We start from the raw sequence: 72,089 nt of genomic DNA, 5'->3' as shown, positions 1-72,089 counted from the left end.
TGATGGAAAGAAACATTTCTCCAGTTTAGCATAACAGATGGTAATCTCTTAAACGTTGAAGTACTTTCCTGACGTGGTGCTCATGATCTTGGTGGTGTTTTTGAGAAAAAATCAAGATATCGTCAAGGTAGATGATGACAAAGATATCAAAAAATCACGAAAAAATCTCGTTTACTAAATGTTGAAAACAGCCGGTGCATTGCATAGCCCAAAAGGGCATGACCTAGATATTCGTAATGCCAAATCGAGTGTTAAAAGCAGTCTACCATTCATCTCCTTTGCGTATACGGATAAGATTGTATGCACCACGTAGATCTAGTTAAGTATAATATGGTGGCTCCCTGAAGATAAGTAAAAAGTTCAGGAATAAGGAGGTAGAGGATAACTGTTCTTGATGAGTAATCTGTTTTAGTCCTCTGTAATCAATACAGGATCGTAATCTGCCATCCTTCTTCCCTACAAAAAAGAAAACCAGCCCCTACAGGGGAAGAGGAGGGTCGGATAAATCCTCCTAGCCAGATTGTATTTAAATATATTCTTCCATAAGCCACGTTTTCATGTTTAGAAAGTGGATATGTCTTGCCTCGAGGATAGGTAGCCCCAGAAGGAGATCAATGGGACGTGAGGAGGAAGACGTTCAGCTTCCTTTTTGGAGAAAACATCCACAAAGTCATGATAAGGCATAGGTAGAGAGTCCGGAGTTTCGATTGTGAGAAACAATAGTGAGTGGTAACTTGGTGATCTTTTGACGAATTTAGTCTGGCATGTAGATCCCCAATGAGGTGAGTTCACCAAAAGTCCAAGAAAAAGTAGGATTATGTACTTGGAGCAAGGGTAGAGTCCCAAGATAATGGGAAATTGAGGCAGTAGGAATGACATCATAAACAAATTTGTCTCGGAATAAATATTCCAACAGTGAGAAGTAAAGGTTTAGTAGCAAACTGAATGTATCCGGAACCAAAAGGATCTCCCACTAATCGTAGAGACAGAAATTGAATACTCTTTCTTTAGTAAGGGTATAGAGTGAGTAGAGACAAATGTTGGAGTCAAATGAACACTCCTCCAGCACCAGAGTCGATAAGAGCTTGGGTATGAAATTTTACTATGTCCAATTTGAAGGGTTACTGGAACAAAGAGTTTCTTTGTATAGGGAATGACTACTTTTTTGGCTTAACTCAGTTTCCCCTGGACTAGAGTTAAGCCCTGGCTTTTACTGGCCTGGTAGGGACAATCCCTTAATAAATGCCCTTTAAGGCCACAGTACAAACACAAAGCCAAGAGAACGTCTTCTCAAGCGTTCAGTCTCTGTTAATTTTATACTTCCCACTTCCATGGGTTCAGCCTGATCAGGGAGTAGGAGAGGCAGGAGTGACTGGATTAGAAAAACGAGGAGCCAAACGGAAAAGGAGTTACGTAGTTGATGACCTCTGTGTCTATCCTTTCTTGTTGGCGTTCATGAAATCTGGCGTCGGGACTGATACAATGATTTATTAAGGCTTCCAAGGATTCTGGAAGTTCCCGATACACCCAATTCATCCTTGAGACGCTCAGAAAGTCCCTTTACGAAAAGCGGCTCTAAGTGCTCCCTGATTCCAAGTAGTTTCAGAGGCAAGGGTGCGGAACTCAATAGCGTATTGATGAACTGGTTTGACTACCTTGTCGTAAATCCAAGAGAGTAGCTTCAGCAGCGGATGACCTTCCAGTTTATCAAATACATTTGAAAACAACAGAGGAGAAATGTATCTACATCCAAAAGTATAGGGTCATTCTTTTCTAGCAAAGGTGATACCCAAGCCAAAGCTTTTCCTTTCATTAAGGTAAATAAGAAATGTGATTCTAGAAGAGGGCTAGACAGTAGACAAAAAGAGTAGGGCTATTTCGGAAAATGGAGACGGCATGATTCAGAAACCCCTACAATCTTCAGGATTCCCATCATACTTATCCGGAAGAGGTATCCTGGGACTCAATTGTTCTTGAGACTGGTTGTTTGGAATCGAAGGAGGTAATGCCCCGTTTGTAATGTCAGCCCCCCGTTTAGGAATCAGTCCGGGGTGCAACCCAACTGCTAGCGTGAAAAGTAAAACCACACGCCTAGCACTCTGAGAAATAACCAGGACGTGACCCACCTCAGGAAACAAACAAGATAGGTTACAAAAAATAATAATTGTTCTTATACGCTGGAAAGCCATAAAGTGAAAACGTTCCTTTAAGCAGGTTTGTAACATATAAAGATAATGCTCTGTTTGCAGCTTGTAAAAGTAAATGTCCTTTAAGCAGGCTTGTAACAAACAAAAAGACAAAGTTCCTCTTTTGCAGCTTGTAAAAGTAAATGTCCCTTTAAGCCAGGTAGCCAAAAAAACAAAAATAAGCTTACTTTAGACAAGGCAGAGTAACAGTGCATTAGACTGAAGATGATTCAGACCAGGCAAAGGAATTAGATCCAAGAGTTAGATTGAGGGATAAGGCATAAGCTAGGTCTGGCAAGGCAGTAGTCGGTATCCAGACATCAGTAGCAGGGATAAGGCAAAAGCTAGGTCAGACAGGCAGTAGTCGGTACACAAGTATTAGAAACAGATTCAGGGTAAAGTACTCACAAACGCCAGAGAAATCAAACAAACGGCCCTGAGTAAGATCTCCCGCCGTGGTTTAAAGGCAGGAGACGGCGACGTCATCAGAGGGGTGTGTCAGAGGATGCGTCACGTTGCTAAGCAACGTGACGTCACTCACACCGAGAAGAATCCGGGGAGCCGCGGTGACACGGCGATATGAACGGATAAATCATGACAGCTGTTTGGTTATTCCTCTGGAGAAGCACAGAATCTATGTCCAGAATTGTTATACTCTTATTTCTCACTATGTTTATGAGTATACTATGTATGCTCCAATGTTAATACCCTTACTCTCAATGGATGAGAACATTTTTTGTAATATTTCTTATAACCTCAATAAAAAACATTAATAAAAAAAAAAAAGACTACAGAATCGAACGCTTTCTCTGCATCAATCGACAAGACAGCTAGGTCAGGGAGGCCCTCCCTCCCCGTATCGGAGGAAGGGAAGTTCTGAATATAATCAATGGTAACGAGAAGCTCTCTGACTTTTGCTGCTGAATTGCGCTTATTCAAGAAAGAAAGATGGGCTGCAATCTAGTTGCAAGGATAGAAGACATAATTTTATAGTCTGAGTTAAGCAAAGCAATTGGTCTGTATGACTCTTTTTTGCATAGGATCTTTCCTTCCTTTAGGATCATAAGTTGTAAATGATGAGGAAAAAAGAGGGGTGAAACTGGTTTACCATTGACATAGATCTCATTGTAAAGATTACTCAGGTAAGGTGCTATTTCTGCTGATAGAATTTTATAAATTCATTTGGCAGCCCATCCGGGCCTGGAGCTTTATTAGGGGAGAGTTTGAGGATTTCTTTCTCTATTCTCTTCCTTTAGGATAGGAGAGTTGAGACTGACAATTTCCTCGGCTGAGACTGTTGTATGGATATATGATTTTGCTCCAAAACTCAGCAGCTTTCACATCATCATAGCCTTTACAGGTATATAGATCCTGGTAATATTCTAGGAATATATCAGAAATTTCATCAGACTTTAATATTTGCTTCCCATTGTTTTGAAGTTTTTCAATGGTTAGTTTCTTTCCTTCATTTTTAAACTAATTTGGCTAACATTTTTCCAGGATTTATTACCAAATCTATATAGTTTAGCTTGGAATCTGAGTTCTTTTCTGCGTTTCTTGGGTCATATGAAGGTGTCTCTTGGCACTTTTGGCTTGAATATATTTTGCCCAATTTTAGTGTTTTTTTTTTCAAGTAAGGAAATGATTATATGAGTTAATCAATGTATTATAGATTTCCTTTTCTCTTGCCTTCACCCTTCTTAGTAAAAATGGCAACATAAGCAATAATTTCTCCTATTAACACTGCTTTAGCAGTCTCCCAGAATATATCTGGATGCCCTATATAATCACTATTAAGATTAGCATATTCTTTAAACTTGTTTCTGATCCATTCTTTGAATTTGAAGTCTGTTGTTAAATAGTAAGGGAAAAGAAATCGTGACAGTTTAGGCTTTAAGTGACCAATATGGAGCTCAAGGGAAATAGGCCCATGATCGGAAAGAATAATCGGCGTAATCCCTGCTTTTACTTTTGTTATAGCTAGACGTTCATCAGTTAGAAATAGGTCGATCCTGGAAAGCGTTTTGTGAGCTTTGGAGAGACAAGTATAATCCTGAGTATCAGGATTCTGAATTCTCCATATGTCACGTAATGCCAAGTTTTGCTTAATTTTATTAAAAATTTTAGTATCTAGACTGTCTTTCTTCTGCTTCAACTGTATGGGATTTCTTCTGGACCTGTCTAGGGGAGATTGTGGTGCCATATTAAAATCTCCTCCTAAGATCAGGTATCCTTCAGTAAGTAATAAGAGTTTAGTCTGAATGAGGTTCCAAAATTCTGGATCAGAAGTGTTTGGTCCATATATATTGCAGAGTGTATAAGTTTCCTGAGCGGCCTTAAATTTCACCAGAACATACCTCCCTTCCGAATCCGCCTCAGAATACAGAATTTCCATTTGGGATTTTTTTCCCTATTAATATGGCTACACCTCTCTTTTTCCTAACACTTGGTGCTACAAAGACTTCTTTAACCCATTGAGCTTTTAACTTTAAAGATTCCTCTAAGTTTAGGTGGGTTTCTTGTATGAGACCAATATCTGCTTGGGCTTTGCGTAGGTGGGAGAGTATTGCTTTCTGTTTAATAGGAGTCAAGATGCCCCCTACATTCCAGGATATTATTTTTAATTTATTTACCTTTTGTGCCATTTATTTGGTGAGGGGAGGGGGAGAAAGAGAAAAAAAAAAAAGGGAAAAAAAGGAAACATACATAACCCACGAACATCCCTATCCCAAGGGAGTACCCCGGTCATAGACCTTATTCTCTTTTTAAGCCACATAGTCATCACCTATTTAAGGTTATGGGTTCAGAGTCTTAAAGAAATCCTCAGCCTTCTGGGCATCATCAAATAAATGTACAGTATCGTTCATTTCAATTCTAAGTTTAAAGGGATATATTAAAGTGGCTCAATGTCCATTTTGTATGAACTTTGTACAGATCGGGGCGAGCTCTCTTCTCTTAGAGGCTGTATGAGCCGAGAAATCTTGGAAGATCAAGATCCTGGCATTATCTATGAGGATTGGCTGGTTTTTGCGGTAGAATTGCAGTAGCATATTTTTATCTTGGAAATTAAGTAATCTTGCAATAACGGGTCTGGACCGATTATTATCTTTATTATCTGGGCGAGGAGGACCTATTCTATGCGCTCTTTCCACTAAAATCGGATGATAGGTTGGAGGGATCTTTAGGGTCTTAGTGAGTGTATCTGATATAAAATGATATAAATTATCATATTGCTTATCCTCTGGAAGGCCTATTATTCAGATGTTGTTTCTTCTGGAGGGATTTTCCAGATCCTCCAATCTATCATAGATTTTTTGAATATTACCATTTGAGGTCTCAAGTTTAGAATTATGAGCTGTTGTTAAATCCTCCAAATCTGACACCCGCTGTTCTACTTCCTGCAATCTGTTGGAGAATTGTCTGACCTCATGAGTTAGCAGGGAGATATCTTGTTTAATTTCTGCCCTTAGTGTGTCAAATTTAGGTGCAAGAGCGTCAGAGATGCTAGTAACAAGGCTCTGCATATTAATGAGTTCAGGTATAGATACCATTTGAGTAGTTGTAGAATCAGTTAAAGAGTCTTGGGTATTCTTAGACTTCCTATCTCTATTTCTAGCTGCCATGCCTGGTGAAGGTGTCTAAGAAGAAGTAGAAAGAAATTTATCCATGTGCTACGTGCCTATTTGTGATATAGAGAGAAAAAAAGAAGAAAATAAAAATAAAAAAATAAAAAAATAAAAAGGAGGGGGAGTGATGGCAAATTATTTGTCGGTGAAGAAAAATAGTAATCTGTGAGTGATAAAAATAGAAGTGAATGTGAGTATCTCAGAGGGAGCTAGACCCTAAAAGTGAGGGTGTGATAGTGTGAGGTGACAAGGAAGGGTGGGTGTGATATTAGTGGTGAAAAAAAAAATGACAGGGGACAGAAAGGGTGTGATTTTATCTAATAATAATCTGTGAGTGATAAAAAATAGGAGTGAATGTGAATATCTCAAAGGGAACTAGTCCCAAAAAAGAGGAAAAGGTGAGGATGTGATAATGTGGGGCGGCGAGGAAGAGTGGGTGTGATATTAGTGGAAAAAAAAAATTGTATGACATGGGACAGAAAGGGTGTGATTTTATCTTTTGTATGAACTACCCTGTTAATGGCTGTTATAGTGTAGTATAGAATAAGTGTTTTATATTTATTCTATTTATAGTTATAAGTGTTCAGGTTATAGTATTAGATTTGTTGAGGCAGAAAGAGAAGGCAGGGAGAGATATCAAATGAGGTTGGAGTGTTTATTATTTTAAAAAAGGCTAAGATTTGTAAAGTTAGCAGCAATTTGAAATGCTCGCATTCTAGAAGGTGTTTAACCCAATAATTTTTAACCCAATAATTTTTCCTGTTAGTTTACTGCTAGTGTTAACAGCAGATTAGTTTAACTAATATACTATTTTTGTAGCTAGAAAAAATCACCTTGGTTATGGATTTTCAAGTTCAGGCACACATTAATCACTTAAAAGAAGAACAGTTCATTACACTATCAAGAAAATTTACTTTTCACAGTTTTGTTGTACGCTAGCACAATAATATAGAATCTTTCTCTTCTTATCTTTCTGCGATTTATTTATTATAATTTGTATGACTTCACCTGAGTTGTAGGTATAATTTAATTAACTTTATAATTTCCTTATAAAAATAGCATCTAAATTCTTATAGATCAGAACCTGTTTAGGCTATTTCGATCCTATCTCTAAGGATTTTACTTCAGTAGTTCAGATTAGCTATAGTTTATTACAGCATACTACAACATTCACAAGTGTAGTTTCTGTCTTTTCATTTAACTAGAAAGCTAAGCTTCATTGAACCATACCATTTAACATGTTTGATACCCACTGAATTATATACCTAGCTAAGTTAAATTACAAAAGAAAAAAGTGTTATACTGATTGGCAGTAGAAGGAAGAAGGGAAAGAGGAGGAGTGTCAATCACCTTTAAGCTGCTATATCAATACAATGAGATATAATAGTTTTTGGAAACTTCTAAGAGTTGTATGTCCTCGGTTCACATCAAGAATCAGTTGATACAAAAAAATGAAGACAATTGTTAATCTTAACCGTATATTTTTACAAGTATCTGTTTTGTAGCAAGCTTATGTTAGAGAGTGTCTTGGACTAAAAAAACCACAATACAGCCGTTACTTTTTACTGCAGAAAGAGCAAAAAATCTGTAACAGCTGAATCTTTTTCCCTCTGCACCTTTCCCTGGCTTCCTTAGCTTCTGAATTAAGAGGTTCTTTCTTACTCCCTTTCCCTCCTCCCTACCCCTCCTCGCTTTCTATGTAGTTTCAATATGGATTATCGGATCGCCTTGGATAGAGATGAGAAAAAAAAAAAAGGGGGTTGTACGAGACAAACCCAGCTAATTTAAATTGCTTACGCAGATTTAGCTAAGCAGATAATTAACTTAATGCCTAGTATTAGATAAGGTGAAAAGTCAATGCTATGTAATATAAAAAAAAAAGAAAAGCCACAAAGTTAATAGTTAGGTGGTGTGTTTGGAAGAGGAATCAGTGTCCATCTACCGACATTTGAACATTGTGGATAATTGTAGATAAGTTAAACCAAGTCCAGACAGTGGTACTAAGAGAGGTCTAATGTTTATACAAGAAACAGTAGAATTATGTCCCCTTATTTAGACTTGGCCATTTCTGCTCCAGAGGGCCATAATTTAGGCAGTGTTGCTTTATTTTCTCTTTTCTCTCTCCCGATACTTGACCCGCTCTACCCCCTGTATGTAAGAGTAAGTCACTGTCCAAGGGGGGAGGGGAGGAAGTGGGAATAAAAAATTAGGCTGTAAACATTACCCGCTGCTGTCTCCTGGTGAGCTTTGGAAGCTGATAGACCTTTCTCCAATGTGACCCCCCTCACGCAGCACCGGTGGGAGGGGGAGCGCTTGAGCGATCTTCACCTGGGATAGGGAAAAGCACCCAGCTGCCTTGAATCCGGAGCGGTGCTTGAGAGCGAGGAGCCAGGGCAACCAATCCAAGACCAGGAAAAGGTAAGAGTGCTAGTCCGTGCCCCTCAAGCAGCACCGGTGGGAGGGGACACCCGGAGTAACGGAGCACAGAGCCCCTCTGACCCCTTTCACCCTCTCCGCAAGTAGGCACAGCACGGATCAGCCTGGGTTCGCCCAGCCAGGTGGGAGCTTCAATTCTGCAGCCGGGGCAGCAGAGCAAGCAGGGAAGAACCAGGCGGTCACAGGATTCTCAGTCTCAATGTACGTAGATGACGGGTAGGTTCCTGCTCCAAGCCCGGCAGCCACCACTGAGTTGGTCACTAAGAAGGCTTCATTCAGATAGGTCTTTCAGCGGTTTAGTGAAGCAGCCTCTGCTTTGATTCAGATACAGAGGCAGATTAACCCGACTGGGTAGGAGGAGAGAGAGAAGGAGAGTCAGGGCATGTAATTTTAAACAGCGTTCTAATTTACTTTTATCATCAAATGTGCTTTGTTCTCTTGTTATTCTTAGTTGAAAGATAAACCTAGGTAGGCTCATTTGCTTAAAGGCTGCCTTTCATTTGAATGCATTTGACAGTTTTTTTACAGCTGGAGTGAAGTTATTTATGAGTCAGCACTAATTGGCTGAAATGCAAGTCTGTCAAACGAACTGAGATAAGGAGGTAGTCTGAAGAAGCTGAGATACAAGGTAATCAAAGAAGAAAAAAGTACATTTCTATAACAGTGTTGGTTATGCAAAACTGGGGAATGATAAATAAAGGGATTATCTTTCATTTTAAACAATAACATTTTTGGTGTTTACTATCCATTTAAGGCTTAGCTGACTGCACAAGATAATCTTCAGTGAGATGCAACACAAAAGGGGGAAATCTGGAAATATCAGCTGTAAGTAATAATAGAGGACTGAAGACCACGATGATATTAGGCAACTCTTAATATGTATACACATATTAACACATAAATATACTGTATATATGTATATAAGCACATACATATATATTTACTGGAAACACACAGTCAGTAACCATGGACCACAATGTAAAAGCACCCTACAGCCGCCAACTATAGCCCACAGAAACTGCTTGTGTATTTCTTATTTTATTAAAAAATAAAAATGCTAGAATTTTTTTTTTTTTTTTTTAAATATACATCACTGTATTTTGGGAGCATTTGGGGCACACATAAAATTGTAAACCTTGTACTTGCTGGTTATTTATTGAGCACTACTTATAATCTAGCCCTTTGTGTTGTGCTTGAGCACAACACGTAACTAATAACCTTGTAATGTGAGCGATAATAGCGCACTCTGCGCTATCTATTCAAAATACAGAGCACGCTAAAAAAATGTTGGCCTCATTAAAGTTCTCTGGTAAACCTTTTGTTACCATTCATTTGTTATGCCAGATTGTGAGCTATTCTTAGCACAGGGTGCGTTATCCTTAGTCCTAACTTGTACTCCACTTGTAATATACACCTCTATGTTTAGTTAAAAAAACAGCTAAAGTATGCAAAATGTAACCCTGAAGTCTATGATGAAATATCCAATAGCAAATATGACTCACTTTAGTATAACAAAAACTGATTTAAAAAAAAAGTGAGAATATTTTCTCTTTTGATTATTTTACTACTTAAAGGGACATGAAACCCACGTTTCCTTTCATAATTCAGGCAGAGCTTGTGATTTTAAACAACTTTCCAGTTATTCTATTATCTAATTTGTTTTGTCCTCTTGGTATCCTTTGTTGAAAAGGATACCTAGGTAGGCTGTTGGTTGGTTGCTGCGCATATATGCTTCATGTTATTGGTTCACCTAATGCGTTAACTAGCTCTCAGTAGTGTATTGCTGCATCTTCAACAAAGGGTAGTAAAAGAATGAAGCACATTATATAATAGAAGTAAATTGGAAACTGTATTCTGTATCGGAATGATGAATTATTATTTTTTTGTTTCATATCACTTTAATGTAGTTACGTTACTAAGTTCTTTGTTGTTTTAAGAAATCTCTTAAGACTGTTTCAGAATAAAATGACTGTAGGGAAACATTTAGGTGGACATTTTCAACCATTAGGCTTTGTGTAAACCATAGAATATTGTGCTTGTGTATTCAGCAAATAAATAGTCATAAATATAATTATATTAGGTTTTCTACATTTCATAAAAAATATAACATAATATTATAACCCTGAACAAAGATATTCAAGCATTTTCAGCACAGCCATCTGCAGAAATTCCTTTTTTTCTTTTGCTTCTAGAATTTTTTTTTTTTACTTTTAAATTGCTGAAATCAATAATTCATAAAAAAAATCTATGCATTCTCATGCCTCTGACAATAACAGAAAGCCTCCCCAAGTTCCTGTTTGTTTTTCTTTGTTCTTGTAAAACAATATTAAAGTGATAAAGTTATGCAGCATCAGGGTTCCTTGTATGTCTCCACTGGCTCATAATCTGTGTGTCATGTATTTATTGTTCAATTCCTCTTCTCCCCAACAACAACAGTTCTCTTTGATGAATTACAATAATATGGCAGATCAAGGAATTATATAACACTGGAAATATAAACAAATAAAATGTTTCATATAAAACACATAGACTATACAAAATAGTTTCCAATGTTTTATATTTAAACATCATTTATAGGGAAATAACAGTACAAACAGAAAATGCACATTTCATTATTGCTAGCATATAACCATCGCCTAAATTACGAGTTTTGCGCTATACCGGGTGCGTAAATAACGCAATAAAATGAGCGGTATAGCACTTTCCATAGCGCTGCCATTACGAGTTACTGCAAAACCTCCTTGTGCTGTGCGATATGGTGCCTTAAACTCCATGCCGCACAAAACCCAAGGCCTGACTTGACGTGCTTTTGCACGCTTTCCTCCATAGACATCAATGGGGAGAAAGTGCTAGAAAAAAACTGCAATAGCGGAATGGCAAATCGCCGTAATGCAACCCCATTGATGTCTATGGGGAAAAGAAAGTTACGTTTAAAAATACCAATTCAAAAACTTAAATTACAAAATTATAAATCTAATACTACGAAAAAAAATAAAAAATCTAACATTATAAAAAATAATAAACACTAAAAATACGAAAAATAAAAGATTACAAAAAATAATAAACGAAATGATAGAAACTAAAAACAGTTTCAATAAAAAGTATTTAAAAAAAAAACCCAAAAAAAACAATTACACCTAATCTAATAGCCCTATAAAATAATAAAGCCCTATCAAAATAAAAACACCTTCTAACCTAACAATAAACTACCAATAGCCCCTTAAAATGGCCTTTTGTAGGGCATTGCCCTAAGTTATACAGCTCTTTTACATTAAAAAATGAAGAAGTCCCCCCTAAAAGTAAAAACTCCCCACCCAACCAACCCCCCAAAATAAAAAAACCTAAGTCTCAAAAAATGTTAAGCAACCCATTGTCCCTAAAGGGGCATTTATATGGGTATTGCCCTTAAAAGGGCATTCATCTCTTTTACTGCCCAAAGCCCTAATCTAAAAAAATAACCCACCCCAAAAAATAAAAAACAAAAACTAACACTAACACCCCAGAATATCTACTCACGGTTCCTGAAGTCCGGTCGTCCATCCTCAGCCAGGCGGCAATAAGTCTTTATCCAGGCGGCAACATCTTCCTCCATCGCGGAACCATCTTCTATCTTCATCCCGGTGGTGTGGAGCTGTGGAGGCATGGATCGTAGCTGTCCAGAACCGGCAATGACATCCAGGTCAAGCGTCCTCTTCATACGATCACCGCCGTACACTGAAGCTTGAATGCAAGGTACCTGTTTAAAAATGGGGTACCTTGCATTCCTATTGGCTGACATTTTCAAATCAACCAATAGGATGAGAGCTACTAAAATCCTATTGGCTGTTCAAATCATGAGTAGATATTCTGGGGTTAGTGTTAATTTTTTTTTTTTTAATTTATTGGGGTATTTTTTTTTTAGATTAGGGCTTTGGGCAGTAAAAGAGTTGAATGTCCTTTTAAGGGTAGTAAAAGAGCTAAATACTCTTTTAAGGGCAATGCCCCTACAAATGCCCCTTTAGGATTTTTTTAGACTTAGGTTTTTTATTTTGGGGGGGTTGGCTGGGTGGGGGTTTTTACTTTTAGGGAGGAGTTTGTAATTTTTCAATGTAAAAGAGCAGTTTAACTTAGGGCAATATAGGGGGTGTTTTTATTTTGGGGGGCTTTTTTATTTTTATAGGGCTATTAGATTAGCTGTAATTGTTTTTATTTTTTATAATTTTGTTTATTATTTTTTGTACTCTTAAGAGTTTTTTATTTTTCATATTTTTAGTGTTTATTATTTTTTTGTAATATTATTTTTTTTTTCTTTTATTGAGAACATGAAAGTGTACATACAGATTATGCGGGTAAATTTTCCCTTTACAACAGCATAATAGTTCTGAAACAATAAATCCCTATAAGTAAAGTCCTCACTTTTACCCCTGAATATAACAGCGTAGGTTGCTCTTGGACCAAGTATATAGAAACAGAATATAAGCAGGGGAAATTGTAAGTATACGTTTAGACAAACAAAAATTATAAAACTGCAGCATTTTAAAAATAAGTAAAATACTAAATTGAGGATTAACAATGCTTAAGCTATAGCTAGACACACCCACAACATATTATGCATTCCTATATTCCTGAGAGACCAACAGACCTTCTAATAAAAAAAATAGAAAATAAAAAATCTTTTCTTTTCCCTTTTTTCTCTTTTACTGTAAGGGTATGTGAAGTAAGTTATACTGTATGTCTAATAGAGTCCCTGTTCTCCTAAGTTAATGTTGTGTGTGTGGTTTGATTTGTGGGTCTATGATTTATAATGGTTAACCCACTGCTTCGAGAAATAGGCTATCTCAAATGGGGCATAGTGTACACCCTGTTATTTTGAGAGAAGCTTAACCTAGTGTGGAGGGTTAGCACGACATTTATAATTAACTAGTTATATTATAAGATAGAACAGTGTCTGTTATGTGAAATCCAGCCTGTCTTTTTCTCCCTAGGTCCGGCCGTAAGCCACAGGATCCAAAAACAGTGCTATCTGTAACTTTAAAAAAGGAAGTATTAAATAAAACATAAAAATATATAGTTAGTGTATAGGACGCTTCATATTAGTTAAATGAGTGCTCAATGTTATAATGCCTTAAGAGTGGGACTATCTGTGATACTAAATAAGTGTATCTATGAATACCCGTCCAGTAGGATTAATTCTTTTTGCCAAGATAAACTGTTTGGTCTCAAACATAGAAACTATAGATATCTATGAAGCAGAGGATTTCATATAATGTATTTTGAAATTACAGCAAAAACAAATTCGGCAACCAGTCCGTATAGTAAAATATAAATTTAAGATAACCGTGTTGGAACTTACTATTGTATTTGGGACTATAGTTACAGCCTGCTATTATGCAAAATAAACAGCTATTATGTCAATTCACCATTTAACCTAATGATGTTGTACGCTTAACAGGAACATTTTTAGCAAGGTCCTGATGGTTTCGTGTTGCATCACTAATATGAGCAGTCCAATGTATTGATAAGTCTGGAGAACATGCAGGCCTGATCTTCCTCAAGCCAGCCGGCATTAGAAAGTACCTGTTTTTAATGTGCTTGGGCTCCAGTAGGTGGTTGATGTAATATATACGTTCTTGAAAAAGGCATGTGAGAGGCCGAAATGCGTTGACCAATCATCTGGTAAGCCTTATTTCTACTTCTATATCTTTCACAGATAAATCCAGCTAGGAGCAAAACATCCACTAAAATCTCTGGATTTCCACCTGTGGTTGCAGCACTAACCCTGCAGCACCCAGCTGCACTAATCTCGCAACACCCAACTGAACCTTGAGAATAATTTTTCATTCACTAACTTTCATCACTTAGACTTATATTGCACCTACGAATGTATTTATCCTAACTTCAACAAATGTTTTCATCTTTTTTCATCAATGGCATCTTTTGGCAATTTCTGCTAAAAAATTCACATTTTTAAATTTTTGTATTTTTATCCTTTGCTGAAGGATTATATTTTTCCCCGCACTATTTTGCACTATTTTTTGAGCTTTCAGTCACATCCCCTTTTTTCTCCTACACCATCACTAATGATGGATCATCTATAACATAACTATATTGGACCTAAGTATAGGCTTGGAAATTCTACATCATATTTTCACTGAACCTGGCTGGGATTACAATTTGTGACTTCTCACTACACCACGGCCAAGACCCCACTGGGCGCTTAGTGCCCCATTTGTGTACCAAGGTGGTGTAGTACTGCTTTAGTACTACTTTTTACTTATGCATATAATTATAATAGTAAAGGACAAATGGCTACTATAACTGAGAAAACACACTGGCTGTAGCCAATTATTAGTGGCATACTCCTATAATTTAATATATATTGGTGCAGACCCTATAGATACTATATAAATCAAATACTATAAGAAAGATAATGGTACATCATCATAAATGTACCACAATAAAAGATAGGGAATACAGCACTCTTTTTTCAGTCAGTTAAGCCAATATTTATTGCTCTATACCTAGAGCTGCATATACACATTCAAAATCATATAGAATATCTTGCTGTATCTTTCCATATACACAGCAATAAAATCTACTTAGAGACACACTGTAACTAAAATGAGTCACGTGACAGCACAAAAATACAATATAATATAATTCCAGCACACTTAATAGTTTGAAGAGTATCATGCATAAAGTGCAAAGTGCAGACTAAATCAGGCATGAATGGATAGCCAAATAAACACAAATAAACCGCTTACACTACACTCAGCTGCAGTCAGGACCTAAGTAAAAACAAAGGCAATTCCTGTGCAAGTGAATACAAGGGATCTAAGTGTGGCGAAATTGTGTTTAAATGTTGCTAATTATGCATTTCAATGTATTAATGGCAGCAATACATAACAAACATAGCGATACACTGTTACAATGCAGGCATATCAGAACCACAGTTCAAGCGTAGCAGCAAGAAAAAGTTCTCTGGCAATCAGGTCTGTTAAATACAAGCCTCCACATTGAGGATTTGCCAAGTAATGCGTGGAAATAATAGTAAGTCACTTATCTGGATTCCAAAGTGTATGTAATCCAATCCCGCAGTGAAATGATGGTAAAAGCTTGTATGTAGAGCGTTCTTGGGAATTATATTGTATCCATATAACCACAGCAAGGCCCAAACCAACGCCAACTGTGTGCCGAGTATGAGCAGGTAATGCTTAGCATGCAGGTGCGTCACGTGACAACAGAAACCAATGCCGATGATCGTTTCACCCCTAACGTCCAGTGCAAGACGGGGCTTCCTCAGGGCTATTGGATTCAACCCTTTCATTGGTGCTTATATTGCCACAAGTATTCAATCAGAAAAATATGTACATATATAAACAGAATTATCCTAAAACAGTGTGAAAAGTGAAAAGTAACAAACTAATTTTAGCAACAAATTATTATCCTTCTCTAATTAGGGCATATTTCACATATTAAGCAATATTAATATCGCATATTCAAAATCATATTCATGGGTATTTCTGAAAAAATGTTTTTTAATATTTTCTTCTGTACATTTTGTTACATTTATTATATAAGTAAGAGTGAGAGTGAGAGGGCAAAAGTGACTTCAATAGACCATAAATTACAGAAGTTTCTACAGCAACTTAACATGAACATAATTGCGTATGATAGATTTAAATAAAGCAAGCCATATCAAGTTGTTCATTTAGACCATTGGGTGAAAGTGTATTTAAAGTATAGATCCATTTGGATTCTTTTTGGAGGAGACACTTATCATTGTCTCCCCTACGGCCATGCAAAAGGCCTTTGTCAATACCTGTAAACTTTAAACACCCAGGATTACTATTATGTCTTTCCTGGTAATGTCTGGCTATGCTGCTTGTTTGTATTTCTCCCTTGATATCATCGCTGTGTTCTTTTATGCGATCCTTAAAAATTCTCTTTGTTTTTCCCATGTAAAACCTGGGACATGAACATTCAAGTAAATAAACCACCCTTCACTGTTACAATTGAAGAAGTGGTTTATTTTGAAATTAGTACAGCTATTGCCAGAAAATATTTTTGCGCGTTTCATGAACTCACAGGTGACGCACTTTCCACAAGGAAAGTTACCATTGGGTATATGCTTTTGCAGCCATTTCCCTTTTGAGGGTGAAGGAACAAATTGACTTCTTACCAAGTTATCTTTTAGATTAGTAGCCTTTCTTGCAGTTAATTTGGGAAAATTTGCAACTTCTGCTTTAATTTTTTCATTACTGGTTAACACTGACCAGTGTTTCTGCAAAATAGTCCTAATGGTGTGCCAATGACAATTGTAACTAGTGATTAGCTGAATTTCTTTATCTTTTTTAGTTCTTGTATTGAATAGCAAATCATCTCTATTTAGTTTTCTTGCTGCATACCTAGCTGTTTCAACACTTCTTTTTGAGTACCCACGTTCTATAAACCTATATTTTTCTTTAGAGGAACAGTTGCATCTTAACCGCATAAATTGGCCTTTGGGAATTCCTCTAATGAGATGTTTTGGATGTTGACTGGTTGCTTGTAACAAACTATTTGTCGCCGTAGATTTTCTAAAATTTTCGGTAACAAGCATATTATTGACATTTCTGATTTTAATATCCAAAAAATCTATCTCTGTTGTACTATGGTGCATAGTGAGATGGATGTTGAACTCATTCTTATTGAGCTCATTAACAAATGACAATAAAGTCTCATAAAAACCAGCAAAGAGAGAGTGGGTGGATTCCACACTAAAAATGAATGAATGAGTAAGTAAAGTCCTGGCTCTCGGACTGTGGGTATATGTATACCCTATAGTGCGCACTGGAGAGAGGGGTTGCTTCCCTTACAGTGGATAGAATATTAATAGGGACCGACCATACATATGTAATATCCCATTTCTCAGAAAGGTAAACAGTAGTAACTCTTAACAGCAGAAAAGGTGTCTCACCACCTAGCAAGAGTCCGCATAAACTTACTACAAGTTCCGGACACTCCGTTCCTCTGTCTTATAGAAATCCACAGAACCAGGCTGTGTAGCAGCGGTGACTTCGATCGGCTCCTAAACCTGGTCGGGAGGCGTGTTGTCTGCACGCTAACGTCTGTACGTCACGGATCGATTTCTCATGCTGCTCCGATCAGAGGGCCAATCCAGGTGGCAAGGGGTGTGTCACTTGTATGCAGTAAGGATGACGGCTTGATTCGCTGTAATGTGATGTCACAAGGTATCCTTCCCGAACAGATGAATTGCTGTAAGTTATAATGGTCAAGGACTTATAATCCAATTGTCACAGGTGAAGCAAATCCAAGTGCCATATATAGCGTATAGCGATTTGTAGGGAACTACCAACATTCCTCTCAATCCAGGAGCCTATTCATCACAGTGGAGAAGGGACTTGGCAGGGAGCCGTACCGCTAATATCAGGCTATAGAAAACCATACCATAATGAGGAAGCAAAAGCGGACGGCTGAAATTCAGTGAAGTAAAAGTCCTTTATTTGAAGAAATCTTTAAAAACAAGTGGTCAAAAAGCAGAAAGTGCATGTTCAGAGCACACACATAAGCACCAAGGGATAGGCTTGCTTACGCGTTTCGGCTGTAAGCCGTAATCATAGCATAGGTGAGCCTACTCCAGGTGCAATTTATACACATATTAATTACAGTGACGTCAGTAAAACCAAAGGGAGTTTAAAACAAAGTCACTCCTCTTAAAGTGCTAACTAGATTTAGAAGTGCTTGTTACTGGCCACAGTCCTGTACAAGATATATACTACTACATGTCAATAATATAAATCAGGTTTAAAGAATAGTACAAGGGCAGACCATAGCAAATAGGGGTGTATACATATACATAGTACATACATGATGATAAAGAATCGTGAGCCGCTAAGTTATACTACTACGTGTGTTCCCATGGATACCTTAATCTCCTACATGTATTCCAATGGATCAAACATCATGATACCTTAATAATGAAAAGTGTATGCTCATATATAAAACACCGAATGTAGTTAGTAATGTAGTATTATAGTTAAATGGAATATCAATGTACATGTATGTATGCTCATACATACAACACCAAATGTTGTTAGTAATGTGGTATTATAGTTAAATGGAGTATCAATGTACATGTATGTATGAGCATATTACAGTGTAAACACAGACATCATGGCACATGTTAATATTCGTGGTAATATCAATCTTATGTTGTGATTTGAGGGTTTAAGGTGCTGTGGGTCCCCTCATCTTGGACAGTGTAAACCCTACTCCCAATAATTGATAAGATCAAATTCGGAGTTAAGTCCATAGGGGACTCTAGTCCCTAATTTGAAGATCCACAGCATCTCCCTTTTCCCCAACATCACATCCCTATCTCCTCCTCTCTTGGGGTATGGGATCATGTCAATGGGTTGCCAGGAGAAGCAGGTAAGGTCTTGATTGTGTACTACTGCAAAATGGTTCACCAAAGGGGTGGTAGCCTTGCCAACACGTATAGTGGAAAGATGTTCCCTCATTCGTGATCTAACATCCCTGGTTGTGAGTCCTACATATTGCTTACCGCATCGAGTGCAAGTGATGCAGTACACAATATATGTAGATGTACAATTGAGACAGAAATTGATGTCATATACCTTCCCTGTAACAGAGGACCTAAAGGTATCCGATATAGTCAAATAGTCACATGCACCACATCTGGAGCTGCCACATCTGTAGGAGCCTTTGCTTGTGAGCCATGAGCTAGCCTGGGATGGTGATTTCTTAAGGACTGTGGGTGACAATATATTGCCTAATGTGCGGTTCCTCCGATAGGAGCATCTCACACCTTCCTGTACACATCCTAATAATCTCTCATCTGCTATAAGCATTTTAAAATGATGTTTCACAATTTTACATACATCTGCATACTGTGAACTGTAATCAGTTACAAAAGTGACACCTTTGTGTGTCTCTACAGTTTTGGATCTATTTTGTAATAGGTCCGATCTATGTATTTTGGAAACATCATTAAAGGCCCTGTTCACAGTTTTACGTTGGTAACCTCTCTGCAAGAGGCGCTTGTGAACTTCCTTCATTTGAGCTCGGCCCTCCATATCATCAGTGCAGATTTTATACTAAACATTAACTCCAACACGATAGGCCTAAAATTCACGTATGAGATCCAAAAGATCAAGATTAATTTCCTGGACATAACCCTAAGGGGTAGCAGGGAAGGTAGAATCTATTCTAGCCTGTATAGGAAACCAATCTCTGGCAACTCCTTGTTACATGCAAGTAGTTGCCACCCCAAACATGTTCCATACGCTATTGCCAAAGGTCAGCTCATCAGGGCAAAAAGAAACTGCACTGATGATATGGAGGGCCGAGCTCAAATGAAGGAAGTTCACAAGCGCCTCTTGCAGAGAGGTTACCAACGTAAAACTGTGAACAGGGCCTTTAATGATGTTTCCAAAATACATAGATCGGACCTATTACAAAATAGATCCAAAACTGTAGAGACACACAAAGGTGTCACTTTTGTAACTGATTACAGTTCACAGTATGCAGATGTATGTAAAATTGTGAAACATCATTTTAAAATGCTTATAGCAGATGAGAGATTATTAGGATGTGTACAGGAAGGTGTGAGATGCTCCTATCGGAGGAACCGCACATTAGGCAATATATTGTCACCCACAGTCCTTAAGAAATCACCATCCCAGGCTAGCTCATGGCTCACAAGCAAAGGCTCCTACAGATGTGGCAGCTCCAGATGTGGTGCATGTGACTATTTGACTATATCGGATACCTTTAGGTCCTCTGTTACAGGGAAGGTATATGACATCAATTTCTGTCTCAATTGTACATCTACATATATTGTGTACTGCATCACTTGCACTCGATGCGGTAAGCAATATGTAGGACTCACAACCAGGGATGTTAGATCACGAATGAGGGAACATCTTTCCACTATACGTGTTGGCAAGGCTACCACCCCTTTGGTGAACCATTTTGCAGTAGTACACAATCAAGACCTTACCTGCTTCTCCTGGCAACCCATTGACATGATCCCATACCCCAAGAGAGGAGGAGATAGGGATGTGATGTTGGGGAAAAGGGAGATGCTGTGGATCTTCAAATTAGGGACTAGAGTCCCCTATGGACTTAACTCCGAATTTGATCTTATCAATTATTGGGAGTAGGGTTTACACTGTCCAAGATGAGGGGACCCACAGCACCTTAAACCCTCAAATCACAACATAAGATTGATATTACCACGAATATTAACATGTGCCATGATGTCTGTGTTTACACTGTAATATGCTCATACATACATGTACATTGATACTCCATTTAACTATAATACCACATTACTAACAACATTTGGTGTTGTATGTATGAGCATACATACATGTACATTGATATTCCATTTAACTATAATACTACATTACTAACTACATTCGGTGTTTTATATATGAGCATACACTTTTCATTATTAAGGTATCATGATGTTTGATCCATTGGAATACATGTAGGAGATTAAGGTATCCATGGGAACACACGTAGTAGTATAACTTAGCGGCTCACGATTCTTTATCATCATGTATGTACTATGTATATGTATACACCCCTATTTGCTATGGTCTGCCCTTGTACTATTCTTTAAACTGATTTATATTATTGACATGTAGTAGTATATATCTTGTACAGGACTGTGGCCAGTAACAAGCACTTCTAAATCTAGTTAGCACTTTAAGAGGAGTGACTTTGTTTTAAACTCCCTTTGGTTTTACTGACGTCACTGTAATTAATATGTGTATAAATTGCACCTGGAGTAGGCTCACCTATGCTATGATTACGGCTTACAGCCGAAACGCGTAAGCAAGCCTATCCCTTGGTGCTTATGTGTGCGCTCTGAACATGCACTTTCTGCTTTTTGACCACTTGTTTTTAAAGATTTCTTCAAATAAAGGACTTTTACTTCACTGAATTTCAGCCGTCCGCTTTTGCTTCCTCATTATGGTATAATAAAGTCTCATAGTCACCTTCCCATATTAGCAGAATGTCATCCACATATCTTAGCCAGAAATTAACATTCTCAAGGAACAGAAAATTTTGATAAATCACATCCATTTCCCATTTGCCTAAATGTAGGCAGGCATAGGTGGGGGCGCAAGTCGCCCCCATTGCTGTACCTCTTAACTGTTTGAAAATTTTGTTATCAAACATGAAAACATTATTTTGCAGGATAAATCTAAGAAGAGTAATCACTAATTCAGTGTGTTTATAGAATTTGGGCCCCCTGCTCAGCAGAAATTCCTTACATGCTTTGATACCTAGTTCGTGAGGGATAGAAGAGTATAAACTCTCAACGGAACTACTAAATCATGTATCTTCCTTAAGACATCTGTAGTATCTAAAACGAAAGATGGCAAAGTCGTTAAAAAAGGTCTAAGAGCATAATCCACATAATTTCCAATATGTTCAGAAAGACTATTGATGCCAGAGATGATGGGGCGTCCTGGTGGATTTGTAAGATTTTTATGAATCTTAGGAATACAATAAAAAATAGGCATGACTGGATTTTCAACATACAAATATTTAAATTCTGTATTTGTTATTACCCCATCATCCCTGGCATCATTAAGAATCCTGAATAAAGATATTTTTAAATTTGAAATTGGATTGAATAACAATTTCTGGTACTGTTCATTATCATAGAGTTGTCTGTGCACCTCTTTCATGTACATGGACTCATCCCACAGCACAATATTGCCACCTTTGTCTGCAGATTTGTACACGACATTAGGGGCTTCCCTGAGCTCTTTTAGCGATTTTCTTTCTTTCTTAGATAAATTGTCATTGACAACACCAATAGTCTGTAAATTGTTTATTTCTCATTCAAGCAACTTAATAAATAAGTTGACAGGTGGAGAAAATGCAAGTTGTGGAATATAGGTAGATCTCTTTTTGAAATGCGAGGTTAGCCTAAAAGGAATTGATTCTTCAGTTATTAAAGTACCATCAAGAGGTATTGCTGACTCTTGATACAGATCCTTCAAATCCTGAAGAGCAAGCCTATCCTCAGTTGTCAGACTGAGATCCTCAATCACATTTTGAGCCTTGTTTCTAAACATTTGTGATAAAACCATTTTTCTAGCAAATCTATGAAGATCTTTCAAAAGGGTAAATTTATCCAAACCACTCGTGGGACAAAAATTAAGTCCTCGTCTTAGTACTTGCAAATGGCAGTTGTTTAATCTGAATTTGGACAAATTAATCACCTGTAAGTATTCATACTCTGGGGGATTACTTAGTAGGGCCTGCGATTCCTCGGCCTCGTTGGCGGAAGTTCTGTTGTCTCTCTACACTCTGGTTGAAGTCCCTGTACCTGGTTTGCCGGTAGGGGTATCTCCTTCCTCCAGTATCTGTATTTGTCCCTATTCCATCTCTTCCTGCCCCCTCTCCTTCTGTTGTTGTATTTGGGCCAGGACGTGGTACGTTTTTTGACTGAGAGACTTCATGCTCAGAATCAGAACAATCTGTTCCTGAATCATAAGTACCTCGATTTTGTCTATAAGTGTACACTTGCTTTTTCCTATAATCATCTTGATCTCTGACTAACTTTCTACCTTTGCGTAATTTAATTTCACTTTGTAATCTTGCAATTTGTTCCTTCATTTCGCTGTTCAATTTGGCAAAATTAGAATTCTGTTCAAAATTATTAACCACAATCAAAGCTGCATCAACCTCTAATTTTGTTTTTTCTAATCTTTCTTTGTTTCTAACAACCATCTTTCTAACAACCAAGATTAGAGAACACTCAGACAGACTAGTGTTCCAATCCTCTAGAAATGCCTCACCTCTTTCATCACTTCTTAAATTGGTGCCTGGTTCTAACTTTAACCTAAGGCCTCTTGGAATTATCTATTTTTGGATGTAATTCTCCAAGCTAGAGGACTCAGCTCTAAGGCGTATTTGTTTCATAAGAAGTTGCTTATAGTTTTTAAATGCACCAAAAATATTTACGCTCTCACCCTCTTCACTCCAATTCTCAAGGGTATTATTTGTAGAAAAAGTAGCAGAAAGCTCTGCTTCCCATGTTTCATCTGATAATGTAAATGCCATATTTGTTGCTATTCTAAAATTGATAGTGAACGTGAACAGATAAACCAATGTTTGCTCAATAGCCTAATCCTATACACATAGACATTTTAGAGGGTATAAACCCAAATGAGAATAGGTATATTTGATACATGCAAATAATTATAATAGTAAAGGACAAATGGCTACTTTAACTGAGAAAACACACTGGCTGTAGCCAATTATTAGTGGCATACTCCTATAATTTAATATATATTGGTGCAGACCCTATAAATACTATATAAATCAAATACTATAAGAAAGATAATGGTACATCATCATAAATGTACCACAATAAAAGATAGGGAATACAGCACTCTTTTTTGGTCAGTTAAGCCAATAATTATTGCTCTATACCTAGAGCTGCATATACACATTCAAAATCATATAGAATATTTTGCTGTATCTTTCCATATACACAGCAATAAAATCTCCTTAGAGACACACTGGCCTAGATTTGGAGTTTGGCGGTAGCCGTGAAAACCAGCGTTAGAGGCTCCTAACGCTGGTTTTAGGCTACCACCGGTATTTGGAGTCAGTCAGGAAAGGGTCTAACGCTCATTTTTCAGCCGCGACTTTTCCATACCACAGATCCCCTTACGTCAATTGCGTATCCTATCTTTTCAATGGGATCTTTCTAACTCCGGTATTTAGAGTCGTGTCTGAAGTCAGCGTTAGAATTCTAATGACAAAACTCCAGCCGCAGAAAAAAGCTCTTAACTACTGTGCTCTAAAGTACACTAACACCCATAAACTACCTATGTACTCCTAAACCGAGGTCCCCCCACATCGCCGCCACTCGATTACATTTTTTTAACCCCTAATCTGCCGACCGCCACCTACGTTATACTTATGTACCCCTAATCTGCTGCCCCTAACACCGCCGACCCCTATATTATATTTATTAACCCCTAACCTGCCCCCCACAACGTCGCCGCCAGCTACCTACAATAATTAACCCCTAATCTGCCGACCGCCACCTACGTTATATTATGTACCCCTAATCTGCTGCCCCTAACACCGCCGACCCCTATATTATATTTATTAACCCCTAATCTGCCCCCCTCAACGTCGCCTCCACCTGCCTACACTTATTAACCCCTAATCTGCCGAGCGGACCACACCGCTACTATAATAAAGTTATTAACCCCTAATCCGCCTCACTAACCCTATAATAAATAGTATTAACCCCTAATCTGCCCTCCCTAACATCGCCGACACCTAACTTCAAACATTAACCCCTAATCTGCCGACTGGAGCTCACCGCTATTCTAATAAATGTATTAACCCCTAAAGCTAAGTCTAACCCTAACACTAACACCCCCCTAAATTAAATATAATTTAAATCTAACGAAATTAATTAACACTTATTAAATAAATTATTCCTATTTAAAGCTAAATGCGTACCTGTAAAATAAATCCTAATATAGCTACAATATAAATTATAATTATATTATAGCTATTTTAGGATTTATATTTATTTTACAGGTAACTTTGTATTTATTTTAACCAGGTACAATAGCTATTAAATAGTTAAGAACTATTTAATAGCTAAAATAGTTAAAATAATTACAAAATTACCTGTAAAAATAAATCCTAACCTAAGTTACAATTAAACCTAACACTACACTATCAATAAATTAATTATATAAAATACCTACAATTACCTACAATTAAACCTAACGCTACACTATCAATACATTAATTAAATACAATATCTACAAATAAATACAATGAAATAAACTAACTAAAGTACAAAAATAAAAAAGAACTAAGTTACAAAAAATAAAAAAATATTTACAAACATCAGAAAAATATTACAACAATTTTAAACTAATTACACCTACTCTAAGCCCCCTAATAAAATAACAAAGACCCCCAAAATAAAAAATGCCCTACCCTACTAAAGTTCAAAGCTCTTTTACCTTACCAGCCCTGAACAGGGCCCTTTGCAGGGCATGCCCCAAAGAATTCAGCTCTTTTGCCTGTAAAAAAAACACATACAATACCCCCCCCCAACATTACAACCCACCACCCACATACCCCTAATCTAACCCAAACTCCCCTTAAATAAACCTAACACTAAGCCCCTGAAGATCTTCCTACCTTATCTTCACCATACCAGGTTCACCGATCGATCCAGAAGAGCTCCTCCAATGTCCTGATCCAAGCCCAAGCAGGGGGCTGAAGATGTCCATGATGCGGCTGAAGTCATCATCCAAGCGGGAGCTGAAGAGGTCCATGATCCGGCTGAAGTCATCATCCAAGCGGGAGCTGAAGAGGTCCATGATCCGGCTGAAGTCTTCTATCAACGGCATCTTCAATCTTCTTTGTTCCGGATCCATCTTGCAGACCTCCGACACGGAACATCCTGCTGGCCCGACGGACTACCGACGAATGAAGGCTCCTTTAAGGGACGTCATCCAAGCTGGCGTCCCTCGAATTCCGATTGGCTGATAGGATTCTATCAGCCAATCGGAATTAAGGCAGGAAAATTCTAATTGGCTGATGGAATCAGCCAATCAGAATCAAGTTCAATCCGATTGGCTGATCCGATAAGCCAATCAGATTGAGCTTGCATTCTATTGGCTGATCGGAACAGCCAATAGAATGCAAGCTCAATCTGATTGGCTGATTGGATCAGCCAATCGGATTGAACTTGATTCTGATTGGCTGATTCCATCAGCCAATCAGAATTTTCCTACCTTAATTCCGATTGGCTGATAGAATCCTATCAGCCAATCGGAATTCGAGGGACACCATCTTGGATGACGTCCCTTAAAGGAACCATCATTCGCCGGGAAGTCATCGTCGGAAGAAGATGGGTCCGCGGTGGAGGTCTTCAAGATGGAGTCGGTCCTCATCGGATGAAGATAGAAGATGCCGCTTGGAAGATGATGGTTGCCGGTCCAGATCTACTCTTCTTCCCGGATAGGATGAAGACTTTGGAGCCTCTTCTGGACTTCTTCAGCTGTCGGATGATGGATGTCTAGCCCCCGCTTGGGCTTAGATGAAGATATCGGAGCCAGGACGGATCGGTCATACCTGGCATGGTGAAGACAAGGTAGGAAGATATTCAGGGGCTTAGTGTTAGGTTTATTTAAGGGGGGTTTGGGTTAGATTAGGGGTATGTGGGTGGTGGGTTGTAATGTTGGGGGGGTATTGTATGTGTTTTTTTACAGGAAAAAGAGCTGAATTTCTTGGGGCATGCCCCGCAAAGGGCCCTGTTCAGGGCTGGTAAGGTAAAAGAGCTTTGAACTTTTGTAATTTAGAATAGGGTAGGGCATTTTTTATTTTGGGGGGCTTTGTTATTTTATTAGGGGGGCTTAGAGTAGGTGTAATTAGTTTAAAATTGTTGTAATATTTTTCTTATGTTTGTAAATATTTTTTTATTTTTTGTAACTTAGTTCTTTTTTATTTTTTGTACTTTAGTTAGTTTATTTCATTGTATTTATTTGTAGATATTGTATTTAATTAATTTATTGATAGTGTAGTGTTAGGTTTAATTGTAGGTAAATGTAGGTATTTTATTTAATTAATTTATTGATAGTGTAGTGTTAGGTTTAATTGTAACTTAGGTTAGGATTTATTTTACAGGTAATTTTGTAATTATTTTAACTATTTTAGCTATTAAATAGTTCTTAACTATTTAATAGCTATTGTACCTGGTTAAAATAATTACAAAGTTACCTGTAAAATAAATATTAATCCTAAAATAGGTATAAAATAATTATAATTTATATTGTAGCTATATTAGGATTTATTTTACAGGTAAGTATTTAGCTTTAAATAGGAATAATTTATTTAATAAGAGTTAATTAATTTAGTTAGATTTAAATTATATTTAAGTTAGGGGGGTGTTAGTGTTAGGGTTAGACTTAGCTTTAGGGGTTAATACATTTATTAGAATAGCGGTGAGCTCCAGTCGGCAGATTAGGGGTTAATGTTTGAAGTTAGGTGTCGGCGAGGTTAGGGAGGGCAGATTAGGGGTTAATACTATTTATTATAGGGTTAGTGAGGCGGATTAGGGGTTAATAACTTTATTATAATAGCGGTGCGGTCCGGTCGGCAGATTAGGGGTTAATAAGTGTAGGCAGGTGGAGGCGACGTTGAGGGGGGCAGATTAGGGGTTAATAAATATAATATAGGGGTCGGCGGTGTTAGGGGCAGCAGATTAGGGGTACATAGGGATAATGTAAGTAGCGGCGGTTTACGGAGCGGCATATTAGGGGTTAAAAATAATATGCAGGGGTCAGCGATAGCGGGGACGGCAGAATAGGGGTTAATAAGTGTAAGGTTAGGGGTGTTTAGACTCGGGGTAAATGTTAGGGTGTTAGGTGCAGACGTAGGAAGTGTTTCCCCATAGACAACAATGGGGCTGCGTTAGGAGCTGAACGCGGCTTTTTTGCAGGTGTTAGTTTTTTTTTCAGCTCAAACAGCCCCATTGTTTTCTATGGGGGAATCGTGCACGAGCACGTTTTTTAGGCTGGCCGCGTCCGTAAGCAACTCTGGTATCGAGAGTTGAAGTTGCGTTAAATATGCTCTACGCTCCTTTTTTGGAGCCTAACGCAGCCATTCTGTGGACTCTCAATACCAGAGTTATTTAAAAGGTGAGGCCAGAAAAAAGCCAGCGTTAGCTACGCGGGTCGTTACCGACAAAACTCTAAATCTAGCCGACTGTAACTAAAATGAGTCATGTGACAGCACAAAAATACAATAATATAATTCCAGCACACTTAATAGTTTGAAGAGTATCATGCATAAAGTGCAAAGTGCAGACTAAATCAGGCATGAATGGATAGCCAAATAAACACAAATAAACCGCTTACACTACACCCAGCTGCAGTCAGGACCTAAGTAAAAACAAAGGCAATTCCTGTGCAGGTGAATACAAGGGATCTAAGTGTGGTGAAATTGTGTTTAAATGTTGCTCATTATGCATTTCAATGTATTAATGGCAGCAATACATAACAAACATAGTGATACACTGTTACAATGCAGGCATATCAGAACCACAGTTCAAGCGTAGCAGCAAGAAAAAGTTCTCTGGCAATCAGGTCTGTTAAATACAACCCTCCACATTGCGGATTTGCCAAGTAATGCGTGGAAATAATAGTAAGTCACTTATCTGGATTGTATGTAATCCAATCCTGCAGTGAAATGATGGTAAAAGCTTGTATGTAGAGCGTTCTTGGGAATTATATTGTATCCATATAACCACGGCAAAGCCCAAACCAACGCCAACTGTGTGCCGAGTATGAGCAGGTAATGCTTAGCACGCAGGTGTGTCACGTGATAACAGAAACCAATGCCGACGATTGTTTCACCCCTAACGTCCAGTGCAAGACAGGGCTTCCTCAGGGCTATTGGATTCAATCCTTTCATTGGTGCTTATATTGCCACAAGTATCCAATCAGAAAAATATGTACATATATAAACAGAATTATCATAAAACAGTGTGAAAAGTAACAAACTTATTTTAGCAACAAATTATTATCCTTCTTTAATTAGGGCATATTTCACATATTTAGCAAAATTAATATCGCATATTCAAAATCATATTCATGGGTATTTCTGAAAAAATGTTTTTTATTATTTTCTTCTGTACATTTTGTTACCTTTAATATATAAGTGAGAGTGAGAGTGAGAGTGAGAGGGCAAAAGTGACTTCAATAGACCATAAATTACAGAAGTTTCTACAGCAACTTAACATGAACATAATTGCGTATGATAGATTTAAATAAAGCAAGCCATATCAAGTTGTTCATTTAGACCATTGGGTGAAAGTGTATTTAAAGTATAGATCCATTTGGATTCTTTTTGGAGGAGACACTTATCTTTGTCTCCCCCACGGCCATGCAAAAGGCCTTTGTCAATAACTAAACTTTAAAGACCCAGGATTACTATTATGTCTTTCCTGGTAATGTCTGGCTATGCTGCTTGTTTGTATTTCTCCCTTGATATCATCGCGGTGTTCTTTTATGCGATCCTTAAAAATTCTCTTTGTTTTTCCCACGTAAAACCTGGGACATGAACATTCAAGTAAATAAACCACACTTCACTGTTACAATTGAAGAAGTGGTTTATTTTGAAATTAGTACAGCTATTGCTAGAAAATATTTTTGTGCGTTTCATGAACTCACAGGTGACGCACTTTCCACAAGGAAAGTTACCATTGGGTATATGCTTTTGCAGCCATTTCCCTTTTGAGGGTAAAGAAACAAATTTACTTCTTACCAAGTTATCTTTTAGATTAGTAGCCCTTCTTGCAGTTAATTTAGGAAAATGTCCAAATTCTTTCTTATAGTATTTGATATATATATATATATATATATATATATATATATATATATATATATATATAGCTTTTATTCGCATATTATTATCAAGATTGTCTACTGTCACAATTTACCAGTCTTTTTGTATGCTGATAAACATGGATCCATGTTAAGGTACTATTTGAATATTCCACATAGGTACCTTTGCATATTGCATATTATTTATTGTTTTAAACTTTTGTTTTAATTTTTGTTTTAATTGTTTTAACTGTCAACAATTATTGTCATTAATAAATACACGTGTACTACCTATTCACATCCTAGCCCATTCTAGTTGAGCTGCTCAGGCTACATCCATAAATTCTCCAGTAGGTGGTTGTTAGGATCCAGATAGTCAGATACTGTTGCCGACTCAAAAGATGCAGCCCACATAGTCTCGGCTTCCCAGGGGTCCCTCCAAAACCCCATAGGACCACAACCGGCAGAGAGCTCACCATCTCTTGTGGAAGCCTTTTCTTAGTGCTGAGTAGAGCCAGTTTCGCTGGTGCCATTAAATCTTTCCCTGCAGATATAGCTTTTGGGTTGATCGGCTTCTCTGTAGTGGCCATAGTATTTTGTACACTACTAAATGGAGTGTAGCTGGTATCGCTACACCCCACTGAGTAGTGTACACCCCATTGAGGCCTTTCTGATGAGATTGCTTCCAAGGTTCTGTTGGCAGCTGTTGAGGTGACTTGTAAAAGGAGTGTGCCTTGTGGTGCTTTCTCAATGAGGCGTAGACATAGGTCTTCAAATCTGCACCAGTGTATGTTCTTAAATACATCCCCCCCCATGTCGACCATTTTTGCTGAATAGAGACGTATGATGTTATGTATTAGATCCATATAAAGCTGTGATCGAAATCCTTCTTTTAAATCTGTTGTTTTTCAAGGATTGTGGTTGGATGACTTTGGTATATATGCTAGCGTGTCCAACTGTAGCTAGCTACCTCAGACAACCAAGGGGGGTATTGCTGCCTATTTAGGTCCTGCAGACCTAGGCCTTAGTCATCTGATTTCCTCCTTCAGCTTCAAGATTACAGCTTGAAATAGATTATATAGCTCACCACTGACAAGTGGGTCAATGAGAAGCTCAAAATTGGAAAGTTAGCTGTAAAGGTACTCAGGATAGGCGGATTGAAAGAGATTCTGCTGGAGCTCAGAAAAATGTGACCAATCCTAATCACTGTTTAGACCCACCTCCCCCCCCCCCCCCAGTTTTTTTTTTTTTTGTAGTATTAGGTTTAATTTATAGTTTAATGTTAGTTTTTTTTTCATTTCACAGGTAAGTTTTTATTTATTTAAAGATCGTAACTTTTAATTTACAGTTAGGGGTTGTTTGGTTTAGGGGTTAATAGTTTAAGTTAGTGTTTTGTGATGTGGGGGGCTAGTGGTTTAAGGGTTAATAGGCTTAGTTTATTAGTTATGATTTGGGGGGCTGGTGGTTTAGGGGTTAATAGGTTTAGTTTATTAGTTTCAATGTGGGGGGCTGGCGGTTTAGGGGTTAATAGGTTTATAAAGTGTTGGCGATGTGGGAGGACGGCGGTCTAGGGGTAAATAGGTTTATTTTAGTGTTGGCGATGTGGGTGGGCAGCAGAATAGGGGTTAAAAGGTTTCATAAAGTATTTGTGATGCGGGAGGGTGGCGGTTTAGGTGTTAATAGGTAGTTTATGGGTGTTAGTGTACTTTGTAGCATTTTAGTTATGAGTTTTGTGAAATATTTTTGTTTCACAAAATCCATAACTACTGGTCTGAGATCGTAGAATGGCTCGTGTTGGTATAGGCTGCAACGCAAGCATTTTAGCCGGACAGCGCAACCTGTAATATGGCGCTATTGAAAATCACGCACTCAAATGTCATTTTTTGAGTGCGGAATGGACTTTGCGTCACAGGCTAAATTGCTTGTGGTATAGCTATACCGCCGCAACTTGTAATATGCATTACTGGCCCTTCCACGCTCAATGGCCAATTTTTCAGCGGTATTGCCATACCGCTTGATAACACAAAACTCGTAATTTAGCCGCATGTGTTAACCCACTACAAAGGGGTTAAACACATAAATAAAGTCAGTTTCAGAGCAGTAACGCACTGCTAAAATCTAGCTAAACATATCTGGTGAGCCAATAACACGAGGCACCAAGAGAATGAAGTAAGTATGCAAGGCTTTAGATAATATTGAGCAAAGATAAGGAATTATTTGTACTGGGCACTAAATTATATCTTTTTATTCACGATACTAGCTAGTATAAGAAATTACAGATCATCCCCAAATTACCTGAGTGCATACGCAAATATGTACATGAGCATTGTACATTCTGGAAAAATACATGTTATATTACACTTCTCTATATTTATTGTTGGCCTCTACTCTCAAAGCTTCAACTAACGTTCTCATATATATTGTGTAGGGTGTTTCATACATTTAAAGGGACAGTAAAGTTAAAATTAAACTTTCATGATTCAGATAGATCATGCAATTTTAATCTTTCCAATTTACTTCTGTTTTTAAGTTTGCTTCTTTCTCTTAGTATCCTTTTTTTAAGAACATAGCTAGGTAAGCGCAGGTGCAGCAATGCACTACTACTACAAGATAGCTGCTGATTGATCACTACACACATATGCCTCTTTACATTGTCTCCCTAGGGCCCCAATATTTAAAGCATTGACAGACCAACAAGAAACTGCCTTTCAAACCTTGTCGGCTTCACAGTCCATCAATCTATTAATATATTCTAAAAAAGGGGCGGACTCGCGGAGTGCCGGCATGTGGCAAAGTGTCTCCTCAAGAAAATAATAGGGGTCGAAGATTCTGCAAAACTCTGCCGACATCACCAATTGTCAGCACTTTCATAGGGCGGGGGAGTATTTGAAGTGTTCGTACACAGTTCTGACAGTGCGTTCACTAAAACCAAACATTGTTTCTGTGTAGGAACACTTCAAATAATACATACCTAACTGTAACTAAACCTATACTACCTGCCTCACACTGTAAAGTATCGCCACTGAAAAGGTGGCGAAACAAACATTGCTTATACCCTATACCTAACCTGTAGGGTTGACCTTAGAATATATTGCACTACTGGTTATATATCCCAAGTAAAATGCAGGTTTCTCCCCTAGAACACCCATCTAACTCCCACAGAACGCCTACATCTATGTCATGTCGTCGCTATACCTGACTAATAAAGAAAAAAAAATAACCTTACGATTATAACTATATGAGCTATGTCGTATAGATTTTAAACATTTGTTTTTTTTAACGTGGAAAAAAACGTGGAATATCTATGCAATACTTAAATTAATAAGCATTACATAGGAAAATGTATATAATTTAATCATTGCATATACATAAACTGACCCTTTAAACTATTAACCCCTTACTCGCCCTCACCCCCCCACATACTAACTCTGATATACTATTAACTCCTAGGGACCAATTTTTCAAGGGCTGAATGTCCCCTAATCCCCCTGTTTCTGCGCAATCCTTTAGACTCCCGGAAAACATAAGTTAAGAAGCAGCGTCTTAAGCCCGCTGCGCTTTAATTCGTCCGCTGCCTTTGAGGCTGCAGACATCAATCCGCCAGATCCTATACGATCAGGTTGATTAACACCCCCTGCTAGCGGCCGATTGGCCGCGAATCTGCAGGGGGCAGCATTGCAAAAGCAGTGCACCAGAACTGCTTGTGCAACGATAAATGCCAACAGCATATACTGTCGGCATTCAGCAATGTCTGGCGGACATGATACACTACAGCGTATCATGTCCGCCAGACATTGATAAATCGGCCGCTAATCTTCCATAACCTATTAACCTAGTAACCCCCTAACCTATTAACCCCTAAACCATCAATACCCGCAATGCAAACACTCCCAAATTGCCACAACCCCCACCACAAGAAACCCCCTAAGCTATTAATCTCTAAACCACCACATCACTGCCAATGCAAACTAGCCCTACACTACTTAACTACCTAACAGCTAACCCCCCAAGACCCCTAACCAAACAACCCACAAGTTATGCAAAACAACAAACAATAACATTACAAAAAAAGCACTACCAAAAATAAAAAAAAAACAGTTATAGTTTTCCTAAAACGAAATTCTCCTTAAAAAAAGGCCACCCCAAAATAAAAAAAACCTATACTAACATTAAAACCTACTCTAAAAAAAGGGCATTAACCTAAAGTGATTATGCTCTTTTACTTGGCACAAAAATCCCTAATCTAAAACAAAAGTAACCCCCACCCTCCAAATAAAAAAGCCTTTCTTTAAAAAACTAAACTAAAAATTGCATTTGGTACGGCATTTCCCTAAAGTAATAACAGCTCTTTTGCACAATAAAAAAACCCTATTTTTTTTTTAAAAAAAACTATGTTAAAAAAACGCCTCTCTGTAATTCTGCCTTTAACAGTAATGTCGACACTTTTTAATATTTTGCCGGCATCTCAATATTGCATCAGATCCCTTTTGAATATATTGCCACATCGCAGCGCTTACGATCATCAGAACCCAGGTGTGTTCAGCTAGCTCCCAGTTGTGCATTCTCCAAATACACTGAAAAATGGAGAGTAAATTAGGTATGTGGGTTTTGGTAGGATCATTATTCCTAGTTTACTGCTCATTTCCCTCAATACTTCCTCCCAGTAGAGTCGTATAAATGGGCATTCCCACCAGATGTGTAGGAGTGATCCCTCCCCCCCACATCCCCTCCAGCATCCCCCGTTTACGTGTGGGTAAGTTTTATGAAGACGTTGAGGCGTCATGTACCATCTGCTTAACAGTTTGTAATGTGTTTCTTGTAATTTCATTGAGACTGAGGCCTTTTTTGCCTTCTCAAAGATCTTTGTCCAGTCTTTTGCCTCTATTTCTTGGCCTAGGTCAGTCTGCCATGCTGCTGCATAAGACAGTAGTGTATGTCCCCCTTTTGTGAGTAGTGCTTTGTATAATAGTGAAATTAGGTGTATCGGGGTCTGAGTCGTGATGCATAGCGTCTCATAAAACGTTCTTTGTCTGGACAGAGCTGTTTTGTCTTCATGCATCTTTATGTAGTGTTGTATTTGTGCTACTCTGAACCAAGATTTAAAGATCTCAGGGGCCCATTCTGATAATTTGGCCTGTGTTTTAAGCTTACCCTTTTGCAAGATGTTGGCAATAGAAGTGTCTGCCAGTGTGTGGTATTCACCCGGTGCATGTGACCTATATTCCATACCCAGATCCGGATTTTCTCGGATTGGGGTGTTCGGTGAATGGGGCGTGGATATGTGTGGTTCCTTGATAATTATCCTATCCCACTCCTCAAACACCCCCCGAAGCAAGGGGTATTGTGCGATATTAGATGGCCTGTTCTCAGCAGAGACCCATGCCAGCGCCCCCACGTTTCCACGTTTCAAGATGTCGTTATATATTTGAACCCAAGCTTTGTTGCGCATATTTTGACTCCACTCCACCAGTCTTTGCAATGCAATGGCTCTCTGATATTCTTTTAGTAGGGGCACACCCAGACCGCCATCGCTTCTAAGTAAGTATGTTGTGTGTTTCCTGATTCTTGATTTAATGCCATTCCATATATAGGTTTCTATGGCTTTCTGAATCTGCTGAATATATGGTATAGCTGGAGAAACCGGGATAGTCTGCATTATGTACAATACTCTTAGTAGGATATTCATTTTGGTTACCCCAATTCGTCCCAACCACGAGATGGTCTTGTTTTTCCAATTAGTTAAGTCGGTTATTATCTCGTCCCTAATGTTTTTGTAATTGATTTCTATCGTTTCCTTTATGTCAGTAGTGATTTTTATCCCTAGGTATTTTATGGAGTGGCGTGCTAGTCTGATTGGGCAGTTGTTCTGAAGGGCGCTAATAAACTCAGGACGTTCATTTATTACCAAGATTTCTGACTTTTGTGGGTTTAGTAAAAAGTTTGACATTCTCCCGAAGGTCGAGAACTCTGTTAAGGCCTCATTTAATGAGTTTGGCGATTCCGAGATAGATAGTAGAACATCATCGGCATACATTGAAAGTTTTTGTTCTTTGCCTCCTATCGAGAACCCTCTGATAAGGGGGTTATTCCTATTCCTGCTCGCCAGTACCTCGATCGTAAGTGCGAATAGGATCGGTGACAGAGGGCAGCCCTGTCTGGTGCCATTGTTGATTTGTAATGAGTTAGAGAGCGTACCGTTTACTCTAACTCTCACATTTGGGGAGGAGTAGAGGGACATTATCATATTTATGATTTTGTCTCCAAAGCCAAACCTTCGCAGTACGAGTTTCATGAATGACCACTTCACCCGGTCAAATGCTTTCTCTGCATCTGTAGTGACCAGGGAGAGTGGTGTCCCCTGCACTTGGGAGTGTGTGATCATCTGTAATACTTTTAGGGTGTTATCCCTTGCCTCACGAGCAGGAATAAATCCCACCTGGTTGGTAGATACCAGACCCGGCAGCAATCTATTAACCCTGTTGGCCAAGACCTTCGCGAGTATCTTAATGTCCGAATTCAAGAGGGATATTGGTCTGAAGTTTCCCGGTGTATCGTGCTGTTTTCCGGGCTTGGGGATCACTGTGATGTAGGCCTCCAGCATAGAGTTTGGGAGATTAGGGGTTTGGGGTAGGGTTTTAAACAGATTTGCCAAAATTGGTGCTAATGAGTCAGTATAAATTTTATAGTATTTGAGTCCATAGCCATCAGGCCCTGGACTTTTCCCCGAAGGGAGATCTTTGATCGCCTTTTTAATTTCCAGTACCTAGATTGGGGCGTCCAAGTCTTCCCTATCTTTGTCTGTGATCTTTGGAAGGTCAGTTCCCTCTAGATAGTCTATTACGGTTTCATTATCATGTATCGTGGGTGCATTTCCCCCTGCTTCTTGTTCCGTATTTGCTATGTTATATAAAGTTTCATAGTATGCCCTGAAGTAGTCCGCGATGGAGTCCGCATCTGCCTTCATCTCCCCTTCTCCATCTCTTATGTGGTTTACATATGCCTTAATTTTCTTCCTTGCAATTGCTCTGGCCAGCAGTTTTCCTGCTTTGTCGCCATATTCGAAATATAATTGTCTCATCATCAGCGCCTTTTTTTTATATTCCTCCTGCAAATATTGTAAGAGATTTCCCCTGGCTGTCACCAAAGTCTCTGCTCTGGCGGCATCCCTGGGCTGTAGTTTATGGAGCTGCTCCGCTTGTGCTACTTGTGATAGTAGATTCCGGTAGCGCTCTCTTTTAAGTTTATTAAGATTGGCTCTTCTTTTTATCAAAAGACCTCTAATGGTACATTTGTGTGCCTCCCATACTGTGGCATTCTCTATGTGTCTGTTTACATTTACCTGAAAGAAGATTGTTATTTCTTTATGGATTTCCGTCTTGAAGATCGGGTCTTCTAGTAGTGTGTCATCCAATCGCCACACATATGGTGTGACTGGGACATTTGGCCATAGAATTGAGCAGCTGACCGGGGCATGGTCAGACCATGTGATCGTGTTGATGTTACTGCTTTGAGTGATTGTGAGCCCGGTGGTGTCTGTAAATAGGTAGTCAATCCTGGAGTACTTCCTATGGGGGTGTGAGTAAAATGTATAATTTTTGCCCCTCAGGTGATGTACTCGCCATATATCATGAACTGTCAGGTCTGTCAATATTGTCACCATACGTTTGAGTGTCCTGTTGGGGATGCTGGAGATACCATCTGATGTGTCTAGGGCAGGGTCTATTGGGGTGTTAAAGTCCCCTCCTAGATATAACATACCAATTCTCATTTCTAGGATTTTTCTAATAACTTTTGTGAGAAAAATGTGCTGTGAGTGATGTGGGCAGTAAACGTTAGCCAGTGTAACAGGCCTGCCGTAGAGAGAGCCTGTCACTACTATGTATCTACCCTCTGGATCTTTATGTATTTGTGTTAGTTGGAAAGGTAGTTTTGTGTGAAAGATGATTCCTACCCCATTTTTCTTTTTGGGACCTGACGCAAAAAATGCAGTTGGGTAGTGGCGGCTGGTCCACTTAGGCTCGTGTGCTGCTGCAAAATGTGTCTCTTGTAGATAGACAATATCCCCACCCATCCTCTGCAAGTCTCTTTGTGCTATGGATCGTTTTTTTGGACTATTGAGACCTTTGACGTTTATGGATATCAGTTTGATTGGGTATGTTCGGGAAAGTCCCCGCCTAACTGCCATGTTTTGTTCGTTCCTGGATGAGTTGGGGAATTTTATGTAGGGGAGAAAAAGAAAAAAAAAAAGGGGGGGGGGGGAGAGGAAAGAAGAGGGGAGGAGAGGAGGTAAGAGCGTTAGAGTTGAGCAATCAGGTGGAAAAGAAGGAGAGATATAGCGGGTGAGGGAGGGGGCAGATGCCTCTAAAGAAATGGGAAAAGAGTTGAGAGAAAAAGGAAAGCAAAAGAAAAGAGAGAGTGGAGTAGAGAGTCAGTTATTCAAAAATGCAGTAAAACAATATTGCAAATTCAATACAATACTATACTCTCCACTAAACTGGTGTTTAATACAAAGTTAACTACAAACTGGGAGTAGTTATCCCTTGTTCTCAATTGAAGTATCAACATTTAACATATTCTTAATAAATCAACGTTTTCCATGTAAAACTATAATAACATAACTTTATGTTCTGTTTGGTGTGTAGAAGTTGTCTTTTGTCACTAATTTGTCAAAGTGTTTAGGTGTCTGTCCACGTCCAGGGCTTATCAGAGTATATTAGTGTTGAAGGGGTTTTCCCTCTTATTAAGGGTGTCTCTTGTAGTTGCGAGGGGGTATCATGATCTTATAGTACATGCATTGGAGTTGTATTTCGCTATTCCAAGCATGTGGTCGTGGGGACTGTGATTTGCGCCTGCTCCCAGTCATGCCCTGTAGAGTGTCATCTAAACTTGTGACCCTAGGCCAGCGTAGTAAACAGTTGACGTGGGGATGAGTTATGATCGTATGCCAGTCTCAGCTACTGATTAGTAGTATTAGGTGTGTTTGCCATTAGTGGGTCACATCTCTAGAATTGGTACATGTAAACGGTCAAACGGTCAGGGAGTGTTCAATGTGTCCCACTATACAGTGAGAAATGTAGTTGTGATGTCCAGACTTGGCGTTGTCCCATTAAGCTAGGGGCTGCTGGTTTACTCTTTGGTTGTGTCCTGGGGGGCTTCCTGTGGTGGATGTATATTGATACCTAACGCTTGATTGAAGTTCGGAAGGTCATCAAGTGACTTCAAGACATGGGAGGTATTATTTTTTGTGACAATCAGACATGTGGGGAAACCCCACCTGTATTGCAGTCTCTTTTCCTTGAGGACTGCCGTGACATATCGTAGATCTCTTCTTTTCTGGAGTGTCGCAGGGCACAAATCAGAGTATACTTGGATCTCTGTGCCTCTGAAGTCCAGTGGGTGCTGTGTTCTGGCAAGTCGTAGGATTTCCTCCTTGTCTTTAAAGGACAGGAACTTCATTATGACATCTCTGGGGGGCGCCCTATTTGGTGGTTTAGGGCGTAAGGCTCTATGAGCCCTTTCTATCGCTATATCTGGCGCTGCATCATTATTTTTGAGGTGCTTGATAAAATCTTGGATGTAGGTTTGTAGTGCAGAAGGGTCAACTGCTTCAGGTATTCCCCGCAATCTGAGATTGTTCCTCCTGCTCCTATTCTCCAAGTCCTCTATGCGGTCCATAAGTGTCTGGACCGTACCCTCTTGGACCTGCATTTGACTGGTCTGATGCTGCAGGTCGGAGCTCAGGGTTTCTTGTCTTTCTACCATCTGCGTGACACGATGGTCAACCACCATGATGTCCCTCTTCAGCTCTCCAAACATTGTCTTGAAGTCCTGCATAGCCTCACTGATATCTTCTTTTGAGGATAGGTGTTTTATGTCATCTCTTGTTAAATAATCTTGTGACCTGAGATGTGGGCCAGCATCATGTATTTGTGGAGATATTGTTTGCGTGGGTAGGCTGCGCTCCGTGTCTATGGAGGCCGCTGCTGTTTCGGCTGGGATTAGATAATTATCCAGTGCTGTGGATTGTGTGGTCTTGGGTGGTTTACTATTTCTTTTGGTGGCCATGACTGTTTGTAGTGTGTTGTTCAGCAAGCCTTTATTTCTCCCCCTTTTGATTTGAATTAGTCTCAGTCCTGTCAGGGCATGTGTACTGTTCTGGTGTGGGATCTTTATAAAGTATTATTATTCCTGGTCCTTCTGAGCTGACCTTATTTGCAGCTAGTGTCTCCTTCTTAAGTGTATTCTGTTTATAAAGTACACTTTGTGAGATGTTTCCCTGCTTTTTATGTATAAGGTACTTGCGTATTTTTGAGACTTTTGCTTATAGTATTTGTTTTCTCTGCAGCATCAATGCCTTTTGGTTCACACCAACACTGCAGGTTTTCCAGTGCTAAGTCTCTTGGGCCTTTGCTTTGAATTAGTAGCCCACTTATTGCTTTATCCTTATTATCCTATTGCAGTCCGCAAAGCAACCGCAATCAGTGGGTGACAGGCCCCTGATCCCAAAGGGTATACTGTCCGCTTACTGGGCTTTTTAATGTGCCAGTTCTATATTTTAAAAGTTTATGGGCCTCAGTCTGTACTCATCCTGATGCTATTTATACAACCTTCTCTCGGTTTTCAGCAAAAGGGAGTACATATGGAGAAAGGTGCTTGTCTGTCTTACCGGTAATTGGGGGTGATTGGGGGTGATATCTGAGTCAAATTGCAGTCAGCTTTTTCCTGCTCCCCCGTCTCCGGTCTTGAAGGCCTCCTCCTAACCACGTGGTCTGGATTCTTGCGCGGCTCAGACGGAACTCACTGCTGACTCATGTGCCGCGGGTAGCTGTTGTCTGGTATCCCGGTCAGGCAGAAGTATAAGGTAGGCTCTTCCTCCCTCTCCACCTCATATGTGCGTTAGGCAACTTGATCCAGATTCAGCGTTAACTCCCACCGGGAGTCCCTTCTCAGTAGCCATTGTCTCCCGTGCAGATATATGTTCCGTTATCGCTGTTGTCGCTCTTGTTATGCAGCCTAGACTGTTCCTGCTTTTATTTGGGTTGTTTGCTGGGTTTTAAAGATTAAGGGAAAACGTTAATTTTATTTGAGAATCAAGGGGACCACAGAGCTCTGAGATTAGGCAGCCATTCTGGTCCGTGGCTAGGCTCCGCCCTCAATTTGGAGTATTTTTAATGATAAATAAGGTGCATTTGTAATAATAATAGCGAGATTTATAATTAATCCACCGAATCCCGACCTTGGAAATGGCGTTAAAATACTACCGGTTTTATGATAAATATTGGGCCCATACCAGAACCAGACACTCCTTCTCCACCACTGTGTAACCTACCTCTCTGGGCAACAGCTTTCTACTAATGTAGGCTACGGGGTGGTCCTGCTCTTCTTCATCTGCCTGGCTTAACACAGCTCCCAACCCGAATATGGAAGCATTTGTGTGGACAGAAAACCTTTTGGTGGGGTTAGGAGTGGCCAGTACTGGAGCAGAGAGACTAAGGCAGACTTAAAGGGACAGTCTACACCAGAATTGTTATTGTTTAAAAAAATAGATAATCCCTTAATTACCCATTTCCTAGTTTTGCACAGTCAACACAGTTATATTAATATAATTTTTACCTCTGTGATTACCTTGTATCTAAGCCTCTGCAAACTGCCCTCTTATTTCAGATCTTTTGACTGACATCCATTTTAGCCAATCAGAGCTAGCTCACTGGAACACCACGTGCATGAGCACAGTGTTATCTATATAAAACACGTGAACTAACACCCTCTAGTGGTGAGAAACTGTCAAAATGCCCTGAGAGAAGAGGCGGCCTTCAAGGGCTTAGAAATTAGCATACGAACCTCCTAGGTTTAGCTTTCAACTAAGAATACCAAGAGAACAAAGCAAAATTGGTGATAAAAGTAAAATGGATTTTTTTTAAAATTACATGCCCTATCTGAATCATGAAAGTTTATTTTGGTCTAGTCTGTCCCTTTAAGGCTCTGGAAAGCAGTTTTGCATTTGGGGGACCACAGGACCTGCCAGGGCAGTTGTTTATGGATCAGGTCTGTCAGGGGTTTAGCTAAGGCACTGTAGTTGAGGACAAATCTTCAGTAGTAACCGGCGGTTCCCAGGAACGCTAGCACTTGGGTTTTGGTTCAGGGAGTGGGTCCTCAACCTTAGCCGACTCTGGCCTCTGCTTTCCGCAGCACACTCGGTGGCCTAGGTACTGGACCTCCGAGTGACCGATGGTACATTTGTCGGGATTCAAAGTCAGCCCGGCAGCTCTGAGGCGATCTAAAACAATGCCTAAGTTGACCAAATAGTCCTCCCAGGTGTCGCTATAGATGGCGATGTTGTCCAGGTATGCGCAGGCATAGTCCTAGAGGCCATACAGAAGACAATCCACCATCCTTTGGAAGGTGGTTGGAGCATTCTCCATCCCAAACGGCATTATTTTGAAATGGTAGAGGCCAAAGGGGGTGATGAAGGCAGACTTAGGGATGGATTTAGGGTCTAATGGGATCTGCCAGTATCCCTTGCAGAGGTTGAGGGTGGTCAGGAAGTTTTCGCGGGCGAGTCTATCTAATAGGTCATCGACTTGGGGCATAGGGTAGGAGTCAGTGGTGGTTCTGTCATTGAGCTTATGGTAGTCGAAGCAGAACCGGGTAGTCCTGGGTGGTTCAACAACACCAAGGTCCAGCATTCCCCAGAGCTCACGGTACATGCTATCCCTGACTGCCTCTGGAACCCAGGGGAGCCTGTGCCGGGTCTCCACTCGGTATATGGCCATTGAGTTGTACCCAGGGACAGTGGAGAACATATCTTGTCTCTCTTCCAGGAGGTGTTGGACTTGCTCTCTCTGTTCAGTCCCTAGCCTCTCGTCTAGCGGTATGTCAGCCATGCCTTGGGGGTCTCACCTGGTCCAGGGAGATCCGGCATTGGAAGACTCTCAGAGTCCTCCACTGCTGGAGCAGAGATAGTGGCCACATCCTTGGCCCTTTCTACATAGGCCTTCAACAGTTCCAGCAGATCCGGTCATCTAAACATTTGGCAACCAGGTAGGTGGTGCCATTCAGTTGTTCCACTACCTGGTAGGGTCCTTGCCAGGAGGCCTGTAGCTTTTCTGTTTTGACAGGCTTCAGGACGAGGACCTTCTGTCCTACTGTCAGGGTTTGGGTACGAGCATTCCGGTCATATCATCTTTTTTGTTTACGTTGGGCGACCCGAAGGATCTCTCGCACCTGTTCGGCGAGATGCTTCAGTCGGTCCCTGAGCTGCAGAATGTACCCCACAACCGAGTGTTATTCCCCCCCTGTAGTCCCGTCCCAATGGGCTCTTAATAAGTCAAGGGTTCCCCCTATCTTCCGGCCATATACTAATTCAAAGGGGGAGAAGCCTGTGGATTCCTGGGGCACCTCTTTATATGCAAAGAGGAGGTGCGGCAGGAATCATTCGCAGTCCTTTTGAGTGGCTGACAACATCCTAAGCAACTGCTTAATGGTCCAGTTGAACAGCTCACATAGCCCATTCATCTGGGGATGGTAGGGGGCACTATGCAGAGGTTTGATTCTGCACAATTTCCACAACTGCTGGGTGATTTCTGCAGTGAACTGCGTTCCCTGATCAGAAATCACCTCCTAGGGGAAGCCTACCCTGGTGAATATCCAGAGCATTGCATCTGCTATGGTCTCCGTCTGGAAATTGGCCAAGGGGGTTGCCTCCGGGTATCTAGTGGCATAGTCTACTACTGTAAGGATGTTCCTTTTTCCCAAGGCGCTGGGTCAAGACCCACTATATTGACTGCAATCCTGCTAAAGGGTTCATCGATAATAGAGAGGGGGTGCAGGGGGGCCTTAGTATGGTCTCCGGTCTTACCTACTTTCTGGCACACTTCCCAAGACTTACAGTAGTCCCTAATGTCTGCTTTAATTCCTGGCCAGAAATAGGTTTGGATCACGTGGTGGTGAGTTCTGGACTGGCCTAAATGTCCAGCTAATGGGATATCATGTCCTATCCACAGTAGGTCGGACAAAAATCTCTTCAGGTACAACCAACTTACGTTTGGGCACTGGCCCTTTTTCCCACTGGAACCATTACTGCCCGGCCCTGGGGGTCAGTTTCTACTAGGTCCCGATAAAGGGCTAAGGTCAGGTCATTCAGGGTCTCCTGGGCGAAGTCAAAGGGGGATGCCCAGGGGGGTTACTCGGGAGATAGGGTTGAGGGGGAAATTCGGGGGACAAGAGGAAGTTGGGTGAAATGTCTCACTTGGGTCCCTGGAGCTGATGCAGTAGCTTGGCATCTGGTTTGCTGGTGAGTGATTACTGGGTAGGCATCCGGGGAGTTATTCTTCACAAAGGCTGAGGCCAGGTGGCCGAGGTCATTTCCCAACAAGACCTTGGCAGGTAGCTGTTGCATGATGCCCACCTCTACATCATGGGAGACAGCTCCCCAGTTCAGATGTACCCAAGCTGTGGGGGTATGTAACACGGCTCCTCCAGCCACCTGAATGGCAAGGGTCCTCGCGGTTTGACTGAAGGTGGGGGCTAAGTTGGGTTTGATCAGGGATACAGTGGTGCCAGTGTCCCTTAATCCCTGGTCCACCTGCCCATTGATCAAAATGTCCTGGCGATGGTGCCGGCGGTTATCTTGGGTCACCAGCCTGACTTCATGCAGAACGTTAACTTCCTCAGCTGGCCATTCTGCATAGCTATCAGGACCCGCCGCATAGGTGCAGTGGGCAGTGACCTGGTAGGTCCTAGCTGGAGTGGTCCCCCACTGGGTCGGGGAGGAGTTCCTTGGCTGCTGGGCGGAGGGGTTTCTTGACTTTGTTGGACAGAACCGTTGGAAGTGGCCAAGTTGTCAACACTTGTAGCACCCCCCTGTATTGCTGACCCCAGCCAGGGAAAAAGGAGCCAGCCGGGCTTGGGGCTGCCCGGGGACTGTTTGGGGTCGAGCAGGAGTGGTAGCAGAGAGGGGTACAGGTGGGCGTTCTGGGGCCATCTGGCACCAGGCATCTACATATTGATCTGCCAGGGGCGGCTGCTTGGTCAGTTGTGGTAGGTCTTTTGTTCTTGACCCAGTCCTGTACCTTTTCCGGAGTGTGGTTATAAAACTGCTCCAAAAGAACAAGCTGTACCGCTTTACCAAAGGTTGTTATGTGGAAACCCATGAACCATGCATCCAAAGACAGGGCTAATCAGTGGGCCCACTCTGTATAGGGCTGTCCCTCTTGCCTTTTCAGTTCTCTGAACCTCAGCCAGTGTGCCTCCGGTGTGAGTCCATACTGGGCAAGGATGCGCTCCCTCACCCGATCATAGTTGGCTTGGTCTTCTGAGGGTACAGTGTGGAAAGCCTCCAAAGCCCTGACAGACAATTTTGGGAGCAGGATAGTGACTTGGTCAGCATCGGCGACCCCCTGCAATCGACACTGGGTCTCAAACAGCTGAAGATAGCAGTCAATCTCCTCCACCCCATCATCCTGGAAAGCCTGGAAGGCAGCATGGGGTAGATTCTTGGGTCTGGTAGGAGAAGCTAGGGGGTCTGGCACAATTCCCCCCATAGACTTCTGCAGCTCCATCAAGTGTACTTTAGTGGCATCGGCAATGGCCTGAGTAACAATCTCCTCAGGGGGTTAGGTCCATAGAGGTCCAGTCGCCACTGGATCTGCCTCTGGAGATCCAACATGGTGGTCTCTGGGGTGGAGGCAATACTGGGCCATCTACTGCTTTGGTCGTCATCCGACCCACCTGCCGGCTTGTTAGCTTGAGCATCCATCAGCTCAGCTACGAGTGCAGTCTTTGTCTTGTTACCAGCTACTCCTCCTCAGGCTTGCAGTAAACTCTGCAGTTCATCCTTCCGGAGCCTGTGATACTTCTCCATCCAACAAGGACTTCAGGTGGTGGTTTGAATGCTCCAGGTTATCGGAAGCATCCCACCTCTGATAACCAATGTGACAGATACCCCGGCTACCCCGACTGGGTAGCTCCACCAAGAGGGGTCCTGCTTCCTCCCTGCTGACTGCAGCTGTGTAGCCGGCAAGTGACCACAGCCTGTAGCCAACCCTGATACCTGGACCTCACCAGTATTCAGGGTCCCACCCTGTGGCAGACTCCAGCTACCCTGACTAGGTAGCTCTTCCAGTGGGTCCTCCTCTACCCAGAACATGGAACAATCTGCTATGTAGCGGAGAAAGTGATTATAGCAGGAGCCCACCCAAATAACTAGACAGACCAGCATTCAGGTGAAACAAGAACTGGTTTTATTGAAAAACACACTCCTTTTATACACAAACACAGGGTCTTATCTTGCTCCTGAATCTCCTGCCATTCCTGCCCCTTCAGACAGGCTGGCACCTGCCATAGCAGCCACAGTCCCACAGAATCCCAGGACATAGGGGTGGTGGTTTCAAGGTGATCCCTGGGAAGTGGCGGCACTTCCAGAGTGTCATTTGAAACTCTCTGTCCCCAGATGCCACAGTCCAAAAAGCGGTGTGATTCGTTACTGGGGACCGGAGTTACAGCCTGGTAAAGATAGGGTTAGGGGTGTCCAAAACCCCCGGTTCCTAAAGGAGTTCCCCTCTGGAAATCACCCCATCTCTTGTCCTCCCTAGGGGTTACCAATCCTCTAAAGAACTGAGCTCTGAGGCAAAGGGCCGCTAGAGTGACCAGGGGTAAATTTAGAGGGTGTCCAGCGTGAAGCAGCCTACTAGGAGTTTCAGGAGCCCGGCCAGCCTAGGAGGGTTTTCCCAGTCTGGGATCAGCTCTTTCAAGAACAGGTTTACATACATTTCTAACCAAAGGGAAGGTTTTTGCGATCGCGGTTGCTCTGACGAGCCCAAAACTGCCAAGAAATGAGAGGGGGGTGAGGTAGTAGGGGGTAGGGATTTAACCCGGTATACATGACAGTACCAATTACTAATGTGTTTAACATAGTAGTTATTCCCACAAGGGTTTTTGCTATGTTTAAAATATGCCTTATGTATCATGTTTGTACATCCGGCTTATAAATTGTATCATTTCATAGGTTTAGAATCGATCAAGTTAATATTTAATCTGATTTCACCTTGTTTACATATGTTTTGTGCTGTTTGCAAAGATGATCCTTTAACTTGCAATAATGTTGTTATGTTAAGTTGATACTTGAATATTGGTTATTATGTGGATAAGTATCCATAGCAACCGCTTCCTAGTCATGTTGCCCCATGTGTTGCATAATGTCTTTGTGATGTCATCGCTAGTGGACTGCAGGATATGGAGGCGTAGAGTTGACTGCGGTTACCATATGATGACAATACCATAGTAACATGTTGGCTGAGTGTTTGTTTACTTGTCTCCTTGACGACCGTTCTCTCCACATGCAGCTCAAATAATACATCGCCCTTTGATGACGCCATCATGACGGGACAGCGTGGGCCAAGTTTGTGATTGTTCAGGATATAAACGGAAGGTTTTTGTGAACCATCTGCTGGCATTTGACAAAGGGGCTGCAATAGCTTTGAAAAGTTATGTCTTTTAATATGTCTTAATAAATATTATATTTTATTATATTTAAGTCCAGTGAGTGCCCTTTTATACATGCTGATATATATATATATATATATATTTACATTTACATTTATATGTATTTAGAATAAAAGGGACATTACCCTGTAAGTCAAGAAAATTGGAATAATAAACTAGTACAGTAAATATACAGTAAAACACAAATACATATGCACACACATTTAAACATATATATATATATATATATATATATATATGTGTGTGTGTGTGTTTGTATGTATCTCTATGTTAAAGCCCTTTGCATACCTGAGACCATATATCTTTGAGCCCTTATAATTTTTTAATGCAATTTCTTAAAATATTTTTTTATCAGACAGTGTCATTATGAGTGTAACTGTACTTTTAAATGTATTTTTTATTTGTTTTGTGCCACTTTTTAGTCTTGCGTAACAGTTAATCAGAGCTCTAAAGTCACGCTAACCCGATGCACATTAAATTTGATTGCGCTCAAGTGAACACGTTTAACTTTCAACTCGCAATCTGTGCGCAACTTCTGATGCACACAAAGAGCAGCAAAATACCCCTTATCACTAAGCGCACAACATTTAGCGCTCCACTTGTAATCTAGCCCTTTATATGTAAATACATCTGACCTATTTGGACTGTGGATGCAGCTTTGCAGCCCTTGAAAATCAGGCTCACTCATGCCAGCCTACAAATACAAGTTAAGAAGCAGTGGTCATTGTGACTGAAATAAGTTACCCCAGACTGATTCCCCAGAGGTGATTTACAGCCTCTGCTCATACATGATTGGTTGTGCAAGAGCAGGTGGGCTGCACAAGCATCTGCTCATGCAGTGGTAAATACAATCTTGCCTTGCTACCTGTGAGTTTGACTGGGAACAGGTAGTAGTGACTTATGGACATACAATTTATATAAGAATTTCAATTCTATGCAACTTTATTGTCATAATAATAAATGTAGTTGGTCAAGTTGTAAAGAAATGGACAAAAAAGCTATTTAGATCAAATAACAAATCTCTTTTTTTGCACCGAGCACTTCACTGCCTCCTCAGGGTTTCTTATAATTAAGAATTTTGAAAACAATGAGGTTTTCAAAAGGTCCGTAGAATTAGAACACACTTGGTGAAGTGTCTGCAAATAAAGTAATTATAGCTATAGTGTCAAGGTATTACTAAGTGGCATTGGATAAACTACATTTGTATCACATAATTTAATAATTCAATTGAGCTAATATCTACTTGATATGAATTAATTTGGGTATAGTTACAGCAGAAATTGTAAAAGACCTGAAATCAAACCTTTCAGCCTAAACCCCTCTCTCCACTCACTATGCAGATTACACTGTGATGTACATCTATATAACTCAATTAAAATAATTGCCCTGACATGGTACCTAGATCAGGATGCTACCTGGGGTGAGAGGGACGCTGAGTCTGTACTTTAGTGTAGATATGATCAGAATCTCAGGAAAGTAAGTAATTAGCATGTGTATGATACACAAATGAGAGTTTCTTTTGAAGGTCTAATACACATATATGTTTGGAAACATTTGCTGGCTCAGATACCAGCATATAGGAGGCCAAATCTCATGTGAAATGATTTGTGTTTAAATTCATATAGTTATAATTTTTACATTATATAAATAATGTATGTGAATCTAGAAGATTGTCTTAGGCCCAATATACCATATTGAATAAATGTCCTATATTAAATAAATTGCCTGTAATTTTCAAATATTTAATATGTGCCTCAGTCTGTCTGAATACTATATATATATATATATATATATATATATATATATATATATATATATATATATGAGCCTAAGAAATACATCACATGTTGCACACTATACCATATAAATATGCTGTATTGAGTTGAAATGTGTGAATCAACAACCTTTTCTTTTTCCAGGAATATAATAATTCACTCAGAGTAAATGGATGCAAAATAAATGCATATGCAATAAGTTATCCTATTAATATATCATAGATAGGAGTCTGTACTTTTAATTATTAAGAAATGTGCCATAATGGAGTGGAATATATATATATATATATATATATATATATATATATATATTGAATAGCCAATTATTAAAATGCTCATATATATCTGTCAGGATTTGATTGCTACATAATTCTATTGCAGGTATGTATGGAATGTGGTACCAGGATATGGGATGCTATGATTCTATGAAGATCAAATAATTAACAGTATAATTACTTACTAATAGAATTGATAAATATACCCCATGTTTGGACTTGGACTTGTAAATACGTGCTCAGTTTAGATTAAATGGGCCATGTACAATCAGGAAAATCAGGAAATAATGAGTATATTAAATATACGTTTTAAAAATATATAAGAATATTTTTGTAGCAGTATTTGCAAACAAAGCTACATTCTGTTGTCTGTTGCCCTCCGGTGTTTGATGCAAGAATTGCAACCAAAAGGTATTTGGCTGTTCAGAGAGGCATCTTCAAATAACCAATGAGAGATAAGCTCTGACATCACTCCAATTCTATTGGAGTGATTCAGAGAATGAAGGAGTGGTCTATCACAGATATAGGGGCATATGTATCAAGCTCCATATGGAGCTTGATGCCCCGTGTTTCTGGCAAGCCTACAGGCTCGCCAGAAACAGCAGTTATGAAACAGCGGTCACAAAGACCGCTGCTCCATAACCTGTCCGCCTGCTCTGAGCAGGCGGACAGACATTGCCGCAAATCAACCCGATCTAGTACGATCGGGTTGATTGACACCCCCTGCTGGCGGCCGATTGTCCGCGAGTCAGCAGGGGGCGGCGTTGCACCAGCAGCTCTGCTGGTGCATTGCTGAATACGGCGAGCGTATTGCTCTCCATATTCAGCGAAGTCTGGCGGACCTGATCCGCACTGTCGGATCAGGTCCGCCAGACTTTGATAACTAGAGGCCATAGGCTTACATACATGACAAGAGGGGGGAGAGTAACTTGACATTTTATTGGAACCCTTTCTTGTGGATTAGAAAGATAATTTTGTGATCTGCACCCTTGCAAATAGTGGAATATACCTTCACATATGACCTATAAAATATTGGAAGAGCTGAACCTCTCAAAGTTGGTTATTTTATAATGTATACCGATTTTTTAAAAAACATTTATTAATAGATTTTAACAAAGGTATTCTATAACTAAATTGTAGCTACATTTGTAAGTGTAAATTATAAGTACAGGTAGGAGCTCCATAGTCCTTTGTAGTTTAGAAATCATTATATTGGTGCTAAATAATTCTATTGCTAGATAAGAATTTGTATACTATATTTATTAAGTCAGTTTAATTTATTGTGAAGTCTTTTAAGAACTGCACCTAAATTGGCTATTGTTTTAATAATATACAAATTTCTCTGGTTGTAGTGAATTAAACATTGTAAGTAGTGATCAATATTTTGGCACTGATTTAGAGTTGCGACTAATTATAAATTGTTCTGGTATAATTTATGTGTGGTGTTTAATAAGCGATTAATTTGGAATTAACTTATAGAAATATTTTTATAGCTTGCTTTGTATAGAATATTGTAACAGCATAGACATATATAGTTGGCCATAATTAATATGCTATTTACTACGTTAATATAATCATCGTGTATATAAAGGTAACTGATCAGAACTAAGGATTAAAGATTAAATTTTAGTTTAAATTATTGTTACGCAAATATATATAATACGTTAGAAGTTACCACTGAAATAGAGTATAATTAATATTGTAACCTAGGTTATATCTAACACGTCGGATTACACTGCTGAGATAATATTTATAGTGATATTCTAACAGATATAATAGTATCTACAATAGTGTAGGAAAAAAAGAATATACAGCCAATGTTATCATAATGAAAAAGGTTTATTGATGATTCTGTAATCATCTAGAAGCGGGGAAGCCCTAAATTATTTCTTTTGCAAACTGCAAGTCTGCGTAATACAAAAATGTACTTTTTGGATATCATAACTGAAATTTAAACTAATGGTATTATTACAAATAATTACTAAAGATGAAATAATTACATTCCTTTTAGTCAGTTTCACAGGTTAAGCCATGATTTTACTAAACATGGTGACATGAGATTACAGCATGAGATCTGAAACAGAAGTTAAAAAGGAAAGTGAATTCCTAAGTAGTTAAGGAAGCAAGAATCGTTTATTTCTTTAGCTTACTTTGCTTGCTCCAACATTATTCTATATACACGAAGGGGCAATCCCATTTAGCACTGCGTAATCTGTTGGTGCTCTACAAATAACTGATAATAATAATAATTTAGGAGTTTAATAATGTAGACTTTAAAATAGACTACCCATACTCTAGTTCTTGTTTACAGATCACACCAAACCTGTGAAAACAATTTATGTAAATTATTGTAAAAAAAACCAATACTTGTAAATATTACAATATAGCCTTTGGAGCATGTTACCAGTATGCCCATAATGTCAAGATACAAATAGCATTCAGATAATTTAGCGATGGTGAGCATGGAATCAGATTGCAATAGTTTGCTTTTGAACTCACGATTGCATGATTCCATTTTAAAAGCCGATTATAAAGACCCCAGTACTGTTACTGACAATCACGGCATTGACATAAAGAGATTAATACACCACACCATTTGTAGATCTAAATTTTAATGCAGATCCCCTTAGCTCAGTGGTCTCAAAGTACTGGCCCCAGGGCAAGGCCCTCAAGATAGTTTCATCTAGCCCTCCCTTGTTTAATAGGTGAACCATTATTTTTGGCTTAAATTTTTTTAGGGGTCTAAGAGGTGTAACTAGTTGATGTTTTATATAGGCAATCACAAGATAAATATAAAGACAAGCATCCAGTGTAGACACCCAACATGCACTGCTTAGATAAATGTCACTTTTTACATTGTTATCCATCTCCAGATTGATTACTTCACTTGGCATTCAAGATAAATATAGTCAACTGTGTATGTCTATTGTGGGCTACAACTCCCACCATGCACTACTACTTGGATAAATGTCACTTCCATTTCCTAGTATATCCAGTTCTGGAGCATTACTCAGTTTAAACCACCCCCAATGTGAGAAGAAAACTTGGCCAGTGGCCCAAAGATAAATTGAGCTTGATACCCTTGCCTTAGCTGTACAGGATATTAGGTACTTAACACATATATATATGTATATGAACCTTTACATATGTAAATGTGTGGCCAGTCCACTGCAGACAGCCTATAAAAAAGATTAGTAAAGTATAGCTAGAACCTTAAATTCTAAGGAGGTGTGCTGGTGTATGTTGGATAGATGAGCAAAAACTGGCAGCACTCTTGGAAGTTTGATGTAATGAGGTAAAGAAGAGAAGAGGCGCCACATAGGGTGCTCCTGTCTACGTGACCGGAAGCTGGCGTGTAAGCGTTCTGCCTCAAGTCTTTTGGGCGACTCTTTTGGTCCCGTACTGCTCAGTTGGGCACTCTGGTTGTGCCGCCGTGTATTTGAGTAGCCATCTTCAGGGGGGGCTCTTCTGCTATTGTTTATTGTCTCCATACATTATCACCCTATGTGGCGCCCTTTTCTCTTCCTTGTTCTAACAGGATTTACGTCACTATAAAAAAGTGATGAGTAGAGCTTTAGTGAATCGATACCATGTATGTTAATACACCTCAAAATGTCCCCTATGGCAATTTTAGAGTGTATTGTATATGGGTATGGCAAAAATGTCCAAAATGCTATTCCGGGGCTTTATCAAGTGCTTTGAGGTGTCAAAAAGGTATTGAAAAATCTTGAAAATGATGCATAGTAAAAATAGGGCTAATACTAAGGAGCCAAAACACAGTAAAAAAAAGGGCAGAAAGGGCCCCAGCAACAGATGATGATTTATCCCAATATTTTTTTTAAAATGTGGAAATAGTGGGGGAAGTGAAGATTCAGGGCATTCTATGCAATTCTAAAGTCATTTTCAGATTGCAATGTAAAAAAATGGTTAATCATTTTCCTATTTGCTTAAAGGGATATGAAACTCAAATTTTTCCTTTCATGATTCATGCAATTTTAAGCAACTTTCTAATTTACTACTATTATCAATTTTTCTTCGTTCTCCTGGTGTGTTTTGTTGAATGAACAGCAATGCACTGCTGGTTGCTGACAGAACACATGGGTGAGCCAATGGCATTCAGTATATATTTACAGCCACCAATCAACCTTGCTGCTCATGAACTTTTCTAGATAAACATTTCAGCAAAGTATAACAAGAGAATGAAGCAAATTAAATAATAGAATTAAATAGAAATTTGTTTAACATTTTATGATCTATCTGAATCTGATCTATCTGAATCATGAAATACATTTTTTGGGTTCCATGTCCCTTTAATATGTTTTTTGACTTACAGACTATATGGCACTTCAACTTCAGTTTAAAAAAACAAACAAAAAAAACTTTAACCAAACATAGAAACATAGATATTGATGGCAGATAAGAGCCATAGGCACTGCAAGTCTGCCCAATATTTACTACAAGTATAAACTCATCTAGTTTGTAGGATAGCCTTTTGCTTCTTGTGGAAGTTTATTCCATGGATTAATCACCCTTTCTGTAAAGAAGTGCTTCCTCAAATTATTCCTGAATATACTACCTGTCAGCTACCCTGATAAATATCTAGTAAATAAGGGAAAAACACACTTTGAACCCATTTAGGTAAAATGTATAGAAAAACATAAACCAGTCTGAATAAATCATAGATGTACATAACCAGGCAACAAGAAAGTGCATGCAAGTGTGAAACAGAATGGACTTTTAATGTATAAAAGGAATACATGAGTTATGAACAGGGAAATCCCACTGATAAAGTAAGGAAGAGCTCTGAAACATGGGCCCCTTTCTGATTCTGAAAACTGAACTTTTATCTCGGTATGTGAGGTGTCAATCAACCCGATCGAGTACGATCGGGTTGATTGACACCTCCCTGCTGGCGGCACATTGGCCGCGAGTCTGTAGGGGGCGGTGTTGCACCAGCAGCTCTTGTGAGCAGCTGGTGCAATGCTGAATACGCTGGTGCAATGCTGAGAGCGTATTGCTCTCCGTATTCAGCGAGGTCTGGCGGACCTGATCCGCACTGTCGGATCAGGTCCGCCAGACTTTGTTAAATATGGGCCATAATGTCTGGTCTAGGACTGATAAAAATGGCATTGCCAGCAGCAATGATAGGTGCGTTTACTTGGCAAACTGCACCACTCTGACCCTGTGAAATACCCTTGTTCTGCAAATGATGATATGGAAAACTCAAACGTTAAATCAGTGAGTTAAAAAGAAAAGTTTGCCAGCCTGCGTTATTTAATTACTTAACATAGTACCCAACATTGGCAGTTCTCCAAATATGGCAAAGGACAATACTAGTTGCCTTAATTATTGCCTTTATTTAAGAACTACATTTTCTAAATAACTCTTTCTGAACCAATGAGAAAATATATTCATGTGTGAAATATATATCTCATAAATGCTGGGTAAATCAATGTAAATGCAGCCAAATTATAGCAATTCTAATCATAGTCATTAGATTTGTAAGAGAAGTTCTTAGAAGTCTGTTTCCAACCTTAGCCTGCCTAAAATATCCTATGGATGGAGATCAAAGCATATTTATTTGCGCCATTACATTTGCTTAGTTGGAGCCAAGTGCTTTGGACTATGTCTACATTCATTTTGGCAGCAGACTTCTTAGAATTGTCATCCAAGTCTACTACCATGACTTAGTATGTTTGTTATATATTAAATATATATGTTCTAATCAGCCTGAACCTGTGCACAAGCAGTTTTGCATGTACTTTAAAGATACGTCTATATTTATTGTGTTGCTTTAACTAGAATCCTGGTATTGTGGAATCAACAGGAAATAAAATAACTAGTGTTCAATATTAGTGTGTCTATTATGTGTAACTGGTTCACTCTTATTTTTTAGAACCCTTTTTCTCTTCTTTTTTTATTAAGTACTAAACTAAAACTTGCAATACTTTTTTTTCAATACATTTTTGTATGGATGTATAGAGTGTTACAATTCCCCCCCCCCCTAAAATTCCAGATAAATTAGAATATTAGTAGGTAATCACTCATCCAGGGATATTTATTAGCTTTAAAGAGCTTTGGAAGTACAAAGTCCAGATGTTCCAATTTTGATAGCCATATAATTAGTAGGGATGGGTGAATGTGTTTATATTCAAACTTGAATGTTAGAGTGAATGTTATTGTAGAAAATCGATTTACATAATCGAAAGTTGATAAGAAAGAATATTCATAAAAATTCTATTATCGAATGTTATAAACAGTTTTCGAATGTGACATTCAAATTCGAATGTGAGATTCAAATTCAAATGTGACATTCGAATTCGAATATTACATTTATAAAACAGTTGTAGACTAGAAATACTATTTCAAATTTGAATGCTACATTCGAATTCGAATGCTACATTCAAATTTGAAATTGTGACATTCAAATTCAAATATTAAATTTATACAACACAGTTGTAGACTAAAAAACATAATTTATGTAAGAACTTACCTGATAAATTAATTTATTTCATGGTGGCAAGAGTCCACAATTTGTTACATATGGGATATGCATTCCTACCAGGAGGAGGCAAAGTTTCCCAAACCTCAAAGCCTATAAATACCCCACCCACCTCGCTCATATCTCAGTTTAACGTATAGCCAAGAAGTGAGGTGTTAAAAAAGGAGTAAGAAAAAGCCATTAAAAAAGGATCATGAAAAAAGATGTGCTCTGTTAAAAAACTACCCATAATAGGGAGAGGACCTTGTGGACTCTCACCACCATGAAATAAATTAATTTATCAGGTAAGTTCTTACATAAATTATGTTTTCTTTCATATAGGTGGCGAGAGTCCACAATTTGTTACATATGGGATATAATACCTGTGGAATACCATGAGTAACAAAATATAAGGGAGGTATAAAATATAAACAGCTTTTTCGCAAAAAATAATATCCAAATTAAAGTCTTTTAATAACTAAAAAACCTGAAGATTTTTTTTTATAGGCAACAGAATCAATGAGTAACCACTGCCTGAAGAACCTTTCTACCAAAAGCTGCTTCTAAAGAGGCAAAAACATAAAAATGGTAAAAATTTGGTTAAAGAATGCAAAGAAGACCAAGTGGCTGCTTTGCAGATTTGATCAACTCAAGCCGAAGATGCGGCAACTGATCTTGTAGAATAAGCAGTAATTCTCTGAGGCAGGAACTGACCCGTTTCCAAATAAGCTTTATGAATCAGAAGTTTTAACCAAGAGGCTAAAGAAATAGCAGAAGCTTTCTGACCCTTCCGTGAACTGGAAAAAATTATAAACAAACTAGAAGTCTTTCTGAAATCTTTAATGACAGCAACATACAGGGAGTGCAGAATTATTAGGCAAGTTGTATTTTTGAGGATTAATTTTATTATTGAACAACAACCATGTTCTCAATGAACCCAAAAAACTAATTAATATCAAAGCTGAATAGCTTTGGAAGTAGTTTTTAGTTTGTTTTTAGTTATAGCTATTTTAGGGGGATATCTGTGTGTGCAGGTGACTATTACTGTGCATAATTATTAGGCAACTTAACAAAAAACAAATATATACCCATTTCAATTATTTATTTTTACCAGTGAAACCAATATAACATCTCAACATTCACAAATATACATTTCTGACATTCAAAAACAAAACAAAAACAAATCAGTGACCAATATAGCCACCTTCCTTTGCAAGGACACTCAAAAGCCTGCCATCCATGGATTCTGTTAGTGTTTTGATCTGTTCACCATCAACATTGAGCGCAGCAGCAACCACAGCCTCCCAGACACTGTTCAGAGAGGTGTACTGTTTTCCCTCCTTGTAAATCTCACATTTGATGATGGACCACAGGTTCTCAATGGGGTTCAGATCAGGTGAACAAGGAGGCCATGTCATTAGATTTTCTTCTTTTATACCCTTTCTTGCCAGCCATGCTGTGGAGTACTTGGACGTGTGTGATGGAGCATTGTCCTGCATGAAAATGATGTTTTTCTTGAAGGATGCAGACTTCTTCCTGTACCACTGCTTGAAGAAGGTGTCTTCCAGAAACTGGCAGTAGGACTGGGAGTTGAGCTTGACTCCATCCTCAACCCGAAAAGGCCCCACAAGCTCATCTTTGATGATACCAGCCCAAACCAGTACTCCACCTCCACCTTGCTGGCGTCTTAGTCGGACTGGAGCTCTCTGCCCTTTACCAATCCAGCCACGGGCCCATCCATCTGTCCCATCAAGACTCACTCTCATTTCATCAGTCCATAAAACCTTAGAAAAATCAGTCTTGAGATATTTCTTGGCCCAGTCTTGACGTTTCAGCTTGTGTGTCTTGTTCAGTGGTGGTCATCTTTCAGCCTTTCTTACCTTGGCCATGTCTCTGAGTATTGCACACCTTGTGCTTTTGGGCACTCCAGTGATGTTGCAGCTCTGAAATATGGCCAAACTGGTGGCAAGTGGCATCTTGGCAGCTGCACGCTTGACTTTTCTCAGTTCATGGGCAGTTATTTTGCGCCTTGGTTTTTCTACACGCTTCTTGCGACCCTGTTGACTATTTTGAATGAAACGCTTGATTGTTCGATGATCACGCTTCAGAAGCTTTGCAATTTTAAGAGTGCTGCATCCCTCTGCAAGATATCTCACTATTTTTGACTTTTCTGAGTCTGTCAAGTCCTTCTTTTGACCCATTTTGCCAAAGGAAAGGAAGTTGCCTAATAATTATGCACACCTGATATAGGGTGTTGATGTCATTAGACCACACCCCTTCTCATTACAGAGATGCACATCACCTAATATGCTTAATTGGTAGTAGGCTTTCGAGCCTATACAGCTTGGAGTAAGACAACATGCATAAAGAGGATGATGTGGTCAAAATACTAATTTGCCTAATAATTCTGCACTCCCTGTAATATTTCAAAGCTCTGACAACATCTAAATAATTAAAAGATTTTTCTGCATCATTTTTAGGATTAGGACACAAAATGTGAACAGAAATTTTCCTATTAATGTTATTATAATTAACAACCTTTGGCAAAAATGTCAAAGTAGTCTGCAAAACTGCTTTGTCTTGATGAAAAATCAAGTAAGGTGTTTCACAAGAAATGGCTGATAATTCTGAAACTCTTATAGCAGAAGAGATAGCTAAAAGAAACAGAACTTTCCAAGAAAGTAGGTTAATGTCTAGAGAATTCATAGGTTAAAAAGGAGGAGCCTGCAAAGATTGTAACACTAGATTGAGACTCCAAAGCTTGAACAAAACAATGAATTTCTAGAAGATGAGCAATCTTACTGTGAAACATAAAAGAAAGAACTGAATCTGTCCTTTCAAAGTACTGGCAGATACGTCCTTATCTAAACCATCTTGAAGAATTCTAGGAATTCTAAAGGTATGCCAAGAAAAATTATGAGAGGAACACCAGGAAATATAAGTTGTCTAAACCTTATAATAAATCTTCCTAGAAGCAGGTTTTCTTGCTTGAATCATAGTATTAATTACAGAGTCTGGAAAAACCTTTGTGACTGAGAACTAGACATTCAATCTCCACACCATTAAGTTCAGAGATTTCATGTCTGGATGAAAGAAGGGACCTTGAGACAGAAGGTCTGATCTTAGAGCAAGATGCCATGGCGGGTAGCTGAACATCTGAACTAGATCTGCATACCAGATCCTGAGAGGCCACGCAGGGGCTATCAGAAGTACAGATGATTGTTCCATCTTGATTTTTTAAATCACTCTGGGTAGAAGAACCAAAAGGAGGAAATATATAAGCATACTGGAATGACCAAGGGACTGCTAGAGCATCTGTCATTGCCTCAGGATCCCAGTGATCTTGCAAGGTATCTGGGAAATTTCTTGTTCAAATAAGAGGCCATGAGATCTATTTGTGGAAGACACTTAAAGAGATATAGTAACTAGCGCCTAGATAAAATACAAGCTCACTATAAAGAGTCCCTAACATATTCTAAGTTAATGATTGGGCTAGAGTATTGCACAGGTTTAAAATGAGAAGTAATGCCAGATACGGACAAAAAATCTGAATTTCAATAAATATATATGTCAATAAATAAATCAATCAACCAGTATGGGGAATAAACTAGATCAATGAATCAAATACATATAAAAAGTGGGAATTTATTAGAAGTACAATTTATGAGAATAATTAAAATCCAATGATTAAGTTAAAATCAATGCCATAAATAATGAATAAAAATTATGAACTCTAAATCAATTATAAACAATGTGGAGGTGTATATGAAACTAATTAATGAAACATAAATATAATTCCTATGAGTAGCTCCAATCACAGTCTAAAACTCTGGTTTATAATGGATGGGCTAAGACCCCATATAAAGTGATATAAGTGTTAAACAGGTTTGCGACTCGTAAAGTGTGCAATCATAAACAATTTAGTACAAAACATTATTTTAAAAATTATTGGAGTGCTTGAACACAAAAATCCAGTGCTTAATCACAGAAAAAATGTAACAAATATGATAAAGATATAAAAATGTGAAAAATATATATATAAAGAGGTTACCACAAAAAGCATCTGGCATCTCATTTTAAACCTGTGCAATACTTTAGCCTTTGGTGCTCCTATTTGTGGAAGACCCCAGATCTGAACAAGTTGTGAGAATACATCCAGATGGAGAGACCATTCCCCGGGTGAAGTAACTGACGGCTGAGATAATCTGCCTCCCATTTGTCTACACCTGGGAAGTGAATCTCAATGATGAGTCAGGAATTGGTTTCTGCCCAAGAAAGTATCCGAGATACTTCTTTCATGGCTAGGTAACTTCGAGTTCCCCCTTGATGATTGACATATGCCACTGTTGTGATATTGTCTGTTTGAAAACAAAGGAAAGGTTCATTCTTCAAAAGATTGGAATCTTTGTTTCCTGAATATTCCAAACTCCCTGTGCAGTCAGGGACCCCCATACTGCTCCCCAACCCATAATACTTGCATCTGTTGTAATTACAGACTATCACCTAGATTACGAGTCTTACGTTAGCCTTAAAAAGCAGCGTTGAGAGGTCCCAACGCTGCTTTTTAACGCCCGCTGGTATTACGAGTCTTGCAGGTACAGGTGTACCGCTCACTTTTCTTCCGCGACTCGAGCTTACCGCAAATCCCCTTACGTCAATTGCGTATCCTATCTTTTCCACGCTGGTATTATGAGTCTTGGAAGAAGTGAACGGTAGACCCTCTTTTACCGCATTTAAAAGTCAGTAGTTAAGTGTTTTATGGGCTAACGCCGTAACATAAAACTCTTAACTAAAGTGCTAAAAAGTACACTAGCACACCTAAACTACCTATTAACCGCTAAACCGAGTCCCCCCCACATCAGAAACACTTTAATAAATATATTAACCCCTAATCTGCCGACCCGACATCGCCGCCACTTTAATACATATATTAACCCCTAAACCGTCGCACTCCCGCCTCGCAAACACTAGTTAAATATTAACCCCTAATCTGCCGTCCCTAACATCGCCGACACCTACCTACATTTATTAACCCCTAATCTGCCACCCCCAACGTCGCTGCTACTATATTAAAGGTATTAACCCCTAAACCTAAGTCTAAACCTAACCCTAACCCCCCCCAATTTAAATATAATTTAAAATAATCTAAATAAAATTACTACAATTAAATAAATTAATCCTATTTAAAACTAAATACTTACCTGTAAAATAAACCCTAAGCTAGCTACAATATAACTAATAGTTACATTGTAGCTAGCTTAGGGTTTATTTTTATTTTACAGACAAGTTTGTATTTATTTTAACTAGGTAGAATAGTTATTAGTTATTAACTATTTAATAACTTCCTAGTTAAAATAAAGACAAATATACCTGTAAAATAAATCCTAACCTAAGTTACAATTACACCTAACACTACACTATCATTAAATAAATTACCTAAACTACCTACAATTAATTACAATTAAATAAAATAAACTAAAGTACGAAAAAAAAACCCACTAAATTACAGAGAAAAAAAAAAGAATTACAAGAATTTTAAACTAATTACACCTAATTTAATCCCCCTAATAAAATAAAAAAGCCCCCCAAAAAATAAAATTCCCTACACTAAATTACAAATAGCCCTTAAAAGGGCCTTTTGTGGGGCATTGTCCCAAAGTAATCAGCTCTTTCACCTGTAAAAAAAATACAATCGGAATTAAGGTAGGAAAAATCCTATTGGCTGATTGGATCAGCCAATAGGATTGAGCTCGCATTCTATTGGCTGATTGGAACAGCCGATAGAATATGAGCTCAATCCTATTGGCTGATTGGATTTTTCCTACCTTAATTCCGATTGGCTGATAGAATCCTATCAGCCAATCGGAATTCAAGGGACGCCATCTTGGATGACGTCATTTAAAGGAACCTTCATTCTTCGCTTGGACTTCGTTTGAAGAGGATGGCTCCACAACGGCTGGATTGAAGATGGACCCGCTCCGCTCTGGATGGATGAAGATAGAACATGCCGTCTGGATGAAGACTTCTGCCGCTTGCAGGACCTCTTCTGCCCGGATCGGATGAAGACTTCTGCCCCCCTGGAGGTCCACTTGTGCCCGGGTGGGTGAAGACGGCTCAAGGTAGGGAGATCTTCAGGGGGGTAGTGTTAGGTTTTTTTAAGGGGGGATTGGGTGGGTTTTAGAGTAGGGTTGGGTGTGTTGGTGGTGGGTTTTAATGTTGGGGGGTATTGTATTTTTTTTACAGGTGAAAGAGCTGATTACTTTGGGGCAATGCCCCGCAAAAGGCCCTTTTAAGGGCTATTTGTAATTTAGTGTAGGGTAGGGAATTTTATCATTTTGGGTGTCTTTTTTATTTTATTAGGGGGATTAGATTAGGTGTAATTAGTTTAAAATTCTTGTAATACTTTTTTCCTGTAATTTAGTGTTTTATTTTTTTCATAATTTGGTTTATTTAATTTAATTGTAATTCATTGTAGGTAGTTTAGGTAATTAGTTTAATTATAGTGTAGTGTTAGGTGTAATTGTAACTTAGGTTAGGGTTTATTTTACAGGTACTTTTGTACTTATTTTAACTAGGAAGTTATTAAATAGTTAATAACTATTTAATAACTAGTTAAAATAAATACAAAGTTGCCTGTAAAATAAATATAAATCCTAAGCTAGATACAATGTAACTATTAGTTATATTGTAGCTATATTAGGGTTTATTTTATCGGTAAGTATTTAGTTTTAAATAGGATTAATTTATTTAATTATGGTAAATTTATTTTGTTTAATTTAAATTATATTTAAGTTAGGGGGGTGTTAGGGTTAGGGTTAGACTTAGGTTTAGGGGTTAATAAATTTATAATAGTGGCGGCGACATTGGCAGCGGCAGATTAGGGGTTAATAAATTTAATATAGTTGCAGCGACGTTGGGGAGGGCAGATTAGGGGTTAATAAATATAATGTAGGTGTTGGCGATGTTGGGGGCAGTAGATTAGGGGTTCATAAGTATAATGTAGGTGGCGGCGGCGGTGTCCGGAGCGGCAGATTAGAGGTTAATAATATAATGTAGGTGTCAGCGATAGCAGGGGCGGCAGATTAGGGGTTAATAAGTGTAAGATTAGGGGTATTTAGACTCGGGGTTCATGTTAGGGTGTTAGGTGCAGACATAAAATTAATTTCCCCATAGGCAAAAAGAGAGGAAGAGAGAGGCGCCAACCATAAAACAGTATCGCAGGAGCAATATACCGGAGGTTCCCAACAACTCCCCCCGTGCTGGATATACTCACAAGCGATGCGGCACACGTACTGTGTCTAAAACAGCAGATCGGGACTATTCAGGGTCGCCCGACAGACATGTCCAGGAGCCGGAACACGTGATCTCCAGAACTCCAATCACAGGCGAGTTGTCCTGTAAGACTCGGATTCTCCAGATCTCCCAGGATTAAACTCAGCACTCCTGATTTCTTGTTTTCTGCTCTCACGTTCTTTCCTGGATGGTATCCGAAATTAAAGTTAGCACCGCACCCCTGTTACCGCAAAACTCGTAATCTAGGCGTAAATTATCAAAAATAAAAACAATTGCACCTTATCAAATAGCCCTATAAAAATAAAAAAGCCCCCAAAATAAAAACACCCACGAATTTCAAGAATCAAATCAGCCAATACGAATGCAAGGGATGCCATTTTGAAATGGCTCCCTTGCATTGAAGATCCAGTGTACGGGGGTGACCGTATGAAGATGACGCTCCACGCTGGATGTCTTCAAGGATGGTTCCACTCCGTGTCGCCGGGATGAAAATAGAAGTCGCCGCCTGGAAGAAGACTTCTCGCCACCTGGATGAGGATGGATGTCTGGACTTCAGAAACTGTGAGTGGATCTTCAGGGGTTAGTGTTATTATTATTATTATTCTTTATTTATAAAGCGTCGATAGATTCCGCAGCGCTGCCCATGGGTGCAAGGATAACAGTACAGTGGAGAAACAATACGATAAGACACAAAATTTTAGACAAATACAGTGGGAATTGAGGGCCCTATTCCCGTGGGAACTTACAATCTAGATGTGTTAGGTTTTTTATAACTTTTTTTGGGTGTTTTTTTTTTTTTAAGATTAGGGTTTTACTGTTGGGTGGTCTTTGAATTTTTTTTCAATGTAAAATATCTGATTTCTATGGTAGTTTATTGCAGGCTAGGGGGTGTTTTTGTTTGGGGGGATTTTTTATTTTTATAGGTGTAATTGTTTTGTTTTTTTTATAAAATTCGTTTGTTATTTTTCGTAATTTAGTATTTTTTATTTTTTGTAATTTTAGACTTTTATTTTTTAGTAGTGTTAGATTTTTTTTTAATGTGTAATTTAGTTTTTTTTTAATTGGTAGTTTTTTTAATTTCACAGGTAAGTTTTTATTTATTTTAAGATAGGGATATTGTAATTTTAATATAAAGTTAGGGGGTTGTTAGGTTTAGGGGTTAATAGTTTAATTTATTTTTTTGCAAAGTGGGGGGCTGGTGGTTTACGGGTTGATACGTTTATTTAGTGGCAGTGATGTGGGAGGCCAGAGGTTTAGGGGTTAATACATTTATTACAGTGGTGGCATTTTCGGGGCGCTGCAGATTAGGGGAGCTGCAGATTAGTGGTTAATAACTTTTATTAGTGGTGGCGATGTCAGGAGTGGCAGATTAGGGGTTAATAACTTTATTTCTGTGTCAGCGATATTGGGGCGGCAGATTAGAGGTCAATAACTTTATTTCGGTGTTGGCGATGTCGGGGGCGGCTGATTAGGGGTGTTTAGACGTGGGGTTTATGTTAGGGTGTTAGGTTTAAACTTAACTTTTTTTCCCCATAGACATCAATGGGGTTACGTTACAGAGCTTTTCATTCCGCGCTTCAGGTGTTAGTATTTTTTCTAACACTCTCTCCCCATTGATGTCTATGAGGAAAGCGTGCATGAGCACGTCAAAGCAGCCCTTGGATTTTGTGCGGTATGAAGCTTATTGCCACCATATCTCACGCACAAGGAGGCTTTTCAGAAACTTGTAATGGCAGAGCTATGGAGGGTGAAATAACGCAACTTTTGTTGCGTTTGTTTCGCACCCTCTATAGCGCTAAACTCATAATCTAGGCGATAGTTATTTAGTAAATATTGGTTTCAATGCTTTTTTACAGAAACGTTCAAATGCTTATAAAGTGGTGGAGCCCAGTATAATATCTGGTTAGAAAGAACATGTTACATTTTTTTGTGTAATCAGCAATAAAACACATTCTCACAATATATTTACTTTTAATAAGCATAGAAGTAATTCTAGCTACCAGCGTGAAATGTGAAAGACCAGTCTCTCAGTCCATTTAAACTGAGGCTGATAAAGCATTTAAACATTCACAAATAATTACAGATAAAATCAATAAGTTCCTTGCTGGCTGCATAGGGAAATGTGTTATCGTGTAAGCATGCCACTTCTGAATTAATTTTTACTTATTTTATGCTGTCTTAACATGTGATACAGAGAATGAATATAAGAAAACAATAACCCTTTCAAATATTGCAGAATATATATATATTATAAATAGATATATAGATATATGATCTGTTATCTTATATTACCATCTCAAAGTGTTAAGGTCGCTTTAACATAGAGATACATATATATACATATGTCTAAAAATATATATGTATGTATATATGTGAAGAACAATGGAATGTGAAATATGTATATTTTTATGTTGTGTTAGCACACATCAGAATATGTGATCGGGTTCGCGCGCAAGTAGGGTGTTTTTTTTATCCCACTTTTTTTGCTCCATTGAATTCTATGGTGGAATACATGAACGTGCATGCAATATTCTAACTTCAGCTTTTTGCACTCTTCGGGTTGGCGGCAGAGTGAAAAAAGCTTACTTTAAACTCATAAATAATACGAGCGCAACCCAAGTAGTGCAAAAAGCTTACTTCTAGCTCAGTTAGCGCTCAAGTGGAAGCGTTAAATAATAATAATAATATCACTTCCTATCCCATTAGGGATAGGAAGTGATATTGCAAAACAAATGTTTGTGATAAATTAGTTTTTACAGAATCGTTAAATAAATAGAAAAAGGCTTTAACTTTAAAAAAATCCACAAAGGATGTCTGTGGAACTTTGCTTGGAAATATGGAGGAAATAACGTGGGAGTCATTTTTTTTAGGTCTTTGGAATATATTATTTTATTAAATTCTGGGTATTTGTAATATTTTCTGTAAGAGCAAAGCATCTATTATAAGAGCAAGAAGAAATGTACAATGGTAACAGAATATTTCATTTCCTCCATTCCTTGCAGAAGAGGGTCTGCTGGAGATCAAAATATAAAACATAAAAGTGACAATTGAAGAAGCCTAGAGGGGGGCGGGAGGTGCACGGGAGCCTTCGGGACATCTAGACTACAGAAAATAAAAATGTTCACAGCAGCAGGGAGAGAAGATCGGGAGGGGTGGGTGAGGGAAGGGGAACATACCTGTCCTTACATATTTTGGCCCGTGTACACAGGCTTTAAAACTAGTACATTATAATACTCTTAAATTAAAATGCTTACACTTTATAGACTTTATATTTTGCAGTGTACAAAGTAAAAATAGTATTTTATTGCATTTAAAGTACAGCATACACATTAGTAAAAGAACAAAGTTAAAAACATTTTTTTTTACTCCAAATACAAATCCTTCTTTCTATGTCTTCAAGGTAAATTAATCTCACAGTCTCAGTAAGTGGGTTGGACAAGTGTGTTCCTTTGGTGTGGCTGAAGTTCTTTCACAGCTTTTACTATATTGTCTAAACATTTTATTTATGTAGGTCTCAGTAATTTATCTAATCAATTGTATTCTGGTGATTTTGTCTCAAAATACATAATGTACTTATAAGAAAAAAGACATGAATGTTGAAGTAGAAGCAAATACAAGCTAATGTATAGTGAAAGCAATGCAATTAGATTTGTATTTGCTTAAAAAATATATAATTTATCTTGGTACTTCTTACTCTCCCCTGTGAGATGCTGCTTTACACAGGGTTCATTACTTTCCATGGTAGGCATCTCACGTTTTGCTAGAAATTCCAAGTTCAACCCCTTAGAATGTTCTGTCCATTTGAACTCTGCAGTATGCTTTAATTTCAACCTGGTGAGTCACAGACACCTGGGCCCTTAATAAAATTCAGCCTAAATGTAATTTTCACTTCCTACTATATGTCTAAATTTATACTGTCACCTCTTTTTGGAAAAATAACAAAAGTCCACCAATTTCTGTCACAGCTTCATGTATGCCATCTCACAAGGATGAATCTCTTGAAGTACTGTAGCTATCAATAAGTTCTACATTTATTTAAATTAAACTGAGGGTAATATTTCACAGAACTTAAGCTAATACAATTTCTTTCATGTAATTGGCAAGAGTCCATGAGCTAGTGACGTATGGAATATACAATCCTACCAGGAGGGGCAAAGTTTCTCAAACCGCAAAATGCCTATACATACACCCCTCACCACACCCACAATTCAGTTTTACAAACTTTGCCTCCTATGGAGGTGGTGAAGTAAGTCTGTGCTAAGATTTCTAAGTTGATATGCGCTTCTCAGCATTTTAAAGCCCGATTCCTCTCAGAGTACAGTGAATGTCAGAGGGATGTGAAGGGAGTATCACCTATTGAATACAATGGTTTTCCTCATGGGAGATCTATTTCATAGGTTCTCTGTTATCGGTCATAGAGATTCATCTTCTACCTCCCTTTTCAGATTGACGATATACTCTCATATTCCATTACCTCTACTGATAACTGTTTCAGTATTGGTTTGGCTATCTGCTATATGTGGATGGGTGTCTTTTGGTAAGTATGTTTTCATTACTTAAGACACTCTCAGCTATGGTTTGGCACTTTATGTATTTATATAAAGTTCTAAATATATGTATTGTACTTATATTTGCCATGATTCAGGTTTCAGTTTATTTCCTTTTGCAGACTGTCAGTTTCATATCTGGGAAATTGATTTTTTCAGGATAAGATTTATTTCTTACCTGGGGTATAGTCTTTTTTCAATTAACTGTCATTTTTAATTTGCGGGTAGAATTAGGCTCAAAAGGGCGCAAAATGCTAAAGTATATTGCGTCACTTTTGGCGCGAGATTTTTTGGCGCAAAGTTACGTTCGATGACGCAAATTCGTCATTTCAGCGTCTTAGTTGACGCTGAGTCCTTTCACAAGGTTGCGTCTTCAGTGACGCGAGTGTGTCATTTCCGGATGTTAGCGCCAAATTTTTTTTTTTCTGTTTGTGTTGTGCGTCATACTTGGCACCAAATATTTCATTATTTAAAACCCCATTCCTATATACCTCTTGCCTTTTTTCTCTATCAGAGGGCTATGCTATTTGCATTTTTTTCCCATTCCTGAAACTGCCATATAAGGAAATTGATAATTTTGCTTTATATGTTGTTTTCTTTCTCTTACATTTGCAATATGTCTCAATCTGAACCTGTCTCAGAAATCACTGATGGAACCCTGCTCCCTGATAACAGTTCTACCAAAGCTAAGTGCATTTGTTGTAAACTTGTGGAGATTATTTCTTCAGCTGTGGTTTGTAATAGTTGTCATGATAAGCTTTTACATGCCGAGAATGTATCTATCAGTAATAGTGCTTTGCCTGTTGTTGGTCCTTCAACATCTAATGCACAAGATATACCTGTGAATTTAAAAGATGTAATTGCTGATTCTATTCAGAAGGCTCTGTCTGCCATCCTGCCTTCTAATAAACATAAAAGGTCTTTTAAAACTTCTCATAAAATTGATGAAATTCCAAATGACCGACAACATACTGAATTATCCTTACTCAGATATTGACACTGACAAATCTACTTATTTATTTAAAATAGAGTACATTCGTTCTTTGTTAAAAGAAGTGTTGATTACAATGGATATTGAGGAAACTAGTCGTCTTGATTTTAAAACTAGTAAACGTTTAAATTCTGTTTATAAACCTCCTGTGGTTACTCCAGAAGTTTTTCCAGTTCTTGATGCTATTTCTGATATGATTTCTAAGGAATGAAATAGGCCTGGTACATCTTTTATTCCTTCTTCAAGGTTTAAAAAAATGGTATCCTTTGCCAGCAGTTACATTGGAGTTTTGGGAAAAGATCCTCAAAGTTGATGGGGCTATCTCTACTCTTGCTAAACATACTACTATTCCTATGGAAGATAGTACTTCTTTTAAATATCCTTTAGATAGGAAACTTGAATATTATCTAAGAAAAGCCTATTTATATTCTGGTCATCTTCTCAGGCCTGCAATTTCTTTGGCTGATGTTACCGCTACATCAACTTTTTGGTTGGAACATTTAGCGCAACAAGAATTGGATTCTGATTTGTCTAGCATTGTTCGCTTGCTTCAACATGCTAATCATTTTAATTGTGATGCCATTTTTGATATCATCAAAATTGATGTTAAATCTATGTCTTTAGCTATTTTAGCTAGAAGAGCTTTGTGGCTTAAATCTTGGAATGCTGGCATGACTTCTAAGTCTAGATTGCTATCTCTTTCTTTCCAAGGTAATACGTTATTTGGTTCTCAGTTGGATTCAATTATTTCAACTGTCACTGGGGGGAAGGGAGTTTTTTTTGCCTTAGTATAAAAGACCTAAGGGTAAATCTAAAGCTTCTAACCGCTTTTGATCCTTTCCACAAATTAAAGAATCTGTTTCCAATTGGAAACCTTCTTCAGTTTGGAATAAATCCAAGCCTTTTAAGAAATCAAAGTCGGCCCCCAAGTCTGCATGAAGGTGTGGCCTTCATTCCAGCTCAGCCGGTAGGGGGCAGCTTAAGCTTTTTCAAGGATGTTTGGACAAATTCTGTCCGAAATCAATGGATTCTGAGTATTGCCTCTCAGGGGTATTGAATAGGATTCAGAGTAAGACCTCCTGTGAGAAGATTTTTTCTCACGCATAGCAGCAAATCCGGTAAAGGCTCAGGCTTTCCTTAAGTGTGTTTCAGACCTGGAACTTTCAGGGGTAATCATGCTGGTTCCATTTCAGGAACAGGGTTGGGGTTTTATTCAAATCTATGCATTGTCCCAAAGAAAGGAAATTCCTTCGGACCAGTTCTGGATCTAAAAATTTTGAATTGTTATGTAAAAGTACCAACTTTCAAGATGGTGACTATACGGACTATTCTGCCTTTTGTTCAGCAAGGGCATTATATGTCCACAATAGACTTACAGGATGCATATCTTCATATTCCGATTCATCCAGATCAATATCAGTTTCTGAGATTCTCTTTTCTAGACAAGCATTACCAATTTGTCAATCTTCCTTTTGACCTGGCGACAGCTCCAAGAATCTTTTCAAAGGTTCTCGGTGCCCTACTCTCTGTAATCAGAGAGCGGGGTATTGCGGTGTTTCCTTATTTGGACGATATCTTGGTACTAGCTCAGTCTTTACATTCTGCAGAATCTCACACGAATCAACTAGCGTTGTTTCTTCGAAAACATGGTTGGAGGATCAATTTACCAAAAAGTTCTCAGACAAGGGACACCTTTTTAGGTTTCCAGATGGATTCAGTGTCCATGACTCTGTCTCTAACAGACAAGAGACTTTAAAAATTGGTTTCAGACTGTCGGAACCTTCAGTGTCAGTCATTCCCTTCAGTAGCTATGTGCATGGAAGTTTTTGGTCTCATGACTGCAGCATCGGACGCGATCCCCTTTGCTCATTTTCATATGAGACCTCTCCAGTTTTGTATGCTGAACCAATGGTTCAGGGCTTATACAAGGATATCACAATTAATATCCTTAAATCCCAATGTTCGACTATCTCTGACTTGGTGGTTAGATCACCATTGTATACTTCTAGGGGCCACTTTTGTTCGTCCAACCTGGACTGTGATCACAACAGATGCGAGTCTTTCAGGTTGGGGAGCTATTTGGGGATCTATGATAGCACAAGGGGTTTGAAAATCTCAAGAGGTGAGATTACCAATCAATATTTTGGAACTCCGTGCAATTTTCAGGGCTCTTCAGATTTGGCCTCTGTTGAAGAGAGAACCATTCATTTGTTTTCAGACAGACAATATCACAACTGTGGGATATGTCAATCATCAGGGTGGGACTCACAGTCCCCAAGCTATGAAAGAAGTATCTCGGATACTTGCTTAGGCGGAATCCGTCTCCTGTCTAATTTCTGCGGTTCATATCCCAGGTATAGACAATTGGGAGGTGGATTATCTCAGCCATCAGACTTTACATCTGGGGGAGTGGTCCCTCCATCCAGATGTGTTTTCTCAGGTTGTTCAGATGTGGAGTCTTCCAGAAATAGATCTGATGGCTTCTCATCTAAATAAGAAACTTCCCAAGTACCTGTCCAGGTCCAGGGATCCTCAGGCAGAAGCAGTGGATGCATTGACACTTCCTTGGTGTTATCAACCTGCTTATATTTTCCAGCCTCTAGTTCTTCTTCCAAGAGTGATCTCCAAAATCATCATGGAGCAATTGTTTGTGTTGCTGGTGGCTCCAGCATGGCCTCACAGGTTTTGGTATGCGAATCTTGTTCGGATATCCAGTTGCCAACCTTGGCCACTTCCATTAAGACCGGACCTTCTGTGTCAAGGTCCGTTTTTCCATCAGGATCTCAAATAATTAAATTTGAAGGTATGGAAATTGAACGCCTAGTGCTTAGTCATAGAGGTTTCTCTGACTCAGTGATTAATACTATGTTACAGGCTCATAAATCTGTTTCTAGAAAGATTTATTATCGAGTTTGGAAGACTTATATTTCATGGTGTTCTTCTCATAAATTCTCTTGGCATTCTTTCAGAATTCCTAGAATTTTACAGTGTCTTCAGGATGATTTGGATAAGGGTTTTTCTGCAAGTTCCTTGAAGGGACAAATCTCTGCTCTTTCTCTTTTATTTCACAGAAAGATTGCTAAGCTTCCTGATGTTCACTGTTTTGTACCGGCTTTGGTTCGTATCAAGCCTATCATTAAATCAATCTCTCCTCCTTGGAGTCTTAATTTGGTTTTGAAGGCTTTACAGGCTCCTCCTTTTAAACCTATGCATTCTTTAGAAATTAAACTACTTTCTTGGAAAGTGTTGTTCCTTTTGACCATCTCTTCTGCTAGAAGAGTTTCCGAATTATCTGCTCTTTCTTGTGAATCTCCTTTTCTGGTTTTTCATCAGGATAAGGCGGTTTTGCAGACTTCATTTAAATTCTTACCTACGGTTGTGAATTCTAACAACATTAATAGAGACATTTTTGTCCCTTCCTTGTGTCCTAATCCTAAGAATTCTTTGGAGAGATCCTTACATTCTTTGGATGTGGTAAGAGCTTTGAAATATTATGTTGAAGCTACTAAAGATTTCAGGAAGACTTCTAGTCTATTTGTTATCTTTTCTGGTTCTAGGAAAGGTCAGAAAGCT

Source organism: Bombina bombina, chromosome 2, assembly GCF_027579735.1.
Source record: "Bombina bombina isolate aBomBom1 chromosome 2, aBomBom1.pri, whole genome shotgun sequence".
Taxonomy (NCBI): Eukaryota; Metazoa; Chordata; class Amphibia; order Anura; family Bombinatoridae; genus Bombina; species Bombina bombina.
The sequence above is the reverse complement of the archived record's forward strand: the minus strand, read 5'-3'. Positions refer to the sequence as shown.